The sequence below is a fragment of the Anolis carolinensis genome, chromosome 1 (assembly GCF_035594765.1).
Source record: "Anolis carolinensis isolate JA03-04 chromosome 1, rAnoCar3.1.pri, whole genome shotgun sequence".
NCBI classification, from domain to species: domain Eukaryota; kingdom Metazoa; phylum Chordata; class Lepidosauria; order Squamata; family Dactyloidae; genus Anolis; species Anolis carolinensis.
In genome coordinates, this window is record NC_085841.1 from 301,563,524 (window position 1) to 301,635,612 (window position 72,089).

At 41.4% G+C, this 72,089-nt stretch overlaps 1 long non-coding RNA gene across 2 annotated transcripts; it reads right to left on the reverse strand.

The window, feature by feature from the left end:
* Nucleotides 1-4,148: 4,148 nt before the first annotated feature.
* Nucleotides 4,149-34,509, reverse strand: LOC134295448 (uncharacterized). 2 transcript variants are annotated; one of them, XR_010002015.1, is made up of 3 exons: nucleotides 34,146-34,509; nucleotides 27,699-30,366; nucleotides 4,149-7,017 (listed from the first exon to the last, which is right to left on the reverse strand). It is a non-coding gene; the product is annotated as an uncharacterized LOC134295448 (long non-coding RNA). The 2 variants fall into 2 exon arrangements; XR_010002014.1 differs by lacking the exon at nucleotides 4,149-7,017 and having other exon boundaries at nucleotides 13,636-30,366.
* Nucleotides 34,510-72,089: the final 37,580 nt, after the last annotated feature.

The window sequence follows — 72,089 nt, forward strand, 5'->3', positions numbered from 1 at the left end:
GACATTTTTATACATAAAATCCCAGATAAACATTTCTCCTGTATGATTGCTAACATTTTTGCCTGATTAAGAAACCAGTGAAACTTTGAAAGCTTACATAGTATATTTTATGCTTTGGAATTGATGTCAAAAAGGCAATGTTGCTTGTTGGATTTTGGATTTTATAGTACAGTGGACCTTGATATCTACAACCAGGAAGGCTATTAGTAAAAAGATAACTTTTGCATGCACATTCAGAGACAAAGCACAGGGTGTGTGCTTAGTCAGATTATCCAGCAGGGGGCCAGACCTTCCTAGTCTCAAAGGGACAATGTCAGATGCATTATAATATACAGTAATACAATCCCCATATTCACAGGGGATATACTCCTGGACTTTGCATAGATACACAAAACTGTGGAAATAGCAAATCCTATTGTACTGAAGGCATTGCTGAATACTAGAGAGTCACACTTGGGTACGTATAAAATGCCAAAATAGAATATATTCTGTCAGGCATGTAGCTGGGGGGGGGGGGGGGGGGGGGCTTGAGGGGCTTCAGCCCCCCCCCCCCAAATTCTCAGGGTGGTCCGCGAGAAGGCCTTACATTTATTATTTAAACTGTTATGTTTATTCATATTATGATCTGATCATCATGCTCAATATATCCCATATGCATGGGGGTATTGGGATAAGGATACAGAGGTTTGCCACCCAGACTCAGCCCCCCCCCCCAAAGCAAAATCCCAGAACCCCCCGAATCAAAATGCTGGCTACAGGCCTGTATTCTGTTGTATGAAGATGAATGAAACCATGAGTACCATTACTGTGGACCTTATGTCATAGGGCCACTTTAGGGTCAGCACAGGTCAGAAACAACACAAAGGCCCACAAAAACAAATAATGACTAAACAGAAGCCAACCCAGATATGGGCTATATACAAATATGATGCATAGAAATATCATTTGTCATTAGCTTCTTAATGGTACTTCTAATGTAATAAGCTAGAAACCACCTCACTGACTACTTTCAGGATCAAACTCTTTCTATTGAAGCAAGCATTGCATTTGAACAGGGGTTGCCTTTAACCTATTTTAGTCATTATGGATATGACAGGTTATAAATGTAAGCATTGCACCTCATAAGACCTGAGAATGAGAAGAGCTGGTAAATATAAATTGAGTATCCCTTATCTGAAAACTTGAGACAAAAAAGTGTGCCGTATTTTGGATATTTAGAATTTTGGAATAGTAATATGTTCATAGTGAGATATCTTGGAAATGGAACTGAAGTCTAAATTTGAAATCTATTGCTATTTCATATGCACCTCATATACATAGCTCATTGTTTATACACTATTCTTCATAATATTATGCATGAAACAAAATTTGAGTAATTTGAGTACTATAAGAAAGCAAAGGTGTCACTATCTCAGCCACTCATGCAGAGAAAGGATGCTCAACCTTTATACAGTTCATGATAGTTATGAAATTTAAATGCTGCTTATATAATACACTATCTCTGTGGTAGCATTCATGAGATAGTGAATCTGTTCTGGGTTTTACTCTGAAATTACATGAGTTATCCTAGGTGCTGAATTCTACCCTCAAAATAGGATAAATCCTTTTAAGGCTTGATTAAAACCCAGATGGGATTCACTTCAAAACTGATATGGAAGTCATCAGTGGCCAGAAAATGTGTTCATTAAAAATTATAGATAGAGGCAGGAGAAGTTCCCTTCCCATGGCAAATTATGACACAAACATGTGATTTTACATGCGCACACACAAGAAAAATCTCAAAGTCTTGATTTAATTGCATTTTTCTCAGTTCCAACTGCATTTTCTTCCTGGCATTGTTTTATATTGCATTGCAAGACCAAAGAATGCAGTATTGCAACTTTGGATTCATAATGTAGTTAGAGATTCATAGTTATTGTGTGTTCTATAACTCTCTATAAAACTGCAGAACTGTAAAACTACCTAAAGAGCTCCCCAGTCTAAATTAACTGCCAACAGCTGGACTGGGAAAAGGCAGTCTGTTAAGCTGCTGACCAGGCACAAAGAGGATGACATATCCTCCTGCAACAAAGAATTGGGACAGGGACCCTGCTTCTGATTGTCACAGCCTTGATTGGAAATGTCATCCTCCTTGTACCCAGATTGGCAGCTGAACAGACCTCATTTGGTTGCTGTATGTTTTTCGGGCTGTATGTTTTATGTTTTTCAGGCCTCATTTGCATGACTCAGCTACTGGCTATGAGTAGGAGCAGAGGTTGAGCTATGTGCCAATACTTACTTACATATACATGACTAAGCTGATGCTGAATATTAACGTTAAAAATGATATCCGTGATAGCAAAAAAACAAAATATGGGTGCATACTTTCATCAATAGCCTCACATAGACCATGAATCAGATGGTTATGTGTATTTTTAAAATCAGTGAATATATATATTTGTATTCCATCCTTACATATGCATATGCATATGAGGCATTCATGTGTGCACACATCAAACAATGTTATCGAAAAGATCTGTAACTATTTATTTCAATATTAGCAGAATTAATCAACAGGCTGCACTGCCCCAGAGTCTTGAGAAGTTGCTTTTGTGTGGTTTTCTTTCCAGCTGCGGGCTGAAAGATTCTGCAAGTTGTAGGCTAACAAGTAACATTTCCATGCTCTGTATTCCTCCTACCAATGAAGGCTTTCTCCTCCATGCAAATTAAGTATCAGAAGATGTTTGTCTTGGTGTTTTCCAAGGAATATAGGGGGGGGGGGCGTAATTTTGCTAACTGCTGTCTTCTGGGCACCTGCTGTTTGTGTCATTTCTAACTAGCTTCATGTGAGGAGCGAGTGGGCGGTTCTTGTTCCTGCAATCATCCATGTTTCCCAACAGGAGAGAGACAAGTGCAAAGTATGTCTTTAAAGCCCTAAGGAGGATAAACAAACAGACCTCGCTGCCTCTTCTTCTCATCATTTGCACTCAGCTGCCTGAGGCGGAAAAGAAAAGGGACAGAGAGCCCAGTTGGGTAAGCTTCTACTGGCAACTCATCTGAGAACCACATATATATATGCCCTCCAACATTTCACAGAAGAAAACCAGAACATGTGGCCAAGTAACATCAGAATGTGGTCAAAATGGCAAGAGGAAAAACTCACAGGCTAGGAGAGACTGCAGCAATTTGCTTCTGTCTGAACCTACTGGGAAGAGCAAGATTCAGTTTCCTCCTTTCCTGCTTGCTGAACTGGATGCAAACTGGTTTTCTATTCTGAACTCAATTTGCAGCAATTGAAGTAAGCTGTCTCTGCCAGATCATTACAGTTAGAGGGTATGCAAAGGAACAGCTCCTCCTATTCCACCTCCAACACCTTGTTTTGATGTAGCCCATACTTGCAAACCTTGGCACAATAATGCTGAGAAGGTGCCATTTGGCATTTATGTTCAGCATTCCTGCGTTGCTTTGTAGCTGGATGGCCACTTGAGGACTGTAATCTAGCATGCGCTCCTACAGATGGGAGCTTTGTGTTGCTACCAGGACAGCCAACATCAGTTCGCACATTGCAAGGCATTTTGATACTTGACAGCAGCACATCCTCTGTGAAGGAAAGGGAGGGTAGCCACATGCTGTCTTCTGTTAGTTGAATGTCAGGGGACCCTTTGGATCTCAGGGAGTGGGGATCGATATCACACCAGTGCTGTTGGGAAAGAGCTTAGAAAAATTATTTCAGGAGACTACGATTCCCAGAATGCGCAGCCAGCAACTTCCCCCAGCAATAATATTTCTCTCCCACATATTTAGGGTTGCAGATATGCATATGTGTACAGACAGCTTCCCAACGTCAAATATCTACTCAGCTACAATAGGGTCACAACATGGATGGAAAGACCCTCTCTTTCACACTACACAATTATAGTCCTAAAATTCTACTTTAAATGCCTCAGTTCTGTCAAATGGAATCCTGGGATTTGCAGTTTAAGGCAAGGCTTTTAGAATTCTTGGCCAGAGAGCAAGTGTCTTGCTAACAAAACTACAAACCCCAGGGTACCATATGCTGCATACAACCAGGTCAGTTAAAGTGGAATCATACTGCTACTGTATAATTGTGTAGAATAAAAGGGCAACCAATGAAGGAATGGTAGAAACACAGAAGTAATGAGGTACAATAACATTAACAAATTGCTTTTAATGTAAAATATTTTAATTTAATAATATTCACAACAGTGCAGAAGGACTAGGAAAAAAGTGGGGGTTGAGGGCAATGGAGAGGGTACCCAGTCATACAGTTTGACTTTCCTCAGTTGAGTCTACACCTTTGTAGCAGTCACCAAATTAGTAAAGTTCATAGTAGTTTTTGTGTCTTGTCATGGGCAAAAATGTAGAGGAGTCAGGAGCAGCATCCTTCAAGAACTGAGAACAATGTGAAGCTATTCTGAGTGCTTCCCCACCCACCATATAGCCCTTACTTGGCTCTGTGCAATTTCTTTCCCCAAGCTCAAAACGCACATCAAAGGATATCTTTTAGGGACTGTTGGAAAATGTCCAGGCAGCTGCATAAGGGCTTTGAACAACATGTCAAGTGAAGACTTCCTCCACTGCTATGAAGAGTGTCAGCAATGCTGGAATTGCTGTACTTGATCACAAGGAGCCTATTTTGAAACTGTAATTTCATGTATGTTCAATAAAAAAATTAAATCATTCTCCTTGAAGACTTGGATGTTTAGACAAGCCTTTGAGAATGTCTAGCCCAATGGTCCGTAATTATGATACAGCACAGCACTTTCATCCTATGCCCTTGTTCCTCAGCCACAATTTACACTATCCCTTTCTGTTCTTCTTGTTTACAGTTGGCCATGGTTTTACGAAAGCTTATATTATAGGTCATTGGGCACTGTTCTGAGTTCGAATTATTGTTTTAATACTGCTGGTTTTATTTTGTATTATACTGTGAGTTTATTTTATGTGTTGTTTTAGGCACTTTGTGCCATATGTAAGCCACCCCAAGTCCCTTCAGGGAGTTAGAGGAGGGGCACAAAAATAAAGTTATATTACTACTACTACTACTACTTTGGGACAGACCACATATGCAGGAATTAGAATTGGTCAGTTCTATGACATCCATCTATATGTATAAAAGGGTAATGAAATCACGGCACCGGACAAAAACTAAATGCCCCACAACCTCAAAAATTGACAGCACAACCTCTCATCCATGCCTTTACGTTCATACAACAAAAAGAAAAGAAAAAGTCCTAACCACAGCAACGCATGGCCGAGCACAGCTAGTATCCAATAGAGGACTGTTGCATTAGTATCTAGCAGAGCCAGCAAGGTGCTCAATGGATATTGTGTAGTGCACCAATGTACATCAGTCCCAGTGTTAATCAGGCATCCTCAATACTCATCTTCTCTATTCATTAATTTGGTTTGTAATGCCTCTGCTACTTAGCTAAGTATACGTGAAGTTAAAGAGATAGGATTTCAGCAACTATATTCTAGTTACTTTCCAAAGTTCCATGTAAATAGCATTTTATAGGAATTCTGAAAAGATTATTTCAACCTTTGTACCATTGTTTTATCAGTTTTAATATTCTTGAGGAGGAGTGGGAGAGCAGTGCAATGAATTACATGAGAGTTAGCCTCACATTTTTCATTGTAATAATGAATTTCCCAAAGGGATTGTCATCCGTTTATATGCTGATTACATGTTCAAAGCAGAACACATAAGTGATCTGAAAATTACTGAATCTGAGATCTGCAGAAAAATGCCCTACCCTCCTGTAAACTATGTCTCACAGCTCATACCTGTCCAGCCAGTCCAAATGCACATCCCGTGCCAGTGTTTGGAGACACAAGGCTGGCAAGGCTGCTTTCCAACCTGCCCCAACTCACCCCACCCCAGCCATTCATGGCAACTCAATAAATATTGATTGACTAATTGAATTATTGGATCTACACCCTACCTTTCTCCTGGGATGGGATCCAAAGCCCTGTATGCCCTCTAACATTGCACAGATGAAAACTAGAACATATGGCTGAGCAACATTAGAGTGTGGCCAAAGGAGTATGGCTAGACAACAAAAGGGCAAACATTATTAACAAGAGTGATTGCACAAAACTACAGAGAAACCCTAGAATTTATGTACTGAGTTCAGCCTGGGGGAAAAACCTAATCACTAAATAAATACAATGCTTCCTCTGTGTGCATGCACACAGCATGCCTACCAGTAAATATAATACTATATCACACATTACTCTAGAAGCAAAATACTTTTATCAGGCCTGCTCAAAATTATAGTTTTCTCTCAGATCCACTGTATGAGTTCTGTTTTCATGCCCACACTTTTACTTAATGCATATTGCAGATTAAGTTAAAACCCAATTCCCCCATAGATTCTCATGTGGTCACCTTGAGACAATTGTAGCTTCTCTGCCTAACTCGCTTTATGGGGTAGTTCTTAGAAATAAAATCAAATGGAAGCAAAAGTGGGGGAGAATAATGTACAATACATTTAGCTCCAGGAGATAATTTGAATGCATTTTTAAGAAAGAGATTAGTGGACAAAATAAATGTTGTAAAGAAATGCATACATTCCAATGCCCCTAGGGAGTATCTACACTGTAAAATTAATGCAGTTTGACAACACTTTATCTTCCATTGGTCAATGCAATGGAATTATGGGATTTATAGTTTGGTGAGGCACCAGCCATCTTTGGAAAAGATGGCTAAAGACATATAAAACTCCAACTCCCATTATTTCATAGTATTGGGCCATGGCAGTTAAAGTCGTGTCAAACCAAATTAAACCTACATTACAGACGGATCCATAGGTTACAATCTTGTATACATTTATGAAGGAGGAGGTCCCACTGAATGTCCACTCTAGTCATTATTCTAATTAGCTATGTCTATGATACTGTATGATTGAATTCTTACTGTAAATGGGGCATTGTTCTAGAAAAGTCTTTCAAAGTACGTAAACAGTAGAAGCTCTTCCAGTGTTTGCCCATTTCTTTTCCATGGTACTGTGCAACCTGAAATATGCAAAGGATAAGTAAATCAAAAGTAGGTATGTGGAGAGAAGAAAATCTGTTAAACAAATCCTTAAAATATAACGTTCATGCAAATCTCAAAAACAAAAATTAGAAAGGAAAAAAAATCATGTCAAGAATGCTCTGTAATGTTGTGCATTCTTTTTGTTTACCTCAAGAAATGTGGCACCTGATTAATCAGGCAACCATGTTGTATTTTAGGGTGGGGGCAGGAGAACTTTTGCTCCAGATGGAGAGGGTGCCAACCAATGGGTTTGCTGATTCCGGCTGCTTGCCTATGTGCAAAGCTTCAAAGCTCTGCTTCACAATTCAGAGATTCAGACATTCAAGAATACGAATCTTTGAATTACTAATATGAAAGGACCCCCTCCTAAGGATTTATGGATCAAAACACAAACTGCCAAACTTTCTGAGAGATTCACAAAGGATTTGTTGATTTGGAACTAGGCCAGCCCTGCTGGCAATGGCTCCCGCTTCCTGAGGTGAGTCGAGGTCTTCCCTTGCTGCCACCTCCTCCTCTTCCATTGGTGGTTTCCCCTCTGAGGAAAAAATGGGTGCGACCTACACAATGAGGACAAATGGATGGGGCTGTGAGGGAAAACAAAAGAGGGAGAGAAAGAGGCCTAGTAGCCCCTTCATCCTCACTGTCAGCCCCCTCTCAAAGACTGTGTGTCTTACCCCAAACTTCTATTTTTCGAATTTCCCGCTCCCTCCCCCAAACTTTACAGCCCTTACCTTCCCCTCGGTTCTATAAAAACCGCAGCCCCATTCTTGTGGCATGAGCAGAATTTTGGAAAATGTAGTTTGGGGAGACTAGGACCTCTGTAGCAAAGAAATCAAAAGGTCCTGCCCTAACCTACATTTCCCAAAATTCTTCTCAGCCAGAAGAACATGGCTGCCCACATTAAAACCCCAGTGTAGGTTAAGCACATGTGCTTAAATAAAAAAAGTTCTTAAAATTAGTGGATAGACTGATTATTCTGAAACTTTGCAGGCTTGCTGCCCTGCTCATGTTGTCTCACTGTGCCACAATTTGAGTGGATACTTCTTGTAGATTTTTAAAATAATTTTAATTGAAACAATATTTTACAAATTCCTAGAAATCAGTAGAAGAAAGAATATTTCTGAAACTTTGCATGATTGATACCCTGCTTGTGTTGTCTCATTGTGAAAAAAATCAAGAGGATACCTTTTGTAGTTTATTTTAAAAAATTGTAAAATCATTTTTAAAATTCCTTAAAATTGGTGGATGATTGAAACATTCTGAAACTTGTCCAGTTTAAAGCTGCAAATGTTGCTTACAAGTGTGCCAAATTTCATCCTGATAGCCATAGAAATAACAGAGGAATGAGCCTTGCAATTTTCCCCACTGTAGCTAATGGAACAAATCTTAATGAAGTGATTACAAAGCTTCAGAGGTTCAGATTACAAATGTGAATGGGGCCCCTCTGAATGTTTACGAATTGAAGCTGGGGTCATCCGAATCTCCAAAATGAATTACTAACTGGATTTCAGCCATTTTGCACACCTCTATTGCCTATTGACTGGTCACAGCAGGCTCACATGGCCAGAGTAGCTTGGGTGTTGCTTCCAATCTGGTTGGGGCATTGGATCGACAGACTCATCAATCAATAGACAAGTTGGTCAATGTCTGGATTCTGACCCATTTTTGAATTAACCTTTGTCTTCAGCCATAACCAAATAAAGTTGTGGCCCATTTTATTCCAATTCATGGTGTACACTTGGTTATCAGTAGCTCTGGCGGAGTGTATTTCACACCTGAGCGCATAAACAATTTGAAGTCACGCAACACACAGTATTCTGATCCAAAGGTAAGACAAGCTGCAGTAGTTTGCTTTTGCTGGAGTCTAGTAGAACTCCATCCCCCTTCTCCTTCCTTCTGCTGACTTGAGTGCAGTCTGCTTTTGCACGTTGAACTCAATTTGCAGCAGTGGAAGCCACGCATTAAGGGGAAAAGTGGGAGGAAGGGAGAGAAACTGGAAAAATTTAAAAGCAGGTTAGAAAGTAGTGGCAGCAGAAGAGTAATTAAAAACCAAGATAGGGTTCTGGCCAGATAAAATAATTTATTTCATTTGAACACCATGAAGGAAGGCAGAAAATGTTGGGAAACTTCTTTTTAAAATATAATGCTAAATCACCTGAGATTTTATAGCAGCTAATATTTTAATGTGTTCCTTTTTCTGCCCCTCTCCCTTTCTCCCCTCTCTCCTTGTTGCAGGCTCCTCTGCCAGATGACCCAAACCCAACAAAAAGGAAGTACACTGACTTTTCTTCTTATCCTTTGTATTGCTCAGAAGAGACACAATAATGAGTAACAGGCAGAAAGCCCACTCTGCTATGCTGAAAGGTAGTGAATTACAGTGCTGATGAATAGAAGATAAACAATGCACCATCCCCATTAATTATAGCAAAATATCTAAGTGCTAAACTAACTCATTGCAGGTGATACTTTACATCCACGCTTTGACTTTACACATTGGCTTCATACACTTTTTTTTTACAGTAAGCTAAAACCCTCCGAGATTCAAGCTGCAAGAATAATTGATGATACTTTTGTCATCTCTCCCTGTGTTTTTTACAAGGAACTAGCAGGGAATGGCCATGGGATTTAACATGTGATTTATTGAATCGTATATATTTGGATAAACTGCATATTACTCAGAAAGGTCCAGTATAGCACTGGGCCTATATGATGAATGCTGGGGATATGGTGATCCCAAGAAAGTTGAAGTAATGAGCTTCCCAAGTAGTTTGAGTTCACCATTTGCTAGAAAAAGAAGACATAGCTAGCAGAGTTATTGCAAGAAAGATTGTTTTTCATTATTCTGGCTACACATGTAATTCCCCCACTGGTGGATGTGTATATTAATAAGTTTGAGCTTCAGTGCCTTGGTGCTTCGAGTATAAAGGATATAACATTTTTCTTGGAGGACTCTTTGTTGTGTGCTCTACCTGTATGGCCACCAAGATCTCTTTGATGGCAGGGATAGTACAGCCAATTGGTCTCCTTGTTTTGGAATTCCAAATAGATTTTGATTGTCAAATTGGCTATTATTGTGACAGCAGAATGGTTGACTTTCCAAATAAACCTGAAGTATGACATTATAACGTCCCATTTTCCAACTTCCAAAATTGCTGGTAGTTTGAGCTCAACTAGGATGCAAAAACAGCACAGTTTAATAACTAATAGAGGAGTTCCTGGTTGTTATTTGGGTGTTGTTCTATCAGCTTCTTAGCATTTTCTGTCAGCCTGCTGTTCAGTTGGGTCATTTGTTATCTCTTAAATTGGCAATAGGTGGCAGTAAAGGGGCCTTTTAGATCTCACTTCATCAAGAAACCCTAGCAGCAACTAGCAATAGTAACAGTTACTTTTCCAACTACCCGATAAATAACATGTCTCATTACTTTTAAACACTATAATGCATAATGGAAAATTAAATATCTTCAGAAAGTTACTTTTCAAGCAGGCCTCCACCCATCTCTAGGTTAATAAGGTGACCATTATGCCAACCTATCATGCAATTTTCTTGGCAAGATTTGTTCAGAGTGTTATCGAACACGGCACCCTCACCCCTAATTTAAAAAAGGCATTTATAATTCTCCAAGAGCAAGGGCCAGGATGAATTGCAGCACCATCCTTACCATTAGAAGAAGTCTTTCCCAACCTCCATAGACCAGCAGCAGGACACACTCCCAAGAAGTCAATTTTTTCTATTTTATACTTTTTGACCCAATTCTTTAATCAAAGCTAATCTGGATCAGTGCATGTTCGACGGGAGTCAGGACTCCTTAAATGTGTACCTCAGGATCGAGTGCGTATCTCATAGAGCAGGGTCCACCTGAGAGCCTTTCTCATAGACCCCAGGAATCTTTAAGGGGCGGCCCAGTCCCAACTTTGGCCTGATCTAAGGGAGCCAACCCTGCTAGTCCACACCAGCACCTGTCTCATGGACCCTGGCCCCAGTGGAAAGTCTCTCTATGGACAACAAAATCTTCAGTTTACTTAAATGAAACATATCCTTATGATGCTACGACATATCTTTTCCCATGGCTTCATAACATTTTCTTTACTTATGTCTCCATTTTCTTTTCTCTCTGGCTAATATCCGTATGTGCGCAGGAATCAGATAATAAAAAGAGGGAAAGGAAATCACCTTTCTAACCTTTTCATACCTGACCATGGTGCAGCCATTTCATTTCCCCAGACCCTTGCTCCTCTCCCCTATTTCCTTGCCTATGAATTATGCTTGATCACATTTTATTTTATTTTATTTCCTATACATATATTAAATAGAAGGCAAACTTCAATGAACTATTTTAACCTATGCTCAACCTCTGGGCAAAGTCAACATTCTTGGAATTTCTTGTCGAGGCATTAAACTGGAGGCACAGCAAGGACAATTATGCCTCGGACATTATCTTTCTGCAAGTAAGCTGATATTCTTACTATTGTCATCCTGGAATCCCCTTTCGGGGGATTCAAGCCATCAACTAAGCCAAGCAATGAACAAAGGAAATATTATTTATTTATTTATTTACATCACTTTTACCCTGCCTTTCTCCCCAAGGAGACTCAAAGAGGCTTACAATAAATAGGCAAAAATTTAATGCCTAAAAACAATGTAAAAACAACAATTCATATAAAACAATCTACAAAACAACAATTCATATAAAAAAATATGACTGCCAAAAGACATCTTGAAGCCCAATCATTGTTTATTCAGTCCGGAAACAGGCTTAAGGGATTGCCACCCTTTGTCCCCAGCATCTTGGATCCTACATTTTCCTAATTCCATCATTCCTGGACCTGGACATTCATTGTTTTCCAAATTCCATCCTGAGGTGGGTGCAGGGTTAGGGTTAGGGTTAGGGTTAGGGTTAGGTCTCTGCCCCAAGAGGCGCTCCCAACAGCTGATTGGAAGCCCTAGGGCTTCCCCGCCCAGCTGGGAGGAAATATCAAAACTTGGCAATGTTAATGCATGGAGTTTCTTCTATATAAGAGTTACTGCATCTCCCATGTTGCTTATCCATGTACCTTTTGGGTAGGAGCCCTACTTGTATCCGTTTTTGTCCAGAATACATTAAAAACACCTCTGCCCTTTGTCTTCATGTCTGGTAGATCTTTCATTTGAAATCTTACAAATCTTTAATTTGAAACACTGATTATTAATTTTGGTTAGCATAATACTTGCCAGGCAGTTCTCTCATATGATTACATTCTAAATTCCATATCAAGACACCCTCTGAGGCCGAGAGAGTGGGACTTGCCTAATCCCATAGTTGATTTCCATGGAAGATTAAAACCCTGATCGCCAGAGCCCTAGTCTAACATACAAAGTGTGTATGGATGGGTTCTTTCCAATGCCACTGTGAGAACTGCACAAACAATACATCAAAACTTCCACTCTGGGCAAGGTGGCATAGTGAGAGGCATGATCCAGATTCACCACCCACACATGCACCTAAAGTGTGAAGAGTGAGTTAAAGATAAAGAGCAGGAAGAAGTGAGGTTTCTCAGGCCAGCTAGAAATAACTTAAAATGGGAGGACTTTGTAAATGTTTTTTTTTTAATTGTTTCATTTGCATGTAAAGACTCTTTGCCCCATTTTCCACTTGCAAATCAGAGATAATTTTGCAAGCACACTCTTCAAGATCTTTCTGCTCTGAGATCATGGAATGAAGCTAGCTGTGATAACCGTCGCCCCGGCTTTCAAATTGATTTGAAAACGCAGCAGAGAGTTCCGTAGACCGCAAAACAAAAGGAACGGAACGGGACCGCAGCAGACTATTATTAGGAGATCTTTTTATTTCACTTTCCCCTTCCCTGAACCATGTAACAAAATCCCCCAATAAAAGTAGCATTATTTTAACAATAACACTCTCTATCTGGTTATTTTGTATCTTTTCTCTGGCTCCTTCCTTTGCATGAAACCTCTCTCTCTCGCGTCCCTTTAACTCCGGCTGAGGTTCTCCGCCATAGATTAACATGGCGGACGATATAAATTGGCTCATATCTCTATCAAAATTACCCCTAGAACGCTCCTCTTTTAGACCTAACCCTTTCTAAGGCTCCTGACTCGAAGACAACCAGCAGAACCGGAATCGGTCCAGTTTTCGGCACCTCAACAGCTGACTGTCAAACGGGACCGACGGCTCCTTTCAAGCCAAGCTGCTGCTTTATCCCGGGTTTTCCTCTCCCCGCGACTCGCGGAATGGTTTTCCCTAGCCCCTTTCTGTGAATTGGGGATGGGGGGATCGCTCTCTCGCGGGGGAGACATAGTTCTCCAAGGACCCTCACCCTCTACAGCTGCCAGGGGGTAACGGACGGGTGCCCTCCACGTTTCATTCATACTTTTCATGATTTTATGAAGGAGAAGAACACTCTTCCCCAGACCTACCCCTGGACTTATGAAATCCTATACTTCCAAAGACTGCAACCCACATGTGCCTCTTCCCTATGCCATCTCTATGAATTCCTTATGAACTCTTTTTCCTCATGTATTTGTGAATTTCCATATTCTATGTACTTGGACACTCTCATGACTCACTGTTGTATGAATTTCCATATCGGGTTCCCCAGATGTTGTGAACTTCGTCCTTATCAAATGTTTTCTATTGCTTATATCATTCATGATTCCCCTTTATGCAATGTCACCCACCTTTATGGATTCTCCTTTATTTCCTTGAAATCTATCTATCTGCCTATATGTATTTATACTCTTTGGGATCCCCGGAAAATATGTATTCTTCCCAGCAGGGTTTATGTTCCAACTTTATTTTAATTTTCATTTTATCCCATATAATTGTCAGATCATGAAATCAAATGGGAAATATTATGACCCCAACATGAACTCTAGCCCTATGACCCAGACCTCCCTTCCCAAAAACAAAAGGATAATCTGCCACAGTTTAATCCAATCTCATTCCGATCGCATGGACAATATAGGGCGAGCCACCAAATTCCTAAAGGTGACTCGCCCCCAAGGCAAACATTATCATATCCCAGGCCAGGACGCCGCAGGAAGGCACCCTGTGGGGCCGTCAATGACGGCTCATCACCACCCATCACCACTTCCCGTCTGACACCCCAAAGACATATCTAAAATCTGTGAACGTGACAGGACCCCGGACATCCTTGATGGGTGTCATAAATTCCTTTAGAAATTGGCTGGGCCAGAATTAATCTGATATTTCCTGTCCGGTCACCTCATTGTCTCAATAGCTCCCGCCTCCTCCTCTCTGATTGGCCCGAATAGGGACAAAAAGCGGCTCCCCATTGGGCCAGCAGAGCAAGGCGGGAAACGAAAGCCCGCCTCGTTCAACCTCTCAGCCTATCCGCGATCAGATGGGCGGGGAAGCGGGGCGGGAAATTCAAAGGGCTGTCAGACCGAAACATTGTATAAATATGGCTTTATTTGAAACATATGTACGCTAGTAGATTGAATGATCGCTATTGGCGTCCTTTTCAGCTGAATTGCTCAATAAAACCTCCTTGGCGGATTTTCCTTCAACTTGGCGGACCTTCTTCATTTCAGGCTTCAGGTTGTATTGCGGCTTATATTCTTCTTTTGGCTTCGCCAAGGTCCGTTCCCTCAGGACCGGATCGGCTTCCTTCTAAAGGGGCCCGATCCCCCAAACGCGGTCGACAACAGCTGGAAGGTAGAGATTAATAGCCAACCAAAGGTGTTCAGGGCGTGAATTGGTGGAGATTAATGTTTATATTATTGTCTCAGTCTTATTTCCTACAATTAAAACCTATTTCTATTGCTACTACTCTTACAGTTTTTATTATTATCAAAAACAAAGGATAAAATGATTGGGACCGATGCTGTGGAAAGATCCAGAAAATTAGGTGGCAGAAAATAGGATGAGAATTTGAATCCAAACTTTTGGAGGTAGAAATCCTCTCCCTGACCCTACTTTTCCTCATCAGTTTCTTCTCTTCAGCCCCCAAAGGAGAACCCTGTCAAGGCTAAGATGTTGCTTTTGTCCTGCATGTCAGCCCATTAACCTTGCCTGAGGCTGAAGGCAAGCTCTGTAGCAGCAACTCTCTTGGGCTCAGTGTCAAGGGCACCTCAGCCTCTGCTGCATACCCAGCAAAAGCATGAGAACTGACTGGGTTTGTTCTACTACCAGGAGAGGTCACAGAGGTCAGCCTTGAGAGAATTTTCCTTTACCACTGTCTTCCGTGTGTGTGTGTGTGTGTGTGTGTGTGTGTGAGAGAGAGAGAGAGAGAGAGAGAGAAAGAGAGAGAGAGAGCACACGCATGCCTTCAGGTCGCCTGTTATCTTAAGGTGACCGCATGAATTTCATCATGTTGCCCATATGAGACGACAGCAATTCTCTTTGCCATTTCATACCTTACTTATCTGTCTCTATGCACATGGTGTGCATGCGACATACATGTATAAAATTTGACATCTGTTTATATAGGGATGCATGAAGGATATTGACAACAAATGTGGCTGGTCATCACTAATAGTCAACACGGATTTACCAAAAAAAGTCATGCCAGACTAATTCGATCTCTTTTTTCGATAGAGTTACAAGCTGGGTCAATACAGGGAATGCCATGGATATAGTAAGGCCTTCGACAAAGTCCCCCATAACCTTCTGGCAAACAAACCAGTAAAGTGTGGGCTAGACAAAACTTTAGTTAGGTGGATCTGTAATTGGCTAGGCGAACGAACCCAAAGGGTGCTCACCAAGACGTCTTCTTCATGTTGGAAAGAAGTGACAAGTGGAATGCTGCAGGGTTCTGTCCTGGGCCCAGTTCTGTTCAACATCTTTATTAATGACTTAGACGAAGGGTTAGAAGGCACGATCATCACGTTTGCAGATGACACCAAATTGGGAGGGATAGCTAATACTCCAGAAGACAGGAGCAGTATTCAAAACGATCTTGACAGATTAGAGAAATGGGCCGAAACTAACAAAATGAAGTTCAACAGGGACAAATGCAAGATACTCCACTTAGGCAGAAAAAATGGAATGCAAAGATACAGAATGGGGGACGCCTGGCTCGACAGCGGTACATGTGAAAAAGATCTTGGAGTCCTCGTGAACAACAAGTTAAACATGAGCCAACAATGGCTTGCGTCCTCAACCAGGTGGGCGTCCCTTCCCGCAGCTGCGCATGTGCATGCTCTCAGCTTTCCCCCACGCTCGTCCTAGATCGCTCTTCTAAGGTTTTGCAAATGCTTGCAAGGAAGGTTATGGCAACCATTTTTTGGGACAGGAAAGGTATGCTTCTTGCAAAAGGAGTATGGGGGAAAGCTGAACGCATGCACATGCGTTGCTGTGGGAAGGGATGCCCGCCTGGTTGAGGACGCAAGCCAAGCGGCAAAATTTGGTGGGGAAAGGGTTTCCAAGGTCATTTACTGCTATGATAAGTGCCTAGATTTCAATGGGGACTATGTTGAGAAGTGGTATTTGGGTCTGGCTTTCAACTGCATATGGTAAATGTTTTCTCCTATACTTTGTTCATTTTTAATTCCAAAACGTAATCTACTTTCTGGATAGCCCTCGTATTTCTTTTTCATTTGTAAGTCACCTTGAGTCCTATTCTGGGGTATCAGTTGGGTATACTGAGTCACCCTATGAGCATAACATATAGTTTGAGCTTTAAGTCTTCATCCCCATTAAATGCTCTGTTACCTTTCCACTTGAAAAGATAGAATGAATGTTTCTTGGGGCAGGAATCATGATCTCTCACATTTTAAAAAAAAGATTATGTTGCTCTGAAAAATACCATGCATTATATAAGCAATTAACGTCTGTCCTAGAGACCGGTTATGTTAATATATGCTATGCAATACTGTTCAATACTGCCATTCTTTCCAATGTATGATCCACATAGGGATGAAGGTAACATGCCCACTGTTTCAGCATGCTGGGTTTTGATTTGATAGCTGGCCAAAGCCCAACAAATACAGATAGCACCTTTCTTTGCACAGAGGAGGTCTGGCATCCAGATGCTGCTGGTTTATTTTGTAGGCACCCCATTTTACGCCTGCCGCACATTCCTTAATTAACAGCTCAGAGGATGTCGGGCAAGGGAACGATGTAATGAGCACTCAGTTTGCATATCAAAAGGCCACATCATTAACATCCCAGCACTTGCTGGAGATGGAAAAGGGTCACAAACAGAAATGCCCACAGTTCAGATTGACAGCCCGGAAGCAAGTGCACAATGTGGGAGGCAGGGAGGCCTGATGGAATGATAGGGTTAAGTTACACAAAGGAAAGCACATAGTCCAGAGTCTTTGCAGTTGTGTCAGACCTATAGAATGCAAGGCACAGTGCACTGCAGAAGGCATTGTATCTGTTTTTCCAGCCAACAGGTGATCAAAGCAGAAGGAATCAGGAATCAACTTTTAGGTGCCAGGCTGCTAATTGAAACCAGTTGATGGAACACATCTTTCCGATCCTTAAACAACCTTACTGGTTCATGATCCATTTATGGACACAACTCAAAGTGTTGGAGCCCTATGCAGCTTGGGAACCCCTGCTCCTACATGCCTATAATAAGGGTCCCTCAGCCCTTTTTTGTCCTTACCATCCTTTGATTTCATTCGTCATATTATAATTTATTCTAGTTGGCTATAGTGACCCCCATAGTATTCAGACCCATGTCATTTTGAAATCCTTATATCAAAATGAAATAGGACACACACACACACATGTACAACTATAGTATGACCCTCCTTTATCCACAGATTTGATATCCACATTTATCCATGATCCCAAAAAACATTGCATTTAGAAGTGTATTGGCCTCCCTTGGTCATCCGGTGCAATTTTATGGTATGCTTCTGACCCAGGCGCAATCAAAATAAAGGGTTTGGTATTGTCCATGGTTTCAGTTATCCATGGCGGGCACTTGGAATATATCCTCTGCAAATATGAGGGTCATACTGTATACAGAGAGTGAGGACCTGCATCTCATCATATGGTTTTCCATAGTAAATTGTATTAGATAGTAGTGAGGAAACTACCTAACACAAATGAGGAAGACAAAAGAACTAATAAAATGAAAAAAAAATTCTGAAGAAATGAGCTGGGCAGGAATACCAGAGAAGCAACGTGAATATGATTGCTACATTTTTAAAAATTGCCCTATGTGGGAGGAATATGTTGAACACAGAAATACATGCAAAATCAGGTAAATAGATTCAGCCTAACCTAGTTATATGCAATTGCCTTAAAGACACTCCAGTACTTTGTGACACTGTTTTCTCTTCTGCTATGTATTAACAGCTCAAAGGCCTTCCATATGGTCTGTAGGCTTTTCCAAGTCACAACTGCCATACTCCCTGCCACTATCAAATTTAGGTCTGTCACTTCAGGGTGTTGCAGGGATATGCCTGGATATGTTTAGCTTGGAGAAGAGAAGGTTGAACGGAGACATGATAGCCATGTCTAAACATTTAGAAGGGAGCAAGCTTGCCTTTTGCTGTTCTGGAGACAAGCTGCCTTATCACATAGAGTAATTGAAGTGTCCTAGTACGCTTTTTCCCCAATTCACCCATAGAGCCCCACGCCACCCATCAAATGATGTACAGCAACTTTTGATGGGGCTCCATGGGTGAATTGGCATGGCAGTGTGGTGGGGCACCACTGCTGCCAACACAAAGGCTGCCCGGTGATTTATAAGGAACAAAGGGGGGTTGGCACATTGGCAACGCTACCCCCACATGGTATGAGAAAGTGCCAGCTGGCAGCCGGGGTGCCAGGATTGCCCCACTGCTGCTCCACTGCTCCTATGATTTGCCGATGAGGATGGTGAATCACAGCACTGGACCTCGATCATGAGATGAGGTCCAAGGACTAGCCCTTGTGGTCTCTTCCAACTCTATGATTCTATGACATGGATTCAAAGGGTGAAAAATACATTCCACCTAAACATTAGGAAGAACTTCCTGTCAGTAAGAGCTGTTTAGACTCAGAGCATAGTGGATGCTCATTCTTTGAAGGTTTTAAAGCAAAGGCCAGATGCCCATTTGTCAGGAGTTGGGTTGCTGTGAGTTTTCCGGGCTGTATGGCCATGTTCCACAAGCATTCTTTCAAAACGTTTCACCTGCATCTGTGTCAGGAGTTCTTTGATCATGTGTTCCTGCATGGCAGTGGGTTGGACTGGATGGCCCTCGCAATCTCCTCCAACTTTGTGATTTTGGAATTCTATGAAATCCTGGGATTTATAGGTCTAATAGTGACACTCGTGTATTTCTTTCTTTCAAGGGGAGGAGTTTGCCATTTCCCCTCTACTGTAGCATGTTGTGTAACAAAATATGCTATGCTACCTTCACAATGCCAGTTTTGTTTTCCCTTTCAGTAACTATGTTAGTTAAAGTGGTATCGGAGCAGTATAACTAATAGATCTGGTAAAAGTTGCTTTTTGGACAATAATACTGACCCAGGATCCTATATAAAGATTCAGATTGGAAACACTACTTTTGGGACTACATTGTCCAGAATCTCCCAAGCAGTATGGCCAGTATTGGAGTGCTATATATTAGAGCAAGGTCCCAATCAAGGGTTCTTGAAGGAAAGGGAGATTTGCTAAGCAGCTGTATCTTTGCCTTTCCCCACTCCTTACTGGGGTTAACAACAGCAAAGGAAAAGGATATGTGTTCCTTTGATATTTAAGCATGGCCTGGGACCAGGAGTTCTCAGACTGGGCCTGGGCAAACAATTGTATCTTGCCCCTCTTGCAAGCCACTGCCTCTCATAAGGGGTTCACAGTGAAGCAATGACTGTGCAGATTCTTCTTGTGCTACTGACACCATATGCTCTTTTGAAACACTTGCACCCAAAAAGCCTTGCAAAAGCTTGTGTGTCTGCACAAACACAGTACAGAAAGATTAAATGTTCCACTGGTTCCGTCCCTTTGTAAGGCAGCACCAAAAAAATACAGGCAATAGGTCCCTCTCACATAAGGATGCCTTTACCTGTTTTTAATTAAAAATACTATTTTCAAAAACAAGTGCTGCTGCCCAAGCAGAGACCTTGGCTCTTCATCCAGTAAGGCTGGATTAATCACATCCCTTGGCTACAGCCTAAGCATTCAAAACCTGCCAACAGGTGTATGCCTACTCAGGATGGAATCTGACCTCAACCCACAGGAGCTGGCCAACAAAATCCTCCAAGGGTTGAGGTCTGTGGTGTGATTCTAGGAGTCGTCTTGTTCCACAACTCCTGGTTTTGTGCTATTGAATCTGGTATCATTGTTTAGTTCAAATTCTTGTCTTTGCCTTCTTTCAACAACAGAGCTTAGGCAGATTATTACTCTGCTTCCTTCTCAGGAGAAAGGAAGGTGGGAAGCTTTGTTTTATTTCTATTGAAGCAGAAAGCTGTGTATGCATCCTATGGGTCTAAAATGCCAGTTCTGTTGATCATATTAAGGTACAGTAGATGAATTCAAGTTTTGGTTGTTGGTTTAATATCAGCCCGCAAAATAAAGGGGAATTGTAGATCAATAAGCCCACAGGAATCTATGAAGGATGACATCTCATGAGTTCAGATGAGCTCTCTTGATAAAATGACCACAAGGTTCTCAAAATGACAATATGCCACTAGGCAGAGGAGTGTCATGCATCTCTTCTTATACTAAAGTTCTCATATCCTAGTAGTTAAGCAAATCTTCAGATCTTTGTGTTATTCTGGATATATTCTGGATACTTCTCCCCAGGTCCAATATTATATTAATAATGTACAGTATTTTGTTTTGTGTTTTTAATTATTTATTTACTGTAATGACACTATATTTTAAAATCCCAAAACTGGAAAAAAAACTATAATGGCTCAAGGATTCTAGTAGTGGAGGTACAAAAAATAACTTTCCCATGGTCTACATGCAATGTTCCAGATTTTCAAAGATTTATCCTATCTTTCCCACTGTGTCAGCAATGGGACAACTGCATATTTTGCTCCACAATTTGTTCCTACAAAAGTTAGATTGAGACATGCTTTAACCACAGCAACAAAAAACTTCAAATTCAGGCCAGCTGATATTTGCAATGGTACAAGATGGCATGCCTAGAAACAGGCCATCCAGATGACATGACAACCTCAAATGCAACTTCACTACTGAGTTATTGTTCATTCTATTGATTTCTGAAAAGTCAGACAGCCCCTGCCTTTGAATGTATTTAGTCAATCAGTGTAGTCTCAACAGATAAGATTGACACTGACAACAGAGTTACCAACCAAGTTAGGCATGATCCATTTTATCCCAGTGCCAAGTTCCAGTTTGCTGGGTCAATGATGCAAAAAGTATTAGCAAAGAGGTCTAGCTTTTAAAGAAAGTCTAGGCGAAGTCTGTTTTACAGAAATCCTTAGAGGGAAGGAGATGGGCTGCAGCAAAAGAGGGTGATATTGCAATGCAAGGATTAATATGTATTTAAGGGTCTGTGAAGTTGATACATTTTTCCACTGTAGCTATTAATTTCCATCAAGTCTGCTTCAACGTATGGTGTTCCTATGAATGAGGGACTTCTAAGAGAGAGTCATTGACAGCTCTGCTTTGGGCTCACAAACGCAGCTGCCCGTATTTCTGGATTCTTATTCTATATGAATATAGGAAATATTATGATGGGAACCAGCATCACAAATTTTACCATTATAGTCCACTACATTGATTAATCGTAGGTCCTAGGCTTAAATAATGGTATGAAAGATTGTTTTTTGGTGGTCTTCTCTTACAGAGGAAAAGTAGTAAGCTTTCCTCATTGCTGCTTCCCTATATACCCCATAATTCTGCTTTAGAAGGCTGGTTTCTGAGTAGCACCAAAAGGCGCAGAAGGGAAGAGAGAAGGAAAAGGTTTATTTTGTTTGTTTGTTTGTTTTTTCATTCTGACATTGAAATTAGACTCCAAGTCCTTTGGGAACTACTGACAGTCAGAGTAGATCATACTGGGATAGATGGATCAGTGGCTTTGTGACGAATAAATCCTGAATGTTTGGGATATTTATGATGGCGGAGTTAGAAAAAGCCCCAGAGGCCTTGTGCTTCCTTATCCTTTAACTGTTTAATTTTATTTAAGCTGCCAAATCCAGTGATAATCCCCTGCAAACCAGAAACTGAGTTAGACAGTTAAGGCCAGCAGCATCTTTTTAATGGTGTCTTTGAACAGTGCCTGGCACCATAGGATGCAGATCTTGACAAGGACACATGGCAGTGCTTTGGCCTAGTGCTAATCTGACATGGTCATCACTCATCAGCTGATAATGCAGCAAATATTCTGTATCATTATAGTTTTTTGGGTTTTATATTTTTATGTCAGAATGTTTTAATTGCATCTCCTTGGGGAGATGCATCTCCATCTAATTCAGCTCTTAATTAACCCAGCACACCCCAAAGAGGGTACATAATCACTTGTAAATTAAATATGAAAAGAATTATTTATCTAGGAACAGCCGCCTAATGACTTAGCCTGCGACGCTTATCTTTGCTAATGATGATGGATCAGGAAGGAAAATTTGGAGGGGAGGAGAGTGCATCCTTTCTCTCCACAGTCTCTCAGCAGGGGTTACCAAACAGTCAGGATGTCAACAAAACTTTTTGTATACGATTTAGTGCAAACAGACAATTACAAGACGGAAGCGTGATGGCTGTTTTTGAAAGAGGGCAAATATGACATTGTTTGGTCTGTCTGCACCACTAACAGGAAAAAAATGATTTAATTTAGGATAAGCTCAAAGTTGCAAACTCATAGTCCTGGATGTCCTGCCAACTGACCTACATATGTAAAGACTTCTGAAGTGAATTTTTAACTATATCATTTCAGGTTATAGGAAAGGTGGAATAGCATTTTTCCCCAAAATATGTATCTAGAAGTTAGAGGGAAGGAGGGCAAGCAAGCAGGCAGACAGGCCATGAGTGTGAATAATCTGTTTACTGGCATTTGTAAATATCCTTTTTACCTGGGGAAAGAATTCATAAATATGGTACTTTGGATTACCAGGTGAAGTTACCTCTAAAAAAGGAACATCAGCAGCAACAACCAATGACATTCCCTCTTCTACAAAAACATTAAATGGATAGGAACCCTATCTCGTATTTCACTTGGCAACCCTAGTACTCCACTTCTTATTTGAAGTGGCATGCTTTATTTCTACCAGTTCAGGACAGAGTAGTTCCTTCCTACCTACCTACAGAAGGTGGATTATCTTGTTTAGGGTTCTCCAGCTTATTTTCTCACCTCTCTTTAATGTACATCTATACCAGATCCCAGCCTGAATTTTCTTTTTTCCATCTCATTGGCAACCTCTCGAACTCTCTGATAGTTCTATTTTCCCGCATCAACCATTGGTGATTTCATCCTGTAGATAATATTTGAGGTGTGAACCAGGAGGACAAAGAGGTTGGCAGTCACAACAGGCATTGGTTTGTTATCTGAATGCAAAATGCAACACCTGCAGTCCCTTGCTTTGGATTCAGAATTTTTTGTTTCATCACAGTTTTTTGATCATGGTCTTGCTATTGTCTTTCCCATGCCCTCCCGCTTCCTAGCCTTTGTATGTACAGATGGTCTGGACATGTATTTTTGAAAGGCTTTTCTATTTGTCAGTTTGCAGTCCACACTTCAATGCACTTCTCATTGCCCTCATGTTACTCTCACCTAGTGCATGCTTTTTTGTTCCTAAGCTAAATGTATATAGAATCATAGAATCATAGAATAGTAGAGTTGGAAGAGACCACATGGGCCATCTAGTCCAACCCCCTGCTAAGAAGCAGGAAATCGCATTCAAAGCACCCCCGACAGATGGCCATCCAGCCTCTGCTTAAAAGCCTCCAAGGAAGGAGCCTCCACCACGGCCCCGGGGAGAGAGTTCCACTGTCGAACAGCCCTCACAGTGAGGAAGTTCTTCCTGTGAGGGCTGTTTGACATATGTTTCTTTTTTTAAAAAAAACTGGAAGACAGGTAGTGAAAAGATATTAGTTCTTGAGGGGAATGTACAACCAAACAGGAATACAATATTCCCAGTGTAATATCCTGAACCTTATCTTTTCTTTAGAAAGATAAACCTTGGGACTGGGTCAAGCCCAGAGTTGCTGGCTCTCTGTGAAAGCTGACTCGCTCTGCTCAATATAATAGGAAATCATTTTGTGGCTGATGGGAGCTTGAGAGAAATGCCAGGTCCCTTTCAATCTTTCTTTCCCTGGGGCTCAGGGGGAGAGGTGGGGGACACAAGGTGAGCGCTTATTCCTTTCAGCTTTACAGAGCCAAGATCAAACTGAATCTGACTACAAATCGAAAAAGACAGTTGAGCTGGCTTGGAGCTGATTCTCACATTACCACCGCAATGCAAAAGACTAAATAGTGAAAGGACTTCCATATAGCGATGACTCCATACAGAAGCTTTACACATGAATAAACCTGTAAAGAACGGACAGATTGGTTATCACTCACTTACTTGCATTACCTATATCTCATGGGAAATATTTATAGCAGCACTATGACTTTAGGTTGGTGGCTGGGCTCAGGGCTGACCCGGCACATTTAGCTACCCAAGGAAAGAATAAAATGTGTTCTTGAAGGCTTTCATGGCCAGAATCATTGGGTTGCTGTGAGTTTTCCGGGCTGTATGGCCATGTTCCAGAAGCATTCTCTCCTGACATTTTGCCCACATCTATGGCAGGCATCCTCAGAGGTTCTTTCTCCCACCCTGAATATTCCACAGATATATAAACCCCATTTGCCTAGTTTCCAACCTCTGAGGATGCCTGCCATAGATGTGGGTGAAACGTCAGAAGAGAATGCTTCTGGAACATGGCCATTCAGCCTAGAAAACTCACAGCACCCCAAAGAATAAAATGCTTCTTCTCGGTTCCTGCTTTCAGGCTCTGGAACTTCCTTCCTAGAGGGACTAGACCATTCCCTTCCTTGTTGTCCTTTCTCTCTCAGGTGAAGATCTCTTTATACCGACAGACATTTGTTTCACAAGAAAAAAACTCTTTAAAGTGTGTCATGCTAGTTTTATATTTTCCTTTTAAATGGATATGTTTTGCATAGTTTGAATTCAATGGACCACTTTATGGCATTTTATGCAAATTTTTTGCATGATTTTATCCTTTATTAAATTCTTCATGACTCTTTTAATCTCAGCTTTTAGGGAAAGACAGGGTGTAACAATGGAATGCCATGGAATGCAGTACAAGATGGCATCCTTTCCACACCTGTCACTCAGCAGAAGTCAAGCAGAATCTTCAACACTGGAAAGAAAACAGTATTCACAACACAGATGCAACGGAATTGACAGATCTCTCTTTCAACTTCACCCTTCCCAGCATCTACTGCTTTGCTCATGATAATAGGGCTGGTTATTCTGGTGTGTCTTGAATATTCTCCAGGGTGGCTGGTAATAATAAGAATAATTTTATTTCTTACCTGCCTTTCCTTGTGGCTCAAGGCAGGTTACAGCATAGTTAAAAAACATAAAATTTGCAAAATTTTTATAAATGCACATATTCAATGTATTTCTATAAAAGATACATAGAGAAACATCTTTCTATAAAATACATATTAAAATATACAGAACAAAGATTTAAACACAGGACACAAGTTTAAAATTCACGATTTAAACTGGATTGGTAGGCCTGCCAAAAGAGGTAGGTCTTTAGATGATTTTTAAATGCTGACAGCTCATTTAGCTTATGGAGCTCTTCTGGCAGGTTGTTTCACAGTCTTGGAGGGGCCAATGAAAAAGTCCTCTAGGTGACAGTCACCAGTCAGGTTCTGGCAGGCTGGAGCAGACACACACACACACACACACACACACACACACCCCAGAGGACCTCAGTGTTCAGGGCAGATTGTACGGGAGAAGGCAAACCTGTAGGTAACCTGGACCCAAACCATGTAGGGCTTTAAAGGTCAAACCCAACATTTTGTACTTTGCCCAGAAACTAATTGGCAGCCAGTGGAGTGATGTTAGTATGGGTGTAATATGCTCAGCTCACTCCTGGGTGTAACCAGTCTAGATGCCGTATTTAGAACCAGCTAGAGTTTCATGTTGGTGAGATTGTGAATCCACTTCAGTTTGTAGTCTGAAATTTAAAGGAGCAATCCAAGGCGATTAACTCTAGTCCCTCAAATAGTTCCATCATCCTGAATAGGTCCATATGACTTGGGAATGAAGCCCAGAGTACATTAACTGTGCCTCTGACTTGGAAGTCACCAGCGACCACTTGGTGATAGGGTTTCCAGATGTGAGGGCCTAGCCCTGAGCCTCTTGATTTTATGGGTTATTTCCAGGTAGGAAACAAGGGTGCAAATTGTGCATTTTTGAAGGGCTTGGCTTTAGGCAAGAGGAAAAGGCTTTGTGCAAATCTCCAGCTCAGCTAATAGCAGAACAGCTTAATACAATTTGCAAAGCATAATTCATTTCTTGCTGTGACTTGCAAAGAATTGTGTGGGGTGCTGGTTATATTATTTACTTCCTCTTTCCCAGTCAGTTGAAGTGTCAGGGCTGACACTCTTTGGCTATAAGCAAGAAGGCTTTGAATGTTCTTTATCACATTCCCCTAAATAAGTGAAAAGGAATAATCCCTGTATTTCATTTTCAACTGAGAACAGATATTTTAGTTTAGTTTCCTGCATGTTATGAGCAACTGTGGTAGCTGCTTATGCTATGAGCCAGCCTGAGTCCCCTCTGGAGTGAGAAGGGTGGGATATAAATACATTAAATACATTAAATAAATAAATAAATAAATAAATAATGTATAACATTTAATGGCATCACCAGAGGTCTCAGATTTTCACCCAGAAACCTAGGGTCTCAGATTTTGACCCAGACAACCCTGAACTGACAAACCCAATGGCGACTTGTTTGAGTGCATGGACAATTAATCTTCTTACATATTAAAGTTTCCAGTCCACACTGGAACCCTGTGCCACACAGAGGTATTTCCAGTGACTTCCATATCAGAACATTATCTGGCCCTTACAAAGTAAGAACAGCAAATTCACACAAGGCTTAACATAACTTTGCTGAGGCTAATAGGAATATAAACACCCCATTCTCCCTAATGTACATTCAGCTCCTCTTCTGAATTCAAATATATCTTACACAAAACGTATTAGAGGCTCAAAACTGCTTTCTATTGACTCTGATACAAAACATCTCTGAAAGACATTCTACCATGAAAATTTGTGGCCGAATATACTATAATGAATCAGCTTTTGATGTTGCAGATCAGATGCACTTAATATATGTTCATATTCTTCTTGAGTGAATTAAAGGTCAAAGTCTTCAAACATCCTTCCCTGGATGTTTGAAGACTTTGAGGGAGCTGAAAATGGCTAAGGCCTACAAAGTGGTGGCACAAAATCTTTTTTCCTCCTCTTCCCCCTTATCCTTACACATTTACTTGAAATCTCTCCATAATTGCCAGTTTCTTTCATTCCTACCTTTTGAAGTTTTTATATTCACCTCCTCTAATTACATTCATTCCTCTCTCGTTCAGTTTTGTTTTGTTTTTTGGTTAAAATTGTATAAAGAACAAGATTCCCTCCTTCCTCAAATCCCAGATTCCATTGGGTATTTCAAATAGGAAACATCCCTTATAATAAGGCACACCTGGCAAAACAACTTCTTTGTCAGCAGAACAGCAAATCTGTTCTGGGTTTCAGTCTTACCTTTAATGGAGATCTCCAAGATGCTGGACCTATGTTGAGAATAAGGTTCAGTGCAATTGATATCTCCTTTAAATTTTAGTCTGAACCCTAGAGTGGATTCATAGGCCTCCTGATGTGGAAGCCACAATTATCGAGTGTCAGTTAAGCTTGGTATATTGTGAGCATGGGTTGGGATGGACTGGCTTAATCCCTGCTGGTCTCAGGAGCCATGAACCAGTTTGGAATTACTAATAAATGTGAGCAGATCTACTGTCAGCATCTAAGACCTCTATGGACTCCAGAATCTGTATTTCATTTGTTAGTTGTTCTGTTCATTGCTACAGATCTTTTGTTGTTGTTCCTAGTTGCAAGGTGGAGACAGCCAAAAAAAGTATTCCCACCATGCTGAGCCTGACCGTTTCCACCAGGCCTGGGACATTGCTAGCCAACAGCCCCTAGCAATGCTGTGTTTTTAACACACACACACACTGCTCAAAGTAGGGTTACTTTATACATCTCTATAGAGAAAGCGCTTACGGTGATACATTCATCTTCTCCAATGTCTCTGATTCAAATGCTTGAAAGAACATTGTAAGCTTTAATGAATTAAGCCTTGTAACTCTCTTTGGAGCTGGGTCAGGTTCATTATTCCTATGTGAGATGGAGAGGGAGGAAGAAGAAAGAAGGAAACAACACATCCAAAGCAACTTACTAAGAAACAGCATGAACTTGCCTGTTCGAGTGCATGGTTACAAGCCACTGCATGAGCATGCCAGAAGATTACCAATGGATTATCTGAGTTTGATAAATAAAGCATGTGAGATTTTTCAGTCTTCTTAATAAATACTAGATGGATTCTTGTACAGTCATAATTATGATCATCTGGGGGAAATGTTTAAATGTAACATTTTAAAGTTTTAAAATAATATCTAGCTAGGTAGAGATATGAAAAGAAAATAATTCTAAACTTTTCTCTGATCAGCAAATACATTTGTAATTTATGAAATTCTATAATTACAGGTTTAGTATTCCTTATCCAACATACTTGGGACCAAAAATGTTCTGGATTTCAGATTTACTTTCGGATTCTGCAGTACCTATGTGTGTGTATACATACATAATGAGATTATGTTAGAAATAGGATGCAAGTCTAAACATTAAATTCATTTCTCTTTCTTATACATTTTATACCCATAGCCTGGAGATAAGTTTATACAATATTTTAAATAATTTTGTGTATGAAACAAAATTCGTCTACATTGAATTATCAGAAAGCAAATGTTTTGTTATCTCAGGCACCCATATGGAAAATTTCAGATTTTAGAATTCTAAATAAGGGATGCATTGCCTTTGAACCAACAAAAAACCTGGAATGAAAACTCTGTTCGAGTATTTTATCACATGCATAAATGGGCTAGAAGCTTAACACGTCAGGATTTCACTTGTTAAGTGTCTTCAAGTTGTTTAGAATTTATGACAACCACACAGAAGACTCATCATGGCATTTTGTCCACAAGATTTCTTCAGAAGGAGGTTACCACTGCCTTCCTCTGAGACTGGGAGGATGTAACTTTCCCAAAGACACCCAGTGGTTTCCATGGCTGAGGGAGGATCAAACCCTAGTCTCCAGCAGTTCTACTTCAACACTCAAACCACTACACCATGTTCGTTCTACACATCAGAACTACTGGGCCTATTTTGCATCTCTCACTTACACACACTCAAACACACACCACCGTTTCTCAGAATGTGGGCTCTCCATTCTACCACCACCCCAGTGGATTTCTATTTACATTCACACAATAGTGCTTTGGAGTTTAGTCTGAACTTCAAAGGGGCTGAACCAGTTTTGGGGACAGGTACACTTTCGGGCATAGTGAAAATGCAAAAGGGGGAGTTGTTTAGGACTCTCCAGTTGTGGTTCTCCACATCTTTTGGACTTCAACTCCCAGAAAGTTCAGACAGTATGGCCAATGTTCAAGAATCCTGGGAGTTGAAGTCTTCTACACCCCTCTCCCCAAAATCCCAGAGTTTTAGGTGTGGGTCCATCATAAAGACATGATACACATACAGTGGGACCTCAACTTAAGAGCATCCCAACTTAAGAGCATTTTGAGTTAAGAGCCATTGCTCGGCCTAGTTTTGCTTTGACAGATGAGTAGCATTTTGAGTTAAGCGCTAGCGCTAGAGGGAGCACTAGCATGAGTGCACAGAGCTTTAGGGCTTCTAGGGAGCAACCTCCATGCCTCGTGTTCTTGTTCGCTTGGGAGATTGCTGTCTGCTTTGCTCTTGTCTGCTTTGAAAGATTTTTGTCTACTTTGCTCTCGTCTGCTTTGAGGAACTTTGGATTAGTTGATTTTGTGTGTTTTTTTATTCCTGGTATGTTTGGCTTCATGAAGAGAGAGGGAGAGGGAGTGAGAACAAGGGAGGGAGACTCGAATGAGTTCAGTATGAAGAAAATGATGCGTTTACCTCTGTACTTTGTACTTTGTGCTTCCTTGTCACAACTTTGTGGTTCTGCTATTTTAAAGTTGATCTTTTTCATTGTTCCATGTGAATGTGCAGGATTTGCCTTGCTGTTTCCTCAAATGTGCTTCCTTGCCACAACCAAACTTTGGGCTGTAGCTCTTTGCACCAATCATTTCTTTGCATTACAGTAAAGTGCATCAAGTGCTGTTTGGCCAGAACACTGAAAAAACAGGAAAGGGAGTATTATAGCAATCATCCCAGCTGCACCAGTTTAAGAACTATGGCAACTCCTTCCCAAATTGGGGCAAGCAATTGTATAGTAGTGGATGGAGAAAAGTCCTCTAGTCCTGTATTTATTATTATTATTATTATCATTATCATTATCATTATTATTATTCTCCTGCTTTAGGGGACTCAAAGCAGCTTAACAAAAAAAGTATCAGCATAACAATTTAAAAAATACAAATATGTAAACATTAAGGAAAATATTAATCTATAGAGACTTCATCAGACGGGTATAGGGCTCTGTTTTCATGCTCTTCGGAAACAGAGACCCATGAGAATCCCACAGAGGCCATCACATGACATAAGGACACTTCTGGTGGGAATCCGTTTTTGCAGCACATGGAAACAGAACCCTACACCCATCTTCAGGAATGAAGTGTTTTCCACAAGATGGAAAAGACAGGAGGGAAAGTGGCTTTCCCTGCTCATGAGCTGAAGTCCTTGATGTAAGCCTATGCAACAAAGCTCATCAGTCTACAAAACAGAAGCTCACCATGTTCATTTGAAACACATGATCATAATATGTAGGGCTTGTTGTGGGGTTTATTTGGGGTTTTTTTTTAAAAAAAAAAAACTCTGTTCTTGAGTCTTTGCTAACTATGGCCAGAATTTTCTATCAGTTGCATAGCAATGTAATCACTGTAGTGAGACCCAGAATGACCCACGCCCATTCATTTACTAGGCAGCAGACTTTGCTTGTGACAGTGCTCTGTTCCTCTGTTAATGAGGAAGTAGATGGCCGATATTTCCAACCCTTCTCATGGGTGATTCTATTCTGACAAGCAGAAGCAGGGTCCTTATCACAATTCCCCCTTGCACTGGAGTTCACTCATGGAAAGGCTGTAGTTGCCAATCAGCTGCTTCCTGATAAACAAGGAACAAATCCCTGTTGCTCACAGCAGCTGCTGCTACAAAAGTGGAAATTAGGGATCTGCATATTTCCCAAAGAATCTAAGAATAAGGAATACAAATCAGTCATGAATGCATACTCTAGGTTACACATTTCTAATGTCCATAATGAATCCCAGCCTAGATTCCTAGCTCTTTCCTTGGACCTTAGTGTTGTCCCAATCACTGGGAGCTAGATTTATGACAAGGAGGATAACCAGTTTTTAATACTGCATAAGCAGGCCTAGGCTCCAATCCAAAATATTCCCTAGCTTTTCCAAAAATTAACCTTCAATAGCTTCTTGGAAATGTCAGAAAATTAATACTGCATAATTTTGACTCATAATCATGTGGAGGTGGCATACATTATTTTGTCTCAACGAGATTTGTGCACAAGAAATAGATAATCTAATCTTAAATGCCTTTCTGGACATTTATGACAGTTTCTCCCTTCTAAATGCAATCTTTAAAAAGCCATCAGCAGCAACAGTCGGAGCCCTAATATCTGCATTGTACAATCTTCTCCTAGCACTGCTACTGACATCAGTAACATCATTCCTATCGGCAGGTGGGTAAAAGAGCCACATAACAGATGTCATGCTATGGTCTATCCCAATGCTAATGGATAGTATAACTGCCAAATGGCAATGGAGATGGTGTTATCACTAATGAGGACTGGGCATAATTGATTCCAGGTGGCCCATCCATGAAATGGGTCGCAAGTAGAATTTCAAAGATCAGTCTTTGGAGGAAAAATATAGCCTAACTGGCCTGAAGAAAGCTGGATGTTTCTGATTTTTTATTTTGTAGCACTGATGATTATTTATCTATTTATTTATTCATTCATTCCATACCTTTTCCCTGAGATTGCTGCTGGCATCCTGCTCAATATTTAAGAAGTTATACAGTGAAATTTCTGTTTACGGTTGGTTTACCAGTGCAACAAGCTACTCTTGGAAGACAGACAGCACTGCTAATATATGGATTTCAGAGGCTCTGAGAAGAGGGGCAGCAAGGGAAGAAACATCTTCCCAACAGTAAGGTCATTTGCTAAAAGCAATTGCAACAAGACCCCACAGAGTGTAGCTGTTTGTTTGAAAGCACTTCACAATTGGGAGAAGGATGGATGCTTCTTCTGTCACCATTCCATTTCCCAACATCTCAAAGATCCCCATGTTGATGGCAATGCCTGACTTCTTAGGTAGGAGGCTCACATTGGGAGATGCAGCCATGACAACAGAGCTCCATGGTTGTAGCTGCACTTCTTGTTACAGGATCTTAGCCTGGGATTCTAATTGACTTACAGGCTTTGTTTCATTGGAAGTCTACATAGGGAAGCACATAGCATGTGAAAAAACTTGGAAGATATGTTATAGAGTTCCGTTAAACTATTCACTTTGCCTTCTTTGTGGACTTGGGTGAAACTCTGTCTTTCTCTCTCTCTCTCTCTCTCTCACACACACACACACACACACACACACACACACACTTTTTAATTACTTGCCCTAGGACCATAGGAGTAGGAAACTTTGGCAGATTTTATGGCCAAATTTCTGTCCCAGAGTATTCCAGGGTACATGTGTTACTAAAAATACAAAAAAGAGAGTAATGACTGAACATACATTGCTGATTTTGAACAACAGCTTTTTTTTAAAGTTGATTTGTGCATGGGCTCCTGCAACCCATTGAAATATAAGCCACTTCTCTTAGAGTCTTTGCTTCTCCCCCCCCACCCCCACCCCCGATTTTGTCAGAAAAACCATGGTCCATGTGGAAGTCTTAGGGTCAACAAAACAGTATGGAGGAGCTATATGCAGCCCCTGGGCTAAAATTTGCCCACCTTTGGGCTTCTCTAGATGGGCTAATAGTTTCAGTTACTGTTGAGCTGTTCTGTTTATGGATTTTACACCTTCTCATAACAGTTATTTCTTCTCCTTCATCCAACCATGCCCTAAATACACTGGGTTCCATCCATTTTTCCTGCCAGTCTTTCCTTCCCTCCCTTTCCTCTAGCAACTCAACTGATCCAATCATATTTCTCCTGCACTATTCAGATCCCTGTCTTACACATTTGTTTTTTAAAAATATTATAGCCACAGTGCTAAACTGGTATAGCACTTCTGTACTATAATTGTAAAAGAAAGAGAAAATAAAGCAATGTTCAATCTGATTAACTTGAAATGGCAGGAAGGACAGTCTGAGACATATCTCCATGGCAAAGGTCACATTCAACATGTAATTACTGGGACTGCCCAGAGATGGCAAAGAAGCCAAGCTAAATTATACAGATGACAGAATGTATCCCTATCTATAATTTGAAACTTCCAGGATAGAAAAATACATTCCTTCTCTGGATTTAAAAAGTCATGAATAGTTCCAGAAATTCACAAGAAATAGATCAGAATAGATAATACTTTGTATGAATGTTTTTTTTAAATAAAAATCCACAATAAATAGGTACAACTCAAATCAAACAAAGAAACTGGCCAGTACAGAGAAATCCAGAATCTACTCCATAAATTTAAAATGTATACTACACCAAATCTGGCTACTGTGTGTGTTATTTCAAGTTACTTACTCCTCTCTTAGACACTGAAGAACTTGGATTCACACCTGGGAAAATTACTTTTAAGAAAAATTACCAGTAATATAAAAAGATGCTGATGCCAACTATGACTGACTGGAAGGGTAGGGTTAACCCTTTGAATATCTTCCTAACCCATCACAGTTATAGAGGATTTCAGCATTGCCTTTACATTCCTTCTTCTGAAAAGTAACTTTCCGAGTTCTACCTGAATTGGCACCATAAGAGGTCAGACACTCTACCTTACTGCTGTCATGTGCCTTTTCCTTTTCCGCTGCGTTGCCTCCTTCTTTCCTCTGCCTCCTACTTCCTGACACACTAGACTCATGGGAACATGAAGCACGTGCTCACTATTAGATTTTAACACATTTGTAACAAGCTCTGGGTATGTTAGCTGCTCTAGTTTATTTTTGAGGCAGCTTGTCTCCAAGGCACACAAGAGATGACAGGCTGCTTGGTGGAAGTAGCGCTGCTTGTCGGGTTGTATGCTGAGGCAGAGCCTCATGTCTCTTTCAATCTGACTGTGGGGCACAATGATTTTCAGTAATGAAGAAAAGCCCCATGCACTATCTGGAAAGGAGCCCTAGGCTTCCTGCTACCCTCTCCCACACCTCACCAGAGCAGGGTATTAGTGGAGGTCAGCTCTGCACTTCTGCTCCAAGACTCTGTCTTGCATTTGAATGGAGAGCTTAGAGACCAGGGCAAGACAGCTGAGAAAAGAACAACTCACTTCATTAGGCCAAAGATCATCTCAGGGAAAAAAGGGGAAAGAGCTGCCCTAAGACATATACTCTGTGACTGCACATAGGTAGATTTCTTAACACTCACACAGAAACTTCCATTTGAGGCAGGAAATGGCTATTCCCCTCTTAGAGGTCTGCCTTCCAGCCACACATGGTTCATTAAGGTTAATCTTGTCAAGTTGCCTTTTCTGTTGCCGTCCCAGCAATGCAGACCTATGGATGAACTCAGAGGTATTTTTTATCAAAACCACCTGAGGACACAGTTCTGCAGCTTCATATTTTCCCAAGTCAGTATCACTATGGCATTTCTTGGGGAATATGAAAAGCATCCTCAGAGAAGACAGGTACCTTTATCCACTGCAGTCACTACCAAGCATGTGGATTTCCAGAAAACCAGTGCTGGCTGGCCCAGTGGCACATCCTGCTGGACTCCCTAAACCAGAGATTCTAGGATTTTTAAAAGACTGGTTTTAGTAGTGTTAAAGAAGTATTTTAATCTTTAAATCTTTGTATCATTTTAATTGACATTTGCGATAGCAGCCCTTGTGGGCTGGGAAATGATGCAGAAGTACTTTAAATAAATATATAATAAATATTTCTCAACCTTTCCTTTTCTCCATAATCATATCTGTGGGGTTTATTAGTTTATTTGTGTTTCTTTGTTCCTCATTCATGCCAGAACCTATGGGCTCTCTTGTTTTTGAGCAAAGAGCAGTTGGTACATCTTTGGGTGATTGACAGTGGTCTGTCAAGAGTATCTCACCTCCAGTTGTTTAGCAATAGAAAGATAAATGATCAGTTCAGTTTTGATATTGAAAACAAATTCCTAGGCCCAGTATGTGCTTTTCTTTCATTTGAAATGCATGTCTTTTGCAGCTGCTTCAGGTCCATGGATCGTGAAGGTACTCGTGAAAACAAAATCGAGAGATCCATCTTGCCTGAGGTCTACCTATTGCACCTTAGAATGCTTTACTTGCCTCATATGAGGATACATTTGAAAAACTATGGTAGCATACAAATGAGGATGTCAAAGATTGGGTTTACAGAATAGATATTTTGGGGTAATGCTTTTCAGTCTCACTGCCTGGCTTCCTCATTAAATAAACTCCACAGTGAAGATCAAGGGGTCAGGGAGCCTGTAGCTGCAACAGAAATTGGATTACTTGGAGCCAAATTAACTGAAGATAATCTTCTGCCGAGCACGTCTGTCAGCCAGGGCCAGGTCACTGCGCTTGTTAAATCCACCTGCCATCAGAGAACAACATCCTTCATCACACACTTAGTAGCTGGAGATTCTTGTCTATAGACAGAAAGAGAAAGCTTGCAGAAAAGAAGATGCGGTGAATGAGCTGAAAAACTGTTGGCAAGGTCACAAAGGGTCACTGTGGTTGTTCCTCATTGAACTGTGCCAGCAAGATCTCCATTGTCCTAATGAATCTGTACAGTTTAGCTATTTCCTCACACTGGAAATTACCAGCAACATTTTGTTCTTGGGATGATGGGTAGTGAGTCCCTTCCTAATTCATACCATATATCTAGATTGGCACAAGACAGTTTGTAGCCTGATGTGAACAAGGCAGATTCACTTCCCATCCCAGGTTTGAGAGCTTGACCTGAATGACAGTTGTATCCTTCTTCAATATTGGTAATAATGAGGGAGCAGCAATCTAGGTGAAGGAATATAGGTAAGATCTATGGCACAGGTCTCATATCCTCCTTCTGTCCCAATTTGACAGGGACAACCCTCTGTCATACCATTTTCATTAGCTTTTAAAATGTTCGAATTTATCTCTCCTCTTTGCACTTTCCTCCATCATCCTCAAGTTACATCAGTTTGTTGCAAACTGGGCTCAAAGAGCAAAAGGGGTTTGTATTCAGTTTAATCAACCTGGAGGGAAGGAGAGGAATGGTTGAATCTTGCTCTTTCCAATAGACTCGAGCAAAAGCAAACTGCTGCTATCATCTTAGTTGTTCTGGAGCCTCTGGTGGCTAGGGGATAAAAGCCTTGTGACTTGAAGGTTGGGTTGCTGACCTGAAGGCTGCCAGGTTCGAATCCCACCTGGGGAGAGCGCAGATGAGCTCCCTCTATCAGCTCCAGCTCCATGTGGGGACATGAGAGAAGCCTCCCACAAGGATGGAAAACATCTAAAAAAAAACATCCAGGCATCCCCTGGGCAACGTCCTTGCAGACAGCCAATTCTCTCACTCCAGAAACAACTCCGGTTGCTCCTAACATGAAAAAAAGTTGTTCTTCCACACCTGTCACAAATTTCATCTATGAAATGTCAGAAGGCTGAGCTTGTCTCCCAAATCAAGCTGTTACATGCAGTACTGCAAAGTGACCACTTCTCTCTGGCATAAATCTGTCTACGTGAAGTAGGTGAAAATAGCACTGAGCGAAATGTGCAGAATAATCACAGGATGTCTCAAACCTACACCTGTTGATAGACTCTATAAGGTAGCTGGCATTGCCCCCCCCTCCCGATGTGTGACAGGAAGTTGCTGCTAACTGCAAGAGAAATAAGGTTGAACACTGTGAAAACCATCCACTGCATGGTTATCAGCCTCCTCCCAGTAGGCGTAAATCAATGAAAAGCTTCATGAGAACCACCACTCCTCTTAATGTTTCCCCAGCAACAGCAAGAGTATCCCTCTGGTTAGCTAAACCAGGAAATCCCAAATAGATGGCCCACCAGGAGGATCTGCCTCCAGGGGCAAACCAAGAATGGGCAACTTGGAAGTCCCTGAACAGTCTCAGAAGTGGAGTGGGCAGATCAAAGAAAATCTGGCAAAATTATACTATCTAGAACAGTGGTTCTCAACCTGTGGGCCCCCAGATACAGTAGAGTTCTGGTTATCCGGCATAAACAGGCAGGCTGAATGTCAAATAACCTGAACTGTCGGGTCATAGGGAGACCCTATTATCCCTCCCGGCAAGACAGGTGCCTGGTGAAGGGAAGAGGCTCTTCCCTCCGCCAAGTACCCAGTTTAGAGAAGCCTGGTGCATGCTTGCTGCTTAGCAAAGTGCCAGGCGCATACAGAAAGGAGGAGCCTCCTCCCTTCGGCAAGTGCCCGGTTTAGAGAAGCCCGGGCCATGCTGCTGCCTAGCAACACACACCAGGCTTCTCCAAAGTGCAGGTGCTTGCCAAAGGGAAAAAGCTCTTTTCTTCGGCAAGCACCCATTTTACGGAAGCCCGGTGCTTGCTGAAGGAAAGAGTCTTGTCCCTCTGGCAAGCACGTCAGATAATGCGGTAGGTCAGATAACTGGAAGTCGGATAACCGGAACTCTACTGTATTTTGGCCTACAACTCCTAGAAATCCCAGCCAGTTTACCAACTGTTAGGATTTCTGGGAGTTGAAGGCCAAACTCTCTGGGGACTCACAGGTTGAGAACCACTGACCTAGAAGAATCCTCCACCTTTTGCAACTTTGGAGCAGAGCAAACTACTCCAAATCTGTATGTTTGCCCACAATGACCTGCCTCATGCACAGAGGAAGAATTGTTTAAAGCTACAGACAACATTCGCTGTTCCCCATTTTTGGTCTAAAATTAGCCACTTGTGCTCCCTCTAGTTCATCAGTTTTATACTTATTTATGCAATGCTTTTGACATGAAATAAATAAGACCACTTCTCTCTGCTTATAGCAGAAGCAGCACAGTTGCACATCCCCATGCATTTCTGTCCCTCAGCTCTTCTATTTCTATACAGAAGGGAAAGAGGTGGATATTGCCACCATATCAGAAAGCAGCCAAGTAGGGTCTTAGAATCATAGCACACTAGAGTTTGAAGAGAAGGACCATCCAGTCCAACATCCTGCCATGCAGGAAAAACCCAATCCCCGCTGATGGCCATCCAACCTCTACTTAAAACCTCCAGAGAAGGAGTCTCAGTCACAATACAAGACAATAGATTCCACTATCAAACAGCTCTGACCATCTAGACCAGTGGTTCTCAACCTGTGGGTCCCCAGAAATCCCAGCCAGTTTACCAGCTGTTAGGATTTTTGGGAATTGAAAGTCAATACATCTGGGAACCCACAGGTCGAGGACCACTGATCTAAGTTCTTAATTTTTAGTTGGAATCTCTTTTCCTGAAATTTGAATCCATTGCTCCATGTCCTAGCCTTTAGACCAGCAAAAAACAATCCTGCTCTATCCTTTCAAATGTTTAAACTTGGCTCTCAGGTCCGCTCTCAACCTTCTCTTATTCAAGCTAAACATACCCAGCTGCCTAAGCTGCTCCATATAGGGCTTGGCAATATCCTTCTTAAATTGTGGTGCTCAGAACAGGACTTGTTCTCTTTCTGTGTGCCTTATTGTCTTTCCTACCATATTCCCAACCACATTCTTTTGAGTGAAAAAGATAAAATGTTCTGTGTATTCTGAAAGATTATATGTTTTATTAAAATTGTTCCTGGGGAATGGGGAGATCTAAATGGAGAAGAATCTCATCCATATGGCAATGCAGACACCTTTTTCTGACACCTTTAGAAGGATGAGCTTATCAACCCTTCTGTGTTAATAGACTCCTCGTCAGTTCAGCACCTCTGTGAACTTCCTCCACCACTCTGCCTTACTCTCATGCCAAGAAGTGCAATAAACCCAGTGTAATAGCATCTCTGGCCATACACTTTATATCACACCTAATCAAATCATTCGCTTGGCTTCCCACCCTGTCTTTCTTTCCTGTTAGCTGACAGGAAATGTGTGAAACTGTTTCACACAGTGGCGTCTGTGACCCAGCTTAGCACTATGTAGCCTTGGTATCAGGCTTGAATCTAACCTAAGATTATATTTTTGGAGACTCTAAATCAGAACTAGACACCCACCCAGTGCTAGACATGATGTCTTCTTTCATTTTCTCATGAATCCAAAGGCCCATTTATGTCACATAAAAAAGTAGCCAAACTCAGTACATGTGTATTTGTGAAGTAACACACTGGGCAATATTTCTAGAGGCATATCTTCTCTATCATCATCTTTGTATATGTCTTGCTACATAAAAATTAAACATTTTTATATAAATGAAAATAAAATGGAAAAATATAACTTTACTCCCAAGACTTTGATCTCTAATTATTCAAACACATAATTGGCAAGCCTGTAGCTTGGGGGGGGGGGGAGAGTTAGGGGTTCAATGCCCCCCCCCCCCAATTTGTCAGGTTAAAAAAACTAATGTACTCAAAAATTTTAACTGGCTAACCAATTCCCCATGCTAAGTCTATGAGAAGCAAAAATTAAGAGACCTTCCGGAACAGCAAGCATGATCTCAACCAAAATCCCCCCCCCCCCCCGAATTTTTTCTCTGGCTACAGGCCTGATAGCTGTGCATTATTAGAATCAACTAAATGCCAAAAATAGTATGTACCAAATCCAGTTGTGCATTTTGGTTTTCTTTCTCATTACTTAGCATCCTTATTATTTTGTCATAACTAAAAGGAATAGTTTTATGGTGGATTAAAAAAAAAACCAAGAAATAGCAAAACAGCAATGTTGAACTAAATGATGGGCATGGAAGGTAAGGACATTTCCTTGTTGGTCTTCCTGGGCCAGGAATCCACACAGTGAATGCCATCACAATAAAAGCTCTGTTCCATGTCTTCACTGCTCTGATCTCAAAAATGGAAAGTACACAGAAGAAAGCAGATCAATGTGCCTTCAGTGGCAGTGGTTGCATCTTAAGGCACAGACATAGAAAGACAGGTCTGAAAGGGGCCAGATGGCCATCAACCCCATTTCCCTCAGCAAACAGAATAATCTACCTATCATCACAGCTGTCACCCATGCAGAAAGAGAGAGATTAGCCCACTTAATCCCTACCTAATGCTATCTGCTACATTCACAGAGCAAGAGAAACACTGAATGATAGCCATAGAACCAAGAATCCCAGCTACATCAAGCAAATGCACTAATGGACTAATGGATAAATTAATGAGCTAATGGTTGGGACTCTAACTCAGTGGGTGAGCTCATGCCTCGCAGGTTGAAGTTCTGCACTCAATCCCTGGCATCTCTGGGGAAGCTGGAAAAGGTATCTGCCTACAACCCTGGAATTCCACTACCAAACATATCAATAGACAGTATTTGAGATAGTGTTGCACCATGGGTTTGAATTAGGGCAGTACAATCCTAGCAGTTTGCTTTTCAATGCTAATTATGCCAAAATGGATTTTATCTCTGGTTTTTTAAAAAAAACAGCTGCACACTAGGCTTGACATTTTCATTGAGCTATCTAGCACTTTCCCAAACTTGCTTTCTTTTACATTTGCTGCCAGCTCAAATCCTATCAGCATATGTGTGAAACTGGGATTTTATGACCATATATCACTTTACTCTTCTTTCCATTTATTCTCATTTGCCATTTAAACTACCCATTCTACTAGTTTGGTAAAATCCTTTTGGACCTCTTTACAATCTGTTTTTGTTTTCCCCATCCTGAATAATTTAGTGCCATCAGCAAAGTCACTGCTAACTTTAAATCCTTTGTGAAGAGATTAAAATGACCAGGCCCTATTACAAATCTCACAAACTTGAGTTTCCACTGTGAAAACTGGCCATTGATTCTGTTTTAAACCAGTTTTTAGTTCCTAAAATGGCTTATCGTTGGGTTTGAGCTATTAGTGATACGCTCCTCAAAATCCATTTTGTAGCTCTAATTTTCTGCTTGCAATTCTTTTGTGCAAGTTTTTAAGTTCACCTCATCTGGGCAAGATTTCCAGCTTCTGCACACTGCTCATTAGCCACGCTTGGGATCTCTTGGGCTTTATACTTTCCTTTCTCACCTTCCTGCTGTAAGCTGTAAAAGACAGGATCATTTGGCACTGTGAAGAGGGAAGGGGCATTATAGAAATTCTGTGCATTTTTCAAGGTTTTTTTTCCAGATTTCTGTGAAATCTGTATTGGAAAATGTGGTAATAGTTGCTTTTTGCACAAACTGGTAAAGGTACTAGGCGCACTGGCAGGATTTTTTGTGTCCTTCTGATGAGTCAGCTTGTCTTGTCATCATTGGTATGTGTGCATATGTCTGTTTGTTTGCCTTCACAAGATGATAGTGTTGTATAGAAAGTTACATTTTGTGCAAATTGCCTAAAAACAAAACATTTGTTGACTCAGTCTCATACCAAAGAGAAGATCCCTCTAGGGAATAAATAAATGCTCATAATGTAGTCTCATCATGCTGAAACAACTAGATTGGCATAAAATCTCAGGAGCAGCAAGCTTTTTTCGCATCTCTAGTTAACGGGGGCTATATCCACCTCCAATGATGACTACTAAACCCCTTTTATGTCTTTGCTTTGTTATCTCATCCTTCCTCTGGTGTGAAGGATTATGCTGAAACTGCCTGTCTCAAGCCCTACCGCTGGACTTCAAATACGCACAATGCTTTTCTCTTCTGCTGCAATACTGCTTGTGTGATCTGATCATTCCACTGAACTTTGCAGCAGACAGCCCTGAAGAATAAACAAAATGAGAGTGTGCAGGAATGAGAACAGACAGAGATGGAGTGGATGGATAACATAATTGTTTCTTGCCAGATATAGCTTTAGTTCTCTCTCAAAGATTTATAAGTACCCTTCATTCAGTATTTATAATGTCCTGACTATTTTGATCATAAATTACTGACAAATGCAACAGGCTAGTTCTCTTATACAACTGAAATGATTGTGTTTCTGATCTAAGAAAATGTAAGATATGGGCCTAATGCCAGTTATTCAGGGGAAATCAACAGTTGTTCAAAGGTATTCGGACCACAAAACCCAGCAGACCTAGTGAGCATGGGCAATTCTAAGAGTTACAGTCCACCAACATCAGGAGGCTGCATGATTCTCACCTCCGCAAGAGTAGACGTTTTTGAATCATCATTCCAAACCCCACTGAGATTTGCCTATATGTTGACTTAACAATTCAATGGGTCTTATCTAGTTGAGAGTATTCAGTCGGATTACATACCATTGTATGCGCTCAGGATTGGAACAGAGTATTTTGCTGCCTGGGGTGGAGGTCATGATGGTGCCCCACTTCATTGCATCTACAGATGCCAAACGCAGGACCAGCTAAATCTTAGTTCTAAACAGGTTATGGAACAGCATTTTCCACCACATCTAAGCATGATATGGTCTGTTAGAGGCTGCAGGGCACTGTGCTTAGAATCATAGCCCTGTTCTAAAGTGGAGGAGACTGGCTATGAGGAGGGACTACAAAGACAAGTATCCACTGTTACAGTGATACAGAAATTGTTTTAGATGTCATTAAACCTGTGATTCAGGATTAACAGCAACTACCTTAATTTACAACCACCTGACCAATGTGTTTCCCATATTAGCAGTGAGATTAGTTACTCAGCTTCACATTCACATTGGAATCAAACTGCTTGCAGAGTATGCATGTTAAAACATAGATCTTTTTGTGAGTATAACTTTCACATTATCTTTGTTATGTATCTTGTAGGTCTCATGTAACTATGTGTATTGTAAATAACCTGTAGCCACTATATATGTTCCCTATAGGATCCATATCAAAAAAACTCAGAAAAACAACTTAAAGAATAGACTACAATCCACCTGATGAAGACTCTTTTGAGTTGAAACCGGTTGTGGTTTTGGAGTCTACTATCCATAGTAAAGAAATAAGAACAATTATTATATAAAAGAAAAGGAGTCAATTTGTATATCTGGAATAATTAAAGAACTAAAGAATAATTTTTGTTCATGAGAAGAGGAGTCAATTCATCTTTCAAGAGAAAAATATTATTAGTACTGTGAATGTAACAGTCTTTTGTTTGATTGTATAGCAATGCTTTTTGTATCTATATTCATATGAATGCATTGAATTAAATATAGGTTTAATGACATCTAAAACCATTTCTGTATTACTGTAACAGTGGATACTTGTCTTTGTAGTTCCATGGAACCCATTTTCTTTTTTGGTATGAAAAGGGGCTATCACATAGAGGAAATTGTTATAACTATCTTAGAAAATGGACTCATAGCATCTCTCTAGGGTTTTAGGCAGAATTCTTTCCTAATCCTGTCTGGAGATCCCCGGTGGTCTCCCATATAATACTAACTAAGCTTGATCCTGCTTAGCTTCTGCGCTCCCTAACTTTTGTCACCTAATCCATTTGGCCTAATGGCAGGGTTGGCCACGTATCCATTAATGGATCTTGCATGAATGGATCAGAAACAAAAGAACATATCTTAAAATGTTTCCTTTCTGCTTGCTATGATCTTGATTTCTTTCTGTTTGGCTGTTCTGTTGCATGTCTAGAAGCATCCTCATCTGTTTTTAGGCCATGTTACATGGACTTAAGGAACTCACCGTTATATGTAAACCACTCAAAGAAGCTACAAGTCTAATCCAAAACACTTTGCTAGTTGAAGAAGGACAAAATGGTACCCCTTTCTCATTCTATGTACAGAAGGCAAGTGAACCGACATTAATATTAACAATGGAAAAGTGTCTTCTACCCGTTTTAATGCCCAAGGTCGCTTTAGAGTCCTGGGTATGTCCTCTGAGACATACAATTCCCAGTAGGAGGAGCCAGTGGGACAGAAGGAAAAGTAAAATTCTGCCACTGCTGCCCCACAAAATTCTTTATCTGAACTGATTGTCTCACTGAGCTTCCCTGAATTCCATCTTGAGAGAAAGGCAGGGTGTGAATTCAATAAATAAATTTAAAAAATAACATACAGTCAGCCTTTTGTATGCATGGATTCTGGATCCATGGGTTCAACCATCCCCTGCTTTAAAACCTTGCAAAAAAAATAAAAATATCCAAAAAGCAAATCTTGATTTTGCCATTTTAAACAGTATATAGTACATCATGGAGCTCCTGGTGGCCCAGCGGATTAAACCACTGAGCTGCTGAACTTGCCAACCAAAGGGTTGGTGGTTCGAATCTGGGGAGCAGGGTGACTCCCGCTGTTAGCTCTAGCTTCTGCCAACCTAGTAGTTCGAAAACATGCAAATGTAAGTAGATCAATAGGTACTGCTCTGGCGGGAAGGTAACGGTGCTTCATGCAGTCATGCCAGCTACATGACCTTAGAGGCATCTAAGGACAACGCTGGCTCTTCAGCTTAGAAATGGAGATGACCACCAACCCCCAGAGTCGGACATGACAAGACTTAATGTCAGAGGAAAACCTTTAACTTTACTATGGTACATCATAGACCACACCGCTATATTTAATGGGCTTGAGCATTCATGGAGTTTGGAATACACAAAAGCCCAGTGTAAAAAGGCCAGCCCTGGATACTATGTTGCCATATCAAAAACATACATTAAATGCTGCTTCACACATAATGCAGGTGCCAACCAAGGTTTACTTATCAATGTGACCTCAGCAAGAAGTTTTGACTTGGCACAGATCCTTAGTATGTGTGTCCATATGATATGTATGCTTGCAAGCCCATCTGTCACATACACACTTTTCATTTTTAATTTTATATATAAGATACCTTATGTGTCTTCCTCATAATGCAAAGTATGGTATTTTAATATATATTGTAGAGCAGTACTAAAAAGAAAACATATCAAGTGCCTTCATAATCTTACTCTGCAACACTTCTTTCCCTGTGTTTGCATCTCCATATGTGTGATATATTTATTTACATATTTACACTGTCTTTTCTGTCCACTTCATGGTTTGATGAAGTAGGCTATTGTCAACAGAAATACATACTATGATAGATGAGTTCTTTAAGTTGCCCTCAGGTGTTGTTGTTCGCCCCTCCCAAAATCTGTACTTTGATTGTTATTCCTGGTAGAGCCACAGTGCCACCTACTGGAGTGGGTGTACAGAGTTATATTGCAGGAAGCTCTCTTCTAGAGTCTTTGATCTCTCTTCAAGAGATGTTTGCACCAGCCCTATCATCAGGCAGGGTGAGGCAACAACCTCAGGCAGTAGATATGAGAGGTCAGCAGTAGCAACCTTGATTTTTTACGTGAGTCCTTCTGCTGTTATTTTTCTTGGAAGGTTGAATTGTTTGTACCACAAAGTCCATTCTATGTTCCCCACAATCTAATCTGCTGTGGTTGAGGACATTATTCCTTCACCAGTATTCAAAGAAAGAGCCAGTTCTATGGCTCTTGTCTATGGAATAGGATGGTGAGGAGCATCTTTCCCACCACAAGCAGCAAAATGTATTGGACCACACCTTCTGTAAGCACATAGACAAGTCTATGTTGCCTCAGATCCTACATAAGAACACTCCATAGGACAAATTATCTTCAAGTGCAAGGGCTAGACAAGAAACATGGCATCACCCAAATATTTTAGACAACAATACAAATCAGCTACAATCAGCACCACCAATGGTAGTATGTTATGGAAGTTGCAGCTATTTAGTTATTGACTGTATTTCAACATCACTTGTACTGTCCAAGTTTTATTGTTGGCCCTTAATATGCTAATGTTGTCTGACTTATTTATTTTGGTTGTGATTCTATTGATTGCTTCATGCTTCTGTGCATGTTACACCATCCTGAGGGCAATTTCCATCTGGGCAGTATATACATTTAATGAATAAATAAATAATCCAAAAGTCTGGAAGGTGTTGACTGCCCGTCGACCTGATCTAGATATTGTCTTCCTGAGATGAAACAACTGAGCGGATTCCTTGTAGAATATGAACTCTTAACTATTCTGGCACCATGTTTTTTTCTTTTCGAGAATAATAAAAACAGAGAGGGCACAGGTCCTTCATTTCCCATCCTCTGCTGCAGAAGAATTTGCTTCATTTAAGCCAGTAACCCATGTGAAGCTTTTATAAACATGTCTAGAGGCAAGGTGGAAAAAAGAAGATGCTACTTACTAGAACAGGGTCAATTAAATACAGTTTGGAAACTCAAGTGGATCAATAGAAATGATTCTTCTAATGGTTCCCTATACAATAAGGGCAAAGAGCTGAACCCGGGAACTCTAAAAGAGATCAATTGCTCTGTAGATAAACACAAATAAACACAAAGAAGAACAGAAAGGAAAAATGCTAACAGCAAGTTTCCCAGGCTATAACCTGGAGACCGTTATTTTTCCTTTACTGCTTAACTAGAACACATGTAACTGCTTGTACTCACTTCTTCCCTGGTCCTAATAGCCATCTTCTCCAACAACTATAATGAGTAAGAGTCAGATTAAAAATAGAATTAGGGTTTTTTTTTTTTCCAAAATACCACATTAACCTGTGGGTCTTCTGGGTTGGAGGTAGAAGGCTCTGCAGTATGTGTGCAATGAAAAGCGGAAAACCTCCCTTACTACACTTGCTACAAATGCAAAATAGTGGCTCTCTTGGAAAATCAGCAGACTACAGGTACATGATGAGACTCTTCCATGTATCAGAGAACACTGGACTTTCCTGGGTAGAACAGTGAAAAACTGCCAATGAAATCAAAGAAGGCTGTTAACTTTTAGGGCACACTCAGGAGGACAATTACTGTCAGCCGCAGAACAGACAGAAAGGATTTACATCTTCTCCAACTTCCTACATCCTCCTGAGGACAATGGTGGTGAACAGGAAACCAGCAGCAAGAGATACCACATACCAATGAAGGAGTCAACCTGACACCAGTTGCAGCAAGAAGAAAGGTATCAATTTTTCAGGGTTATAGAGGGAATTGTGTGCCGCCCAGACAAGATGAATTGGGAAGTGTACTGTCTTCCTGATACACAGATTCAGGATGTCAGTGACAGGTTGTTAATAGAGTAGTGCCCCTTTCTTCTGATTCTTGTGGATACCAATAGTGAATGACTAGCTATGCAGGTGCTTCTTTTAGTTAGAGTACAGCTTACAGATGGGCTGCACCTCAAGAAGAGTGGGAATAATGTTTTTGGAAAAAGCATGACAAATCTGACCAAGAAGGCTTTAAAACCTGGAAGGGAGGAGGTCAGAAATGATAGCTTGAACATCTGTCCAAAAGCAAGCTCTAACCATAAGGATGTGAATTCTAGGGGAGAGAATGGGAACCTTAGTAAAACCTGCAGTAGAATAAAAGATGAGAACAAACTCTTAGATATCTATCCACCAAACAAACAATAAAAGATGAGAACAAACTCTTAGATATCTATACACCAAACAAACAATATAAGTTTGGAAGTCGTGATAGAGGAAGGTAAACATAACTTTATAGGTAAAACCAGTAGGTAGAAACTTGGTGGGATGACTGCCATGATTACAATCTAACAATTTAAGAGTATTACGTTTTCAAAACGTTTTCTACAGATATGTAAACCCCACTAACCTAGCTTCCAAGTTCCCACAGACCTCACAATCTCTGAAGGCCCCAAAGGTGGGCCCGCATGGCGCAAAGGCGGGAGGCTCAGGACGGGCACCGGGAGGCCCAGCGCGGCCGCCGGGAGGCCCAGCGCAGCCGCCAAATGGCCCGAAGGAGAAGGAGGTTGGGGGTGGCGCCATCCTCCTGGGACAAAGGTGCCCCCAGGACGATGGTGCCACAGGCAAGTGCCTAGTTCGCCTTATGGTTGGCCCGCCTCTGGGTGGCCACGATCCCATTTGTAAACATACCCGCATTGCTGATTATCACCTATCAGGCTGACGATATTTATGTCTGCTCTACATTTTAGTTTCACTACTAGCTGCAATTAGCATACCGTTGTTGCTCTGAGAAATCTTTGCCCGCCCCAAGCCATATAGTTCTGTGGCTTCAATCGCCAGACCACGTCAGATCCCTGCTAATGCCTTTTCCTACCTGCCTACTGTTATGAGCAGGTGCTGCAGCCCAGCCACCAGTGTGACTCCTTTTCACTCAAACACCACACAGTTCAACAATAAATAATAAGTTTATTAAGAAAAGAGTATATAATAGAAAAGGCAGTTTCATAAATGCGTACACAATAATACAAAAGTCATTCCAAAATCAGAAGACAAAACAATCACTAAGGTACAATAAAAAACCAAATTGTAAAAGCATTTTCCAAGTTATATCCATAAGCTTGATATTCTTAAGCATAACAAATAGCAATGACCAACTCTGAATATGAATCCAAAATCTCAAAAGATAAAAACAAGAAACCGTAATCCAATGGTTTCAACACTTACACCTAAACTATAGCCAAAGGCTTGAAAACTTGTAAGGTAAAGGTAAAGGTTTTCCCCTGACGTTAAGTCCAGTCGTGTCCGACTCTGGGGGTTGGTGCTCATCTCCATTTCTGTGGATATCACAATTTGTGGGTGCTCAGGTTGCGTTATATACAGTGGCATAGTAAAATGGCAGAACCAAAGTTGGTATTGTAAAAATACATATTGAAACTCTAGTTACAGAAAAGCAAGTATACTACTGGTATTTTTAAAAAACCATTAGGTAAGGTAAAGGTTTTCCCTGACGTTAAGTCCAGTCGTATCCGACTCTGGGGGTTGGTGCTCATCTCCATTTCTAAGCCAAAGAGCCGGCATTGTCGGTAGACACCTCCAAGGTCATGTGGCCGGCATGACTGCATGGAGCGCTGCTAACTTCCCGCCAGAGTGGTACCTATTGATCTACTCACATTTGCATGTTTTCGAACTGCTAGGTTGGCAGGAGCTGGGGCTAACAACGGGTGCTCATTCTGCTCCTGGGATTTGAACCTGGGACCTTTTGGTCCACAAGTTCAGCAGCTCAGCGCTTTAACACACTGTGCCACCAGGGGCCCCTTAAATAAGGTAAAGGTTCCCCCTGACATTAAGTCCAGTCATGTCTGACTCTGTGGGTTGGTGCTCATCTCCATTTCTAAGCCAAAGAGCCAGCGTTGTCCATAGACAACTCCAAGGTCATGTGGCCGGCATGACTGCATGGAGTGCCGCTACCTTCCCACCGGAGTGGTACCTATTGATCTACTCACATTGGCATGTTTTCGAACTGCTAAGTTAGCAGAAGCTGGAGCTAACAGCGGCCACTCACGCCGCTCCCGGGGTTTGAACCTGGGACCTTTCGGTCTGCAAGTTCAGCAGTTCAGTGCTTTAACACCGCCACCGGGGCAAAAACTTGTACATAACTATAATCCAAAGGCTTGAAAACTTGAACCAAGAATTGTAATCCAAAGAAGAGGCATTGATCTTAAACAGGAAAGCAAGATACAGAACCAAAGACAAGAAATCCTAACTCAGAGCTCCCAATACAGGCAACTTGACCCATAAAAATCTCACAACAAACATTATATCAAAACGCTTAAGAATTCTAATTCATACCCATGACATCACTCTTTCTTACACCTAGGTTTCCTTTGCTTATGTTTCAGCCTCTGGGAAGAACTAATTTGTCTCTGCTTCACACTATCTCTTCCTAACTGTAATTGTTGATTTATAGGCAAAGCTCCTGTCTCCTCCACATTCCTTTCAGAGTCTATCTCTGGCAGATTCTCATGAGAACCACTTTCTGTTTCCCTAACAACAGATCTAAATGAAACATTCCCATCATCAGGAGAAACACTTTCGTTATCTCACACAGAGGTAACAGGCTCAAAAGAAAAACCTGAGGCTCCACCAAAAAGTCCCCCTCCTTATTCTCAGAGACTTCTCAGTCCTCAGCAGCAGGGTTCCCGTTCAACTGCTTGCTTTCTAGGTTTTTTTTTTTTTGGTTTTTTTTTTCGTGTCAGGAGCAACCAGAGTTGCTTCTGGAGTGAGAGAATTGGCCGTCTCAAGGACATTGCCCAGGGGATGCCTGGATGTTTTTTAATGTTTTGCCATCCTTGTGGGAGGCTTCTCTCATGTCCCCGCATGGAGCTGGAGCTGATAGAGGGAGCTCATCCACGCTCTCCCCGGGTGGGATTCGAACCTGGCAGCCTTCAGATCAGCAACCCAACCTTCAAGTCACAAGGCTTTTGTCCCCTAGGCCACCGAAGGGTCCTCGCTTCCTAGGTAATCACTCATCACCTCCCATGGTCCAAATGCATCAGCTCCCTCTTCCTATAAACCACTTACTTTAAATCATCTTACATACTGTGCTGTTATTTGTATGCATCTTCACGTTGACTCCAACATAGGGTGACCATAGCATAAGCACTATAATATGTCACAGTCTATACCTTAATATAATTGATATACTGTATTAGGTAAAGGTAAAGGTAAAGGTTTTCCCCTGACATTAAGTATAGTCATGTCCGACTCTGAGGGCTGATGCTCATCTCCATTTCTAAGCCAAAGAGCCAGCGTTGTTCGTAGATACCTCCTAGGTCATGTGGCCAGCATGACTGCATGGAGCACTGTTACCTTCCCGCTGGACCAGCACCTATTGATCTACTCACATTTGCATCTTTTTGAACTGCTAGGTTGGCAGAAGCAGGGCTAAAAGGGGGGAAATCCGCTCCCTGGATTTGAACCACCAATCTTTCAGTCAACAAGTTTAGCAGCTCAGTGGTTTAACCCGCTGCACCAATGGGTGCTCCAATATACTGTATTATAAACATAATATTTATATAGAGTATAAAACATTGCAGTGGCCTATCAAGGATGCATTAGCACAGTCAAGGAGTAGGATTAGATGATTGTTAGAGTCCCTGCCAAGTTCAGGAGTCTGTGATTCTGTGAAAGCAAGTTGCTGAGAGGTTAAGTTGCCAACAACTGGTGCCAAAAGCTCATTCTCATTTCCCTGACTCAGTACTACTTCAAAATGCTTCTAGACTCTTGACCAAGACAACAGGCTAGTGTTTCTGACAGTAAAGAGACTAATTACCCACAGAATGCTGAGTAAAACTGCTTTTGTCTCTGAAAAACCAATTTGGGGCTCAGGGGTTCCCAGAGGGAAAACACCACCAGGTGAGCTGAGAGTTGGGATCTTTCTAGCAAGCTTCTAACACCTAAGAAAGAATTGCTGGATTTGTGCCAGGAACTAATTAATAGAGGCTTCCTGCTATTTGCCCAGAGGCAAGAGACGCAGTACTGCCTCCCAAATCTCTGTTCTTGTTTCTTTGCTGTCATCACCAGACAGTAACAACCTAGGCATAATCCGTCCACCTCTATCCTGAACCTCATATTACATCCACTTTCTGAATCCAGTCATTCCCAAGCCGCTTTAGAGATATTAAGCATCTCTGACAGAAAGCAAGACCGTTACTTTTCTCCTATTTTCTTGCTTTCTTGACTTTCTTTCTTCCTAAAATGCAAACAAGAAAAACAAGATGGAAGAAAGAAGCTTCTGTATTAGATTCTGTATTAGACTGCATCCATTACCCTCTATCTACATGACATGCATCTCATCATGCTACCCTGAAGCCACTCTCCCCTCAGTCCTGCATCATTGTTCCGCTGTTATTTTTCATGCATATATACCTAAGTTAGCACAGACCATGGAAACATTACTTTTTTGGACTATCATTAATAACTATACTCTTTGGGAGATTCTCAGGTTTCTAGTCCAAACAAAGTCATGTTTCCAGGGTCTGATAGTCTACACTCCTGGAAGCTTTGCTTTCGCTAATCAGACTCTCTGATAATCTGTAAATAAATTGTGAATTCTTTTTCACAAATGTGATTCAGCTCAAGCCCAAGTTATGAGATATTGCCAATCTACTGCACTTCACAGCACAAATGCAACCCTTTGTGTCATTCTACCTAGATAACAGAACCAGGTGCTATTATAGTGGGGGGGGGGGGGAGATGCCATATATACAGAGCCTGGTCTTAGATGGGCATCTATCCCACTTTCTTGCCGACAAAAAAATCAACAGTTAAAGCATTCTTGAGAATCTCCTTAAAAACCTCGGCAAGGAGACCTCACCATTCTCCTCCAATGAATGCAATCTCAGCAGGCAGTCTATTCCATTTATTAATATTTCACAAGTTATTGTTCCAAGGTTAGAACAAGTCAAAGAATATACGATAAACTGGGCTCAAACTTTTGGATATCATATACAAATGGAACAATGGGGAAAGATCTGGCCTTAAAGGTCTGAAATTCATCTTGTGTTGTAGTCTTAAACAGAACTTTTATAAGATGATATATCACTGGAATGTAACCCCTGAAAGACTGTCTAAAATACATAAAAGGATATTGAACCTATGCTGGAAATGTGAACATCAAATAAGGACTTTTTTTACCATATGTGGCAGAGACATACATAACTTGATCTGGAATATTTTGAAAATGAACTTACACTAAAACCAGAATGGTTTTTATTAGGATTAAGAGAAGGAGCATGGAAGAGTACAACAATACCTGATTATGGCAGCTATGTCATTGTAATATACTCAGAAATGGAAGGCTAGAGATCCCAATACAAGACGATTTGTTGCTGAAACTGATGTACTTAGTGTAAATTGATAAGTTATCTTCTTTGTTAAGGGAGATATCTTTGGGAATATTTAGGAAAGATTGGGAACTAGTTTTTTATTTTTTTATTTTTGCAAAACGGAGGGGAAAAATACTAACATTTGGTTTTGATGATAAGGATTAGCTAAGTAATAGAAATACAAAATATTGATGCGATGGAATAGTGACATTATACCACACATGCCAAACACAAGGCCTGCAGTCCAAATTTGGCCCACCAAGTCATAATTTTGTGGCCCACGAGGCTTTCAATGCCAGGACAACCTAGTTACAATTATACAGTCTTATAATTACAAACAGCTCTTTGAAGGCAACCATAATGCTGATGTGGCCATTGTTGAAAATGAATTTGACACCCCGTACTATGTTTTATATAACCATTGGTAAGAATGTCAAAAGTAAATGCTGAATTAGTACTTTCCACATTTGATTTCCCTCACTGTTTAATATTGCCACTGTGAAAACTGGAGAGAGCCCCTATACTGTTGTCGGCTTTCGTGGCCGGAATCACTGGGCTGCTGTGAGTTTTCCGGGCTGTATGGCCATGTTCCAGAAATTTCACCCACATCTATGGCAGGCAACCTCTAAGGATATCTGCCATAGATGTGGGTGAAATGTCAGGAGAGAATGCTTCTGGAACATGGCCATACATCCCGGAAAACTCACAGCAGCCCAGCCCCTATACTTTTAAAAGTTGTATAGTCCCACATTCATAGACTCCATAAATCAAAGCCAACTTGATGGCAATAAATAAATAGGAATTTTAGCATTACAAGCAATACCTCGTAATATTCTTTTTTTTTCTATATAACTATTAAATTATAGGAATCCTCTTCGATTTTCAGTCTAGCAACATTATACTCCCTTCTCTACTCTGTCCACACTGTGCATATGTGTTTGTCCACACTGTGCATATGTTGTTTTATTTTGTTTTCTCTGATTTGTGCTGTAATGTATTTGATTATTTTTGCACTGTTATATTGTGTTATGATATGTTGTTTTATTCTGTTATATTGTATGGTGTCTGGGCATGGCCCCATGTAAGCCGCCCCGAGTCCCTGTTGGGGAGATGGTGGCGGGGTATAAATAAAGTATTATTATTATTATTATTATTATTGTGTAAATATATTCTGGCTAACACTCCTTGTATCATGAAATGGGCACTATCCAGAAAAGTCTATGATGTGATAACTTTCCATGGAGTCTTCAAGACTCCATAGGACTCTGTGTTGGTTTTATTGCCGCAGAGTTAAATGGTTCCCTTATGGACATTTCTGTTTTGGCTTTTTCAGCATCATCATCATATGAATTGCTTGTTTACTTAACATGAAAGAAAAGCACCAATGTTTGCATGCATCCTATGATGCAGGTAAGAAGATGCCCATAGCCCGATTGCCCTTTGTCCACCATGGCCCAGCCAGGCTAGCTCTCAAGGCTAAACAACCCATTCCCTGGGGCTTTTCTGGCTGGTTTGTTTTCTCCTTTCTAAGCCCCTTGCCAGGCCCAAAGAGGCAGTGAGGTAACAAATGGACCAGCCGAAAGCAATTTCAGCATTTTAAAAGGAACAACTGGCTCGTAACAGCAGCAGGAAATTGTGCAATTAGCACAACAAGGCAATGTCAACAAGCTCTTAACGCCTGTTGTTATGGCAACACTGGGAGTGTCAGAACTGAGAGATCCGGAGAGTGTATGTTTGTGTGTGAGAGAAAATGTTGTCAACAAAATAAGACCTTCTGGATTTTCATTAAAAGAAACATTATGCTCAAAGATGCTTTTTGTATAGTATCATCTTGGGCCGATTACAAAGCAGGCATTGAATTGCAACTGTCACCCAGAGCTTTGCAATATGCAACTGATATTTGAAGGTCCATGCTTCTCAATCTTTGGTTCTCTGGGTGCTTTGAACTTCAACTTCAAAATGTCCCAGTCAGTATGAACCAGAAGTGTTGAAGTCCAAAACATATGGAAGAACACTGTTCTAGAACTGCTCTAGAACATCAATGAACTCATGGCTTTTCCATTCTGTTAAGTCATGAGCACCACCATTTGTTTTCCCTCCAGCATTGCCTCTCTGAAGAAATGGTGAAACTCAGCAAATGGAGTTAGTGAATTACATGCAGTGGATCTCACATGTCGTCAAGATACCAGTGGATGAGGCTGAGAGGACATAGGACCACAAAGCTGGGCCAGCAATTGGCAGAGTAAGGTGAAGGCCTCAAGCAGCAGTAGTAGCTTCCCACTAATTCTTTGTCTATCCCCCAATGGTTTCTCTGTGTTGTAGAACAGAGCTGTGCATGGTATCAAACTAAATTACTGTCCTATGTAGTGGAAGATGCTATCCCATTGACAGTGCTGAAGTAAGGTTTGACTGCCAATCAATGCATCTTCTGGACTGGGGAGGGAATACTATTGTGTCCTCTTCCTCAAACAGCAAAATGTCTTGAGACAATGAGGGCAATTTAGACCTCTTTTAAAATATTGGACCCCTGGGTTATAAATCTATACTACCGTGTTTCCCCTAAAATAAGACCTCCCCAAAAAATAAGACCTAGTAGGGGTTTGGGGGGATTGCCAAATATAAGGCCTCCCCTGAAAGTAAGACCTAGCAACTAAGGCTGCAGCAGAGTTCTATTGGGAAGCATGGCTGCAGGGCAGAAGCAGCACTCATACATACACACCGGAGGGAGGGAGGGAGAGAAAGTGCTTGCTGGCCTTGCCTTGCTTGTCCCCCAGCCTCCGTGGCTGCTGCTGCGCTGCCGTTTCTTCCTTCCGAGAGAAGGCTCTGTCCTGGTCATGCTCCCTTCGCCCCCAAGGCTTCTGATTGGCTCCTGGAGCCAGGGCAAGGGAGGGTGGGAGGGAAGGAAGGAAGAGGGCCTTCCACTCATCCTGCTCCTTCAGCTTCTTAAAGGTACAGCACGCATAGGGATTCTCCTCTCATCCTTATTCCTATCCTATGCCATGAAACTTATTATTTTATACTATTATTCTATTACCATATTATTATCATCATATTCTGTTACTATTATTATATCCCATTATTATATTATCCTATTAATATATTTTATATCATTATATTATTATTCTATTATTATTCTATTATATTTTCATATTATTATATTATTATTCTGTTATTATTATATTCCATTTTATATTATCCTATTAATATATTTTATATCATTATATTCTATACTATTATTCTATTATATTATCATATTATTATTATAGTATATGTGTCACGACCCAGGCTGCAGAGCACCAATAACCATACACAGAGGCCAGAATCTATCTAATATCTTTATTGTAGGAATATATAAAGTTAATAAAAACAAGTGTAGAAAATAGTCCAGAATTAGACCTTTCAGGAAAGGTCAGAATTAGTCCAAAAAAGCAATGTCCAATAAGAAATATTAAGGTCCAAAGTTGTAATCCAATAACCGAAACACTCACTTTGCCAAGCAAAGTGAGGGGAGATGACAAGGTCCTTTAGTCCATGAAACTTGAGCGAGGCTAGGAAATAACTTGATACTTGAAACAAGGCTTGAACGTGGAACAAGGTAACTAAGAACAAGAACAAGGTCCGTGGAATAACTTGATAAATCCGTGGAACAAGGCAAGGATTGATCCTGGGAAACAAGGCAAAGTCCGTAGATAAACAAAGGCTGGGAAGCAAGGCGAAGGCTGGATAGCAAGGCAAGGCTTGAGCAGGAGCGAGGCTTGAACCGGAGCGCGCTGTCCAGACACAACTCGCTCCGTAGGCTGACGAATTGACTCCGCGAAGTTACTACGCGGGTAAAACACCTAAATAGAGACTAGCTTCCCGCCGAAGCAGTTCTCTGGGAATCAGAACCGAAAGCTAACTCTGAGACCAGATGTGAGACTCCCCAAAGATTCTCACGAGAAGCAGTCTTAATTGGCCACATTCTTAGCTGCAATCCTCGCACTCCTGCGCGAAGCTGAATCTAAACTTCTCTGTTGTTTACAAAACTCCCGGCGCAAGAATACGGGAGAAGTAGGCTCTGGGCTTGTTTGACATACTTCTGGGAGACAACTTTCTTGCAGGTGCAAGGTTCCCAGATCTGCCTGGGAAAGATCTGGCTGAGAGGAATCCAGTTCAGACTGGGAAGGTAAAAAACCCAAGTTTTCATCTTCATCAGGAATTACAATGTCCTGAGCAGGACTACAAGGCCCATGGGTCATCACACTATCCCCCTCCTCAAGGCCCCTCCCAAACTGGGGCCCTCTCCCCGAGGCGCGAGGTCGCGGCTTGGCAGGATAGGTCTGATGAAAGCGACGGGTTAGATCAGGAGCATGGACTGTGGAGGCGTCTTCCCAAGAGCGTTCTTCAGGGCCAAAACCCACCCAGTCAATGAGATATTGTAGGCGGCGGCGGTGAAAGCGAGAATCCAAAATGTCCTCAACCTCGAACTCCTCCTCCCCATTCATCAAAACAGGAGGGGGGGCCGGTTGATCTGTATCAGGACGCACACCATCCGCCGGAAGGAGCAGGGAGCGGTGAAACACTGGGTGAATGCGCATTGAACGCGGAAGTTGGAGTTTGAAAGTCACGGGGTTTAATTGCGCCACCACTGGATAGGGGCCAATGAAACGGGCATCTAACTTCCGGCAAGGGCGGTGGGAGGGCAGAAAGCGAGTGGACAGGAAAACCCGATCTCCTACCTTGATTTCGGGACCCGGCTGGCGATGTTTGTCAGCGTGGCGTTTATAGTCCTCCTTGGCTTGGTCCAGTTGTTGGAGCAAAAGTTGTTGCACCGCTGTGAGTTCCTGCAGCCAATCCTCTGCTGCGGGAACCTCTGAAGTTTCAATGACAGGGGGAAAGAAGCGTGGATGGAAGCCGTAGTTTGCAAAGAACGGCGTTTCTTTTGTAGAAGCTTGAACTCCATTGTTGTAGGCAAACTCAGACAGTGGTAACAGAGAAGCCCAATTGTCCTGTTGATAGTTTACATAACAGCGAAGATACTGCTCCAAAGTGGCATTGGTGCGCTCCGTTTGCCCATCTGTTTGGGGATGATGAGCTGAAGATAAGCGAGAGTCTATGCCCAATAGTTTTTGTAGTGCCTTCCAAAAACGAGAGGTGAATTGAGATCCACGGTCTGTGACTAAACTCTTGGGCAATCCATGTAGTCTGAAGACATGTTGAAGAAATAAATCCGCAGTTTCCTTGGCCGTGGGGAGGCCTTCGCAGGGAATGAAATGGGCTAACTTGGTGAATAGGTCCACCACCACTAAGATCGTGGTGAACCCACAGGAAGGTGGTAGGTCAGTGATGAAATCCGCGGAAATTATTTCCCATGGGCGAGATGGGGTAGGAAGGGGGTGTAAAAGCCCTGAGGGCTTCTCCCTTCGTATCTTGGAGCGCTGGCATACTGGGCAGGTGTTGACATATTTTTCCACATCCTTGCGGATCTTGGGCCACCAAAAATCCCTTAGGATCAGATGCATAGTTTTAAATAGTCCGAAGTGCCCTGCTGGTTTGCAGTCATGACACAGACGAAGCGCCTTTTCCCTGCCCGGTCCGGGTGGGATATAGACATGATTTCTATAGCAGAGCAGCCCATCTTTAAGCGAAAAGGGGAAATGCAGACCTTGGCGAAGTTGGTCCTGCGCCCAGGCATCTGCTTGCTGACTAGCCCTGATTTCTTGAGCACAGATGGGTCCTGGAGTAGGGGAAGTTGAACCAATGGGAATGGATTTGGTGTTCCCCACCGTGAGCGTGGCAAAGTTCTCAGGTTGTAGCAGTTGGGATTCAAAGGTCTCCTTGCGTCCTGCAGCGTATTCCGGTTTACGTGACAGGGCGTCTGCTTGCTTGGTTTGGGCTGGGGTCACATAATGGATCTGGAAGTTGAAACGTTCAAAGAATAAAGCCCAACGTTGCTGCCTCTGATTTAGTTTGCGGGCAGTTCTTAGATGTTCTAGATTACGATGATCAGTGTGGACTTCAATGGGAAATTTGGCCCCTTCTAGCCAATGTCTCCAAGTTTCAAAGGCTGCCTTTATGGCCAGTAGTTCTTTTTCCCAAATGGTGTAATTCCTCTCTGGTGTGGTTAGTTGACGAGAATAAAAGGCACAGGGGTGGAGGTGATCTCCCACCGGTTGTAAGAGTACAGCCCCAATTGCCACATCAGAGGCGTCCGCTTGCACCACAAAAGGGGTTCCAGGATTTGGGTGCTGTAGAATTGGCTGGGAGGTGAATAGTTTCTTTAGTTGCTGGAACCCTTTCTCTGCTTGATCAGTCCAGCGGAAAGGCTGCTTTCCACGGATGCAGCTAGTGATGGGGTCGGACCAGCGGGCAAAATCTGGAATGAACTTGCGGTAGTAGTTCGCGAACCCCAAGAAACGCTGCACCTCTTTCTTGTTAGTTGGCGCCCGCCATTCCAATACTGCTGAAACTTTGGCTGGATCCATGGAAAGCCCTAGAGGCGAGATGCGGTAACCAAGGAAATCTACCTCTTGTAGATCAAAAGCGCATTTTTCCAGCTTGGCATAAAGTCCATGATCCCGCAATCGTTGTAACACCATTTTGACGTGGTTCTCATGTTCTGATTGTGATCTGGAAAACACCAAAAAATCGTCCAGGTAGATTATCAAGAACCTGTCTAGATAGTCCTGAAAAATGTCATTGACAAAATGCTGGAACGTTGCGGGGGCTCCGCATAAACCGAAATTCATAACTCGGGACTCAAATAATCCGAATTTGGTCTGGAAGGCGGTCTTCCACTCGTCCCCTTCCCTGATGCGAATTAAGTTGTAAGCCCCCCGAAGATCCAGCTTGGTGTAAACCTTGGCTCCTCGAAGCCGATCCAGTAGATCCGAGATTAAAGGCAGGGGATAGCTGTTCCGCTTGGTGATATTGTTCAATGCTCTGTAGTCCACCACCAAGCGTAGTTCCCCTGACTTCTTCTTCACAAACATCACTGGGGAGGCGGCTGGGGATTGAGAGGGTCTGATGAATCCCTTGCGAAGGTTTGTCTCTAGGAATTCCCTGAGAGCTTCTTGCTCTGGTTCAGTCAGGGAGTAGAGATGCCCTCGCGGGATCGGGGCCCCCTCCACCAAGTCAATGGCACAGTCATAAGGTCTATGTGGGGGTAATTTTTCGGCTTCTTTCTCATTGAATACATCCCAATACTCGGAGTACTTCTTTGGCAAGGTGATGATGGGCTCGGTGTCTGTGGCATGGCATACCTTGGCTACGAGGCAATGGTTTTGGCAGTACGGTGAAGCAAACTGCAGTTCTCTGTTGGACCAGGAGATGTTAGGGTCGTGGAGAGTCAGCCATGGAATTCCCAAAATCACAGGGAAATGGGGAACCTCGGTAACAAAGAAGGAAATCTCTTCCATATGTTCCCTTATCCACATCCTGGTGGGTTCCGACCACTGACTTACGGGGCCCGTCTTGAGGGGACGGCCGTCTATGGCTTGCACCACACGGGCATTCTTGAAATCATGATATTGTAATCCCAGAGAGTCGGCATACTCTCTATCGATGAAATTGTTGGTAGCTCCAGAGTCTATCATGGCGTGGATCATGACGGGTCCCCTTTTTGCTGACCATAATGTGACCACGAGAAGGAACAGGACCCCGGTTGGCGGCTCTTGGATGGATTTTTTGACCGGGTTGGCGAGCCCCTCTACACCCGGTCGTTGGCTTCCCCCGCCGGCTGTGTGCCAATCGGCTCAGACGCCTTCGTCTCCGTGGAGGACGCCGCCGCAAGACGGGCGGCAGGCTTCCCTTTGGCTGGGCACTCTCTGGCGAAGTGGCCCCCGTTCCCGCAGTACCAGCAGAGGTTTAAGCGTTGACGACGGGCCTTCTCGGCGGCATCTAGTCTGGGACGCACATTGCCCAACTGCATCGGCACCTCCTCGCCTCCTCTGGGGTATGGGGTTGGCGGTGGGGGTCTCCACACCGGACGTGGCTGAACGCTGGCGGGAGCGGGGGGTTTTGCCCCGGCTCTACTGCCCTGGCCTCGAACCCACTGTTTCCTGTTGGCAATCATGACTTCAGCCCGTAAACATTGATCAATGAGTGCCTCGAGGGTCTGGGGAGGATCCACCTTGGAGATTTCTTCCAGCATTTCAATGTTGAGACCCTCCCGGAATTGTCCCCTGAGGGCTACATCGTTCCAGCCGGTGTTGTGGGCCAGCACTCGGAACTCGGCTATATACTGAGACATAGGTCTGTCTCCTTGGAAAAGGCGACGGAGTTTGTGACCGGCTGCCTCCAAATTGTCCTCGATTCCCCAAGTCTCCTTGAGGTGGTCCAAGAAGTGTTGCGCTGATCTTAGGTGTGGAGAGGCTTGGTCGAACAGTGCCGTCGCCCAGCTGGCCGCTGGCCCGTCTAGAAGACTGTAAACCCATGCCACTTTGATGTCTTCTTGGGGAAACTCGGCAGCACGGGCCTCCAGATAAGCTTGACATTGGCGACGGAAGACATGAACCTTAGAAGCTTCTCCAGTAAACTTGGTTGGCAACGCCATGGCCGGAAGACGAACTCCGCGTTCCTTCAAACCCCTTATTTCTCCATCCTGTGCATTGAGCTTATCACGGATTCGGTCCACCTCTTCCTTGTCGATGGTGTAGGTAATCGGCTGGCCGCTCGGCCCAGGTACGGTTCCGGTAGACATTCTGGCCGAGGTTAATTGGTGCTTAGGGTGGCGGAGTCAAACTGTCACGACCCAGGCTGCAGAGCACCAATAACCATACACAGAGGCCAGAATCTATCTAATATCTTTATTGTAGGAATATATAAAGTTAATAAAAACAAGTGTAGAAAATAGTCCAGAATTAGACCTTTCAGGAAAGGTCAGAATTAGTCCAAAAAAGCAATGTCCAATAAGAAATATTAAGGTCCAAAGTTGTAATCCAATAACCGAAACACTCACTTTGCCAAGCAAAGTGAGGGGAGATGACAAGGTCCTTTAGTCCATGAAACTTGAGCGAGGCTAGGAAATAACTTGATACTTGAAACAAGGCTTGAACGTGGAACAAGGTAACTAAGAACAAGAACAAGGTCCGTGGAATAACTTGATAAATCCGTGGAACAAGGCAAGGATTGATCCTGGGAAACAAGGCAAAGTCCGTAGATAAACAAAGGCTGGGAAGCAAGGCGAAGGCTGGATAGCAAGGCAAGGCTTGAGCAGGAGCGAGGCTTGAACCGGAGCGCGCTGTCCAGACACAACTCGCTCCGTAGGCTGACGAATTGACTCCGCGAAGTTACTACGCGGGTAAAACACCTAAATAGAGACTAGCTTCCCGCCGAAGCAGTTCTCTGGGAATCAGAACCGAAAGCTAACTCTGAGACCAGATGTGAGACTCCCCAAAGATTCTCACGAGAAGCAGTCTTAATTGGCCACATTCTTAGCTGCAATCCTCGCACGCCTGCGCGAAGCTGAATCTAAACTTCTCTGTTGTTTACAAAACTCCCGGCGCAAGAATACGGGAGAAGTAGGCTCTGGGCTTGTTTGACATACTTCTGGGAGACAACTTTCTTGCAGGTGCAAGGTTCCCAGATCTGCCTGGGAAAGATCTGGCTGAGAGGAATCCAGTTCAGACTGGGAAGGTAAAAAACCCAAGTTTTCATCTTCATCAGGAATTACAATGTCCTGAGCAGGACTACAAGGCCCATGGGTCATCACAATATGATATTATTCATCATTCATGACTACATTGAAACTAGAATAGAGAGAAATCAGCGTGGAAACCTTGTGAAACCTAAACTGCAAGAGGTACCATAGATTGTTGTACATGTAAATAATGGTAGTAACAAGAAATTCTTGATAGGATTCATAGTTTGTCTGGTTATGCTGGTTTGTGATGACAACTACTTTACAGTATATAATAAATGTTCATTTTGTTGTTCAACAATAAATGTGAGCTCTTCTTCATGGAAAAATAAGACATCCCCTGAAAATAAGACCTAGTGCATCTTTGGGAGCAAAAATTAATATAAGACCCTGTCTTATTTTCGGGGAAACTGGGTAAGTGTATCTCATAACCAAGATTTTTTCTTCTTCTTTAGTTAAAAGATTTATATATCACCCATTCCAAGGCAGGCAAAATGCACTTCTAAAACATTGAGAACACCACCTAATATTTTGAAATAAATTAAAATTAAACATGGCTTTTGTCTAGCACCAGAAATGTTTGTGCCAGATATACCTATTTGGAAAGGAAGAGAATTTCACAAATGGGGTGTATCAGCTATGGATGTTTGCTCTCCAGTCCAATCTGCCTTACTTCAGATGATACTAGCAATTGGAAGACACCCTGGCCTTAATATCTCCAGACTGATATAGGAACACACATTCTTTCAGAATGTCCTCTGATAAGAATGAAGAGCCCATGTCAAAACATGTTCCCACCAACACACCCTGGTTTTGTATTATTTTTGGCTTTCAGAAAAGGAAACCCTTATAGATCATAACAAACCTCACCATACACCAGCCTTCAAGGCTGCATTAATCCTGCATCTCAGAACATGAGAGCTGAGAAAGATTAGCACATCCTAGCTCCTCTCAGGAATGCATACCAGATCATCTACAATTTAATTGTAGATAGTAGCTGTCATATTAAAGACTGAGCTAGCATTAAGCAACAGCATCACAAGGCTCGGGGGCAAGTTGACATGGCAACTCCTCACTAAAACGAAGAGAAAGACTAAAATTGGTGACAGATATCAGATGTGTGTCCAGCCTCCCATGTCAAATCTTTCTCTGCCTGGAATTGAGAACTAAAATAGGGTGTGCCTTCCCTCCACAGAAATATCAATCACATTTCCTGAGCACATCATAGAGCTAGGGGGAAAACATAAAATAAATGGAAACAGATACAGGCATAATAAAAATTGGGTATTATTACAAAGTAATAAAAAATAGAGGGCATGCAATCAATTTGTCCCAATAACTGATGTACTACAATTACACAAAATAAACATGCTAATGGTCTAAGGAACTCATTTATAATAAGTAAACAAAATTAAAAACAATATATAGATAAAATATGTTGGACAATACTAGATATAGTCATCAAAGTTATAAATAACTGCATTCTCACCAACATGAGAGAGACGAGAATACTAGAAAAGTGTATGTGTTGACCCTCTTACTTATTTCCCGAAGCAGAGTGACCCCGCTTTGGTGTTATCCCATTTGAATTGCCTCCACTAACAAACAAGGTAACCGGATCTATAAGGTACTAAAAGATCTCTTTGTAAGGAACTTGTTGATGAGGTTGATCTTGTGTGGTAGGTGTTGCATTTTTGGATGTGGCTTCCACCATTTGGTTTCCAGCTCAGTCGTTTCCTCCAAATCAACCAGAAGTCACAGGTTGCTGTCTCTCTTACTTCTCTTCTTTGCTTGTCTATGTAGGTTATACTTCTAGAATCTTTTCCATGACAAATAAATTTTCGTGGAGTAAGCCTAATCAAATACAGCTTTGTGGCAGTGATTATGGGGAACAATTTTTTCTTTTTAATAATTGCTCATATCTGGGAGCTACATTGGGCCCCATTCTGGGAGAAAGGTGGCAGACAAATGAAATCAATCTATTAGTAAAAAAAAAAAAACCCTGCATTTGTACAGTTTTCTAATGGAGCTCTCTGTGTGGTCAAAGGGTATTTTGATTAGCAAATTGATTAAATATAGAACAGGTGGAGATATCTGATGGATTTATACTTGCTTAGAAAACCATACTGAAAGCATAGTCATCAGTGGCTGTGCTTCATATTGGAAGGATATCTCATGTGAAGTGCTTCTCTTAAAGAAATTATCAGATGTATCAATTAGCTTTTCTGGTTTTCAATATTTAGGTTTTCTCATCACTGAGAATTCATTACATCTGACATATAGAAATTATAAACAAAGTTTTGGTTATACTGAGGAAAAACTAAATAAATTGTTTTCATTATTCCAATTATTTGCTTATTTAGCAATAAAACTTTGTTTATCCTCTGGGTTATATTCATTTCCATTATTGTTGAATGGTCAGAATGCAATACTTATGCAAACAATGTTTTTAATTCACTCATAGTATTTTCCAAGACATAAGTGGCCTCCTCTAGAATAGCTACGCTACATGTCTCCCTTAAGCTAGTGGCTTATTTTAGCTAGGGTTGGATTATCTTCTGGATACATTTCACTTTGGCTTCAGATTTGATCATTTTCATGAACAATCTATATTAGGAAATTAGCAAGGTCATTTTGTCCCTGCTAGTTCTGCTGGATCTCTCAGCTACTTTTAATACCATTTATCAGAGCAACCTTCTGGTCATTTGTGTGGGATGGGACTTGGAGACCTGCTTTGTTCCTCCCACCTGAAGACATGGCTATGGGATTCCTATCCAAGCCAAGACCCTTTGGTGTCTCTCAGATATCACTCCTATTCTGCCTGCTATTATATATATATATATATATATATATATATATATATATATATACACACACACACACACACACACACACACACACACATACATACACATACACACACACATACATATACATATATATATATACACATACACACACACACACACACACACACACACACACACACACATATATATATATATATATATATGAATGAATGAAACTGCATTTGCCATTTTGGAATTTAGTAGTATTAGTACAATCTAGAATGGTGTATTGGACTATGAAAACAAGTCAGATTTTGAATCCTTGCTCAGCCATGGAAATCCATTAGGTGACCTTGGGCCTCTCAAACCCCCATTGAGCAAATCTTGCCAAGAGAACCCTCTTTCAGAGTTGCCATAAGGTTGGAACAATTTGAGGTACACAACAACAGCAAAGCCTATGCTTTATATATTATAAGAAAGTCTTTGGTGAATAGATCATGAAAAATTATTGATCACTTTTAAAGCAATGGGTGTGCCACAACACTCGGTTGTCCTGATGCATAACCTGTTCTCCAAACAAGAAGCTACCACGAGAACAGAATATAAAGAAATTGACTGATTTTCAGTGGCAAGCAGGCTGGGCAAAGATGGACATTATCACCCTATATGTTTAACTTGTACTCTGAACATATCACACATAAAGTAGGCCTGGAAGAAGGGGGCATGAAAACTGGAGGAAGGAACATCTACAGTTTAAGATATGTGGGTGACACCATGCTACAAACAATAATTGACATAGGCTTGAAATTACTACTGAGGTATGTTAAACAGTTAAAGATTTTCCATATTTGGGCTCAGTCATAAATCAGAATGAAAACTGAAGTCACAAAATCAGAAAAAGATTAGGACTTTGAAGGGCCTCTGTGAAGGAATTAAACAAAAACCTAAAGTATAAAGATACCTTGTTGAATATTTAAGTCAAGATTATCCATGCCAACGTATTTCCAATTTCTATGTATGATTGTGAAAACTGGCAGAAATTGAATCAACTCATTTGTAATGTGATGTTAGAAGAGAGTTCTACAAACACCATGCTGCTCAGTCGTTTAGTCATCTCCGACTCTTCGTGACCTCATGGACCAGTCCACGCCAGAGCTCCCTGTCGGCCGTCGCTGCCCCCAGTTCCTTCAAGGTCAAGCCAGTCACAAACACCATAGGTTGTGAAAAAAGATAAATAAATGGGTCTTAGAGCAAATCAAGTCTGAACTATAAACAAGATCACTAAACCATTGCCAGCAATACTTTTGTTATATCATGAGAAGATACAACTCATTAGAAAAGATAAGAATGCTTGGTAGGACAGGCAGCAATGGGAATATAGGAAGACAGTGTTACATGTGAATTGACTCAATCAGGAAAGCCATGACCCTGAGCATGGTCTTGCAAACTTGATAAAAGGATGCCTGGAGGTCTCCTGTTCATAAGGTTACCATAAGTTGAAATCCAATTTGATTTCATAGCAGCTTACAACAACATGGTGTCCTGGTGACATGTAACTCTATTTCTACTTTCTACCTCAAACTAGAGAAACCATTCTGACTCTAAATCAGTGCCAGATGTTGATGATGAACTGAACAACAGTGAATACAGGATAAAGATAATCTTGCTTAAAGGCAGATAAGAGAATTGTTGTTCAACCAATTTTGGGAATAGTTATATAGTCCATGAAGATTCCAGCTCCCTGTTAGATTTAACCCTAAAACCCATTATCTGGTTTCAGGGGTAATCATGAGTGAATTGTGGAGATAAGGCTAGTTTGACAACTGTCTCTATAGCTATAGGTCACCTCCAGCCATGATGACATATGCCCACTTGGACAACTATAACATGCTTTATGTGGAACTGCCTTTGCAAGGTTTGCAGAAACCTAGTTCAAAATGCAGCAGCCAGATTGCTAACAAGAAACATATCTCCTTTTTTGCAACAGCTTTACTGACTATTGATATGTTTCCTAGTACAAAGTGATGGTGATTTGATTACCTATGGAATATTATACCTTATACTTCTTTATTTCGGTCTTCAGTTCTTTGTGAGAGGATCTTCAACTGAACTCACTGCAAGAGGCAAGATTATTGGGAATGAAGGCACACAACAGACAGAGGAAAGCAATTTGCATGAGCTGCCAGATTTGGGGGAGGTGGGACATGGATTCTATAATGTAGAAGAAAAAATAACTCTGAGGATTCTTCAGAGGTTATTGTTGCCATTTAAATGTGGTTCTATTTTCACACAATCTGTTATGCTCAGATACCAACAACACAGTAAAAAGAAAGACATTCCATGTAATTATGCTGCACTTTTTATATAAAAATATGTTTCCTGGACTTTATAAAGTCAACAATTTAATGTTGCTGAAGGCATTCATGGCCAGAATAACATTGTTGCTGTGAGGTTTCCAGGCTATATGGCCATGTTCCATGTTCCATTTTCTCCTGACATTTTGCCCATATCTATGGCAGGCATCCTCACAACCTCTGGGGATGCCTGCCATAGATATGGGAGAAAAGGCAGGAGAGTATGATTCTGGAACATGGCCATACAGCCTGGAAAACACACAACAAACCAACAATTCAATGCATTTTAAAGTAGAAAACATAGTTTATCCAAATATATGCTTCATATGTCATGGTATGCTTTGCTGAAATAGAAAAGGGAGGAACAAGAAGCCAATTCCTTATATAGTGAAAATCATTGTTGTAAGTACTGTCAGAGGTACTTTCAGGCCATTAATATACAGTGTACACTTAAAGTGACTTGAGGCAAATAAGGCTCTTGTTGTTTTCCCCTTCCCTACAAAGTGTCAGCATACTATAATGCTTTGAGCATTTGGCTATGACCCTGGAAACCAGGGTAAAATCATCACTTTGACACACTTTGTGACCTTAAGCAAGTGAATCTCTCAGCCTCAAAAGGCAATCCCTCTTCCCCCCCCGCCCCCCTTTGAACAAATTTTGCCAAAAACCTTTCTGTGATAGACAATCTCATCACAAGGGGGGGGGTACCATTTCGCCAGCAAGCATTGTGAAATAGCAGGGAAGCAGTGATGCTTTCCCCATCACTTGGGGGAAGCATCGTCCAACTGGTGCAGAAGTGTGCTGAAGCCTTCCCACATTGACGAGGAAGTATCCTAGCACACTTCCACATTGGTTGGAGATGGGGCCTCTGCTGGAAGTTGACAGACATTGTGTGATGGGCTGCGTGCTCATCTGTCCCTCAACTGGGGCAGAAACATCCTAGGAGGATAGAAATTGCTCATGTGATGAGGTCTTTAGTCACCTTAGGGTCAAAATGACTTAAAGACCCATAATCAAAACAAACAAATTAGTTACAGCAGAATTTAAAACTATAAAATAACACTACAATTAAAGTGAAATCAGAAGTAAAACAATTAAAGCAATTAACATCATTACACAACAGCATCCAATAAAATTGTCATCCAGTTACAGTCCAAAGTAAACAGATAAGTATTTAAAGCTGGCTGAAAGCAAACAAAATCCAAACAAAAGATAGCATTATTCAAGAATGGGAAAGGAAATTAAAAGACTCAGCAAAGTCAATTTAGATGATAATCAAGAACTAAACACTCCCTAGAACTTGGATATAATGAGAAAATTAACTTGTTAAATTATTGACTTGTCAGTCTGGTGGTGTGGCCTAACTCACTGGATTTTTTTTATCTATGCAGAAGTTAATATTATGTTTTGACAAGTTTATTGGTTTAAGGATTTTGGAATTCATTAGAGCAGGTATGATCTTCCTCTGATTGAGGAAGACTATAAGACTGATGTGAAAAAGGATTGGGATTGAAAAAAAATGCTTTACATGGTGGTATTGCAAGTCAACAGAACCCAGCAAAGTATAACTGGGAAGCAAATGAAGAGCTAAGATTGGGGAAGTGTAGAACAAAAAGGTGAAAAGGGTATCACTGGTTGGTGGACTGATCTGATTTTCTTACCCTCAAGCCATTATGTCACTCACAGCCTAGAAACAATTACAGCCTATATACCAGTGGTTCACAACTTTTTTTTTTTTTGACAAGGGACAACTTGACCAGGGACCACTCTCCAACATTAGTACCAAAAGGGTTACGAATCAGTTTTCGGTCAACCTAAGATTCAGTTTGGTTATTTGGGGTGCTGATTCAGAAAATTGCATTAGATAGACCACATCAGCTCTAGTTTCTGATACAGAACATATGCCATCCAGTAGTCGCCATCTGCTTGCCCACAGAAAACCATATTAAATAATCTAGATCTGATGTGGTCTATCCATTGCAATTTTCTGAATCAGTACCCCAAATAAGCCCAGGAATAAGCCTAAAAACAAAGACACTAAGAAAAAAAAATATTAACGCTTGTGTAAAAATTTTTCCCCGCATGTCTCATGGACCTTATTTCAGGTCTCACGGCCCACAGGTTGGGAACCACCGCTATATACTGAGAAAGCCTTCTTATAAAAATTAAACCATTTCAGATGAAGGCTTGTAAACCCAGGAATGACATGAGGAGGTAGCATTCCTCCAGATTTCTTTGCAATTGGCACATCATCGGGTAAGAAAGAGTTTACAATAAAACGAACCTGCTAGGAAACATCTGGAAAATCTGTCATGTGGTTTCCTCACAGTCCAGGTGCCTAACACATTGCTAAAGAACTTTATGAACTTGTATACATACCAGACAAAGCTGCAAGCAAACATCTTGCCTTGAGTCAGAAGGTATTATCTAAGGCTGGTGGGTGGTTTTGATTAGAAGGGGTAAAAACACTGTTGACCTTTAAAAAAGAACATCTGACATTAAATGAATGTGGTTAAAGCTCCAAACCTAAGCATGCATTTGTTGCTGCTGTATGATTTCAAGTTGTTTCAAGCTTATGGCAGCACTAAAGCAAACTTATCATGGGGTTTTCTTGGCAAAATTAGTTCATAGGAAGTTTGCCTTTGCCTTTATCTGAGGCTGAGAGAGTGTGTTCTGTCCAAGATCACTCAGAAGGGCTTCATGGAAATAAATTTCCTTAAATGTCCCCCCCCCCAAATGGAAAAATATGTAGAATTAAGATGCCAGAATTACACTTCTTTTCTTCATTGTTTGTTGGTGTACCCCAAGCTGTTCCTGGAGACATTACTTCCTTCTTTTCCTCCTTTCTTCCTGGTGGTGTTTACATTTAAATTAATATTTTGACCACATTAAATGCCAGGTAATCCTTTATTATATTATTCGAGGACATTCACAATGCATCACACCAACTTTATTTAACATCAAATACGCTTGCAGAGAGCACAATAAAGTCTTTGTGAAGGTACTCAGGGAAGGAGAAGGAACAAAATAGCATTGCCAGACTGCTTTTTTCAAGAACATTTTTGCTTGTATAAGCAAGAAAATCGAATAATAAGTTGTTGATATAGGCTCAGGTGGAAGCAGGTATTCCCATTAAGTGGGAAAGATTTGAGAGGTCTGAGGGCTGAAAGGTGAGGACAGAAAATTCTATCCCACTAGCAGCTAAGAGCTAGAATATCATTATATCCAAAGAGATTGATTCCTTTGGGAATTAATGCCTGCTGCAATTCAGGATGTTGAAGTTTTCTACAGATGCTTTTTATTTCTGTAATGTTAAAATGGAAGGCATATAACATTCCATATCTCTAAAATGTTGTAGATAAAAGCCAAGACACATGTGACCAAGCAACATCTCAGTGTGGTCAAGATGGACAACATTATTAATGAGGAAGAACACAAGAACTATGGAGCTGCTGCATCAGTTTGCTTTTGCCTAAACCAGTGGTTCTCAACCTGTGGGTGTTTTGGCCGACAACTCCCAGAAATCCCAGTCAGTTTACCAGCTGTTAGGATTTCTGGGAGTTGAGGGTCAAAACATCTGGGCACCCACAGGTTGAGAACCACTGGCCTAAACCTACTGGGAAGGGCAAGATTCCACACCCTCCTCTCTCCTCTACTAGAAGCGGGAATGATAAATTGGGATACTTTACAATCAGCTGAAAAGATGAGACAGCAGATAATCGGGACTGATTTTGCCAAATCAGGACAGTTAGCTGGTACACAATTCTGTGAAAGGTCACAGTGGATTCTCCTGCTGTAGACTGAATCCAGTCTGGTGCAAATAATCACACTATGAAGTTAGTGCTTGTGCTATTTTTAAGTCTTTGAAGACTCTTCAGCGTGAAAGAGTTTTATAAAGAATGCTTACCAAATAAGCAATTGCAGAAACAGCACAACAAAAGACTTTGGCTCCATCTACACTGCCATATAATCCAGTTTCAGAATTTAGATTAACTGCACTGAACTGGTTGATATGGCAGCATAGACTCATATAATCCAGTATAATGTAGATAGTCTGCATTCTGAAACTGCATTATATGGCAGTGTGGATCCAGCCTAAGACTTACCAACAAAGCTATAAATAAGGAGTAAGCAGTGTTTACAAACTGTGTACATAACACTTGTTCTTTGTATCTTGTAACAGTCTTTTATAATATGCCAAGATGTTTTGAAACATAGATGAAAATGTTTTGCACATGTTTACCTTAACTAGAAACAGCTAAGAATCTACAATATTTTTTATATCCATAGTGAAGATATCCATACCTTCACTATGACCATTTCACATAGGTCATTTTATGACTTTTCTTCTTTGTAGCACAACCAACTGTCCAGACCAAAGTAAACACAATATAGTATTGATATTTACTGTGGAAAGAACTCACGCTCCCTAAAAAGGCATTTATCAAGTAAAGAGGAAGAAACG